Source organism: Henckelia pumila, chromosome 2, assembly GCF_033568475.1.
Source record: "Henckelia pumila isolate YLH828 chromosome 2, ASM3356847v2, whole genome shotgun sequence".
NCBI lineage: Eukaryota > Viridiplantae > Streptophyta > Magnoliopsida > Lamiales > Gesneriaceae > Henckelia > Henckelia pumila.
The window spans coordinates 179,753,105-179,825,193 of NC_133121.1; the positions used below are offsets into that span (position 1 = coordinate 179,753,105).

The 72,089-nt window shown below is 32.5% G+C and overlaps 4 protein-coding genes and 1 long non-coding RNA gene across 8 annotated transcripts; 3 read left to right on the forward strand and 2 right to left on the reverse strand.

Moving 5' to 3' along the window:
- Positions 1 to 8,842: 8,842 nt before the first annotated feature.
- On the forward strand, positions 8,843 to 10,156 carry LOC140883967 (zinc-finger homeodomain protein 11-like). The gene has a single exon (XM_073290598.1). It carries the CDS (start codon positions 9,150 to 9,152, stop codon positions 10,050 to 10,052), a length of 903 nt encoding a protein of 300 aa, XP_073146699.1. The 5' UTR covers positions 8,843 to 9,149; the 3' UTR covers positions 10,053 to 10,156.
- Positions 10,157 to 17,580: 7,424 nt separating this feature from the next.
- On the forward strand, positions 17,581 to 19,821 carry LOC140882743 (large ribosomal subunit protein eL34-like). The gene is made up of 4 exons (XM_073288923.1): positions 17,581 to 17,731; positions 17,891 to 17,970; positions 19,304 to 19,413; positions 19,498 to 19,821. The coding sequence occupies exons 1-4, from the start codon at positions 17,653 to 17,655 to the stop codon at positions 19,589 to 19,591; spliced, it is 363 nt and encodes a 120-aa protein (XP_073145024.1). The 5' UTR covers positions 17,581 to 17,652; the 3' UTR covers positions 19,592 to 19,821.
- A 1,170-nt stretch (positions 19,822 to 20,991) lies between these two features.
- On the reverse strand, positions 20,992 to 24,625 carry LOC140882872 (uncharacterized). Of its 2 annotated transcripts, XM_073289103.1 has the most exons (10): positions 24,252 to 24,625; positions 23,534 to 23,625; positions 23,170 to 23,277; positions 22,977 to 23,059; positions 22,594 to 22,727; positions 22,170 to 22,219; positions 21,944 to 22,036; positions 21,746 to 21,837; positions 21,339 to 21,445; positions 20,992 to 21,225 (listed from the first exon to the last, which is right to left on the reverse strand). In XM_073289103.1, the coding sequence occupies exons 1-10, from the start codon at positions 24,468 to 24,470 to the stop codon at positions 21,184 to 21,186; spliced, it is 1,020 nt and encodes a 339-aa protein (XP_073145204.1). In that variant the 5' UTR covers positions 24,471 to 24,625; the 3' UTR covers positions 20,992 to 21,183. The 2 variants fall into 2 exon arrangements, with proteins under 2 accessions (XP_073145204.1, XP_073145205.1); XM_073289104.1 differs by lacking the exons at positions 23,534 to 23,625; positions 24,252 to 24,625 and adding an exon at positions 23,387 to 23,432 and having other exon boundaries at positions 23,170 to 23,281.
- Positions 24,626 to 49,267: 24,642 nt separating this feature from the next.
- Positions 49,268 to 60,378, reverse strand: LOC140883314 (putative disease resistance protein At1g50180). 2 transcript variants are annotated; one of them, XM_073289735.1, is made up of 4 exons: positions 57,578 to 57,594; positions 57,393 to 57,449; positions 56,255 to 57,305; positions 49,268 to 50,939 (listed from the first exon to the last, which is right to left on the reverse strand). In XM_073289735.1, the coding sequence occupies exons 3-4, from the start codon at positions 57,291 to 57,293 to the stop codon at positions 49,273 to 49,275; spliced, it is 2,706 nt and encodes a 901-aa protein (XP_073145836.1). In that variant the 5' UTR covers positions 57,294 to 57,305; positions 57,393 to 57,449; positions 57,578 to 57,594; the 3' UTR covers positions 49,268 to 49,272. The 2 variants fall into 2 exon arrangements, with proteins under 2 accessions (XP_073145836.1, XP_073145835.1); XM_073289734.1 differs by lacking the exons at positions 57,393 to 57,449; positions 57,578 to 57,594 and adding an exon at positions 60,312 to 60,378.
- Positions 60,379 to 63,302: 2,924 nt separating this feature from the next.
- Positions 63,303 to 66,589, forward strand: LOC140885545 (uncharacterized). Of its 2 annotated transcripts, XR_012150995.1 has the most exons (5): positions 63,303 to 63,472; positions 63,750 to 63,829; positions 64,788 to 64,881; positions 65,870 to 66,070; positions 66,370 to 66,589. It is a non-coding gene; the product is annotated as an uncharacterized lncRNA (long non-coding RNA). The 2 variants fall into 2 exon arrangements; XR_012150996.1 differs by lacking the exon at positions 65,870 to 66,070.
- The last annotated feature ends 5,500 nt before the right edge of the window (positions 66,590 to 72,089 follow it).

Genomic DNA, 72,089 nt, shown 5'->3' on the forward strand with positions numbered 1-72,089 from the left:
AAAATTTCTGGCCAACTTAAAAATTTAATAAAAATTATTAAAAGTCTAAAAATAATAAAATAACCCAAATTAAATTAAATGGTACTAATTAAATTTTTGGGAATTTAATTAGTCCATTTAATCCCTAATTAACTTAAAAACTTAAAAATAAAAATACCCGAGCCCAATTAAAATAACCCGGACCCGGACCCACTTAACTTAACCCATATTATTTTAGACCCGACCCGGACCCAAGACCCGACCCGGACCCAATCAGAAACCCTAAACCCGATCACTACCTTACCTCTCTTCTCTCGGCCGCACGGCTGCGTGAGCAGCAGGCCTTCCCGGCCTGCTGCAGCCCAGCTCCGGCCACCGTGGCCGGAGCCCCGCCGGCAGGACCTCCCCAGGGTCCTGCCGGACCGAACCATACCCAGCCCCCGACCCCATGCACCCTGTAAAGACCAAGCCGAACCCCTTCTCCCACAACCCTAGCCTGCGCAGCCACTTGAACCCTCTTCTGAAAACCTTTCGTCCTTGGTTTCTAGCCCCCAACCCAACCATGGCCGACTCATCTAGACCTCCTAGGGACCCCATAGGACCTAAGCCAGCAGCCGTCCAAGCCATGGGTAGCCAAAAGGCGTGAGCATGAACCATACATGTCAAAAACGGAAGCATGAGAGGAAGAAAAGTCGAAACTCGCTGTCAAAAAAATATAAACTCGGATGATACACACTCACACGCATACATACACTGATATAGGTTTAAAAAAGTGGAAAGAAACATGCCTTTCACCGATTTGTGGAGTTTAGAAGCGTATACGACGGACTTCGGGACGACGGGACGACGACGGGGTGCCTTGGCTTGCTTGGAACCTTCGAAGATGGCTATGGTGTTCTTGGAGCTTGGTTTCGTGAGGAAGAAGATGGAGATGGAGGTGACGGCTGATGCTAGGAAGAGGGAAACAATCGGCTAAGGTAGGGTTTGGGTAGAATAGGTTTAAATTTTTGGTTAATTAGAAAATAGGTTAGTTAATAAAATAAAAAGATTTTCAAAATAATTAAAAAAAACACAACTTAACTCTTAAAATCTGATAACCTAAATAAAAATCTCGAAATATTAATTTAGGGAAATTTTAAAAATATTAAAAAGTCAATATTTTGACTAATTTTGGATAAAAATGACCCCTAAAATTAAATAAAATTAAATACTTAAAATTTTGAGATAATAAAACTCAAAACAATAATTTAAGGCTCCAAAAAGGCTCATAAAATAATTTGGCTAGAAAATTGTCATCTCGTCCGTCCACGGTCCCGTCTACGCGATTAAATAATAAGAATACTAAAAATCATAAAAATCACTAATTATGGGTTAAATGCTTAAAAATAAATTAAATCATGCATAAATAATTCACATAATTATTTAACCCATAAATCATAAATTTAAATAATTAAATATCCTAATTATGCAGGCGGATTTATGTAATTAAAAATATCGGGTGTTACAGGTCAGGAGGAGCCAGTTGGTTCAAAAGATGAACAACTTATCTCTTCTTTACTTATCGCAGCTGTTTTTTTTTTTTTTTTTCTCTGTAGGTGTAATAAAAATGCCTATTGTACTTAATGAAATTCATTCTCTCAATGAAGTTCATTTTAATGCTTTCATATTGTTCTTGGAGCACTTAAGTTTTGTCATCACCAAAAAGGGGGAAATTGTTGAATCCGATATTTTGGTGATAACAAATAACAACTCATTGTATAGGAATGTGCTGCCAACCATCGTATTTCAGGAATCTACTACAACTTCTACCGGAAGCTTGTCAACCGCCCCTGCTCTCGACCGGCTGAAGACACAAGGATAAATCTATCTACCGGAAGCTTGTCAACCGCCTATGTCTCTCGACCGGTTGAAGTCATAAGCCTATCGACTGGCTATCAAAACCAGCAGAAGATAAATCTATCTACCGGAAGCTTGTCAACCGCCTTTGCTCTCGACCGGTTGAAGTCTCAAGCCTATCGACTGGTTATTCAAACCAGTAGAGGACAAATATCTCTACCGGTAAAATGCCAACTGCCTATCTAGATATCTCGAGACCAGTACTTGTGACAAGATGTTCCTTGAAAAGATCTTTTATTAAAAGCAGAACCGGCGTATCAGAAGATTTGTTGACTCCTGCAATCGAGACAACAGGTTGCACCAAAATGGTAAAAACACAGAATGACTACAGATAAAGCATTCGACCGTTTATTCCAGTTTTGGACCCTGGAAGTTGTCTGCAGTGTACGATCTTCATGCAGAATCATCAATGCATTTATGAGCATTAAATATGCATTCAATGCAGCATCAGAACGTTCAAAATAAAGACGTTGATGATTGACCTATATAAAGGGAAGATTGCTCAAGAATCAACAAGTGACAACGGTGAGAGACAAGCAATTCAGAAAAATCTCAATCAACTCAATCACTTGAATAATATCAGAAGTCCTGATCTGATATACTTGAGCACACTTACAAGATCATTCATTTTGCTGCTCAAATAAACCCTCGCCTACAGTTCACATATCTGATCGTCAAGGATCATCCTAGGGTTTCCAAGCCTCTCGACCGCTCTGCAGTTTGAGAAGATCAACTCAACTATACTCAGTGTTGAAGAGACTTGAAGCTGCTCTGAAAGCTTCCACCAGTCTGATAAGAACTGAGAATCTTATCTGTGTAAATCTAGGAGTTTCGGATTAGGCATTGGATAAGTCCTAAGTCTGAAGTGGGTGTATTGCAAGACGTTGTAATAACCAAAGTCTTCTAGTGAATTCCTTCCTAAGTGGAAGAAGGGGAGACGTAGAAGGATTAAGCCTTCGAACTTCCATAAATCGTGCCTTAGTCTTTACTGCCTTTTATCTTACTTCCTGCTCATACATTGCATTATAAACTTTGCATCACTAAAACCTCTGAACTATTTCCGCACTATTTAAGTTGTTCAAAACGTTTTAGAAGTTGAGGAAATCGATTAAGTGAACTAAACCTCGCTTGATCATTTTGAAGAAAAAGAAGAAAAGTTTCAGAGTGTATTCACCCCCCCTCTACCCTCTGAACCGATCCCAACAAAATGGGTTTTTATTCGAAAGCGAAATGAGAAAAATGAAATAGTCAGATATAAAGCTAGACTTGTTGCACAAGGTTTTTCTCAAAGGCCTGGAATTGATTATGAAGAAACGTATTCTCCTGTTATGGATGCAATTACGTTTCGATATTTGATTAGTTTGGCAGTGTATGAAAATTTGGAAATGTGTCTTATGGATGTTGTTACAGCTTACTTATACGGATCACTTGATAGTGATATATACATGAAAATCCCTGAAGGATTTAAGATGCCTGAAGCACAAAGTTCAAAACCCAGAGAATTTTATTCTGTAAAATTGCAAAGATCATTATATGGGTTAAAGCAATCCGGCCGAATGTGGTATAATCGGCTAAGTGAGCACTTGATGAAAAAGGGATATGTAAATGATCCAATATGCCCTTGTGTTTTCATCAAGAAAACAACATCCGGATGTGTAATTATTGCTGTATATGTTGATGATTTAAACATCATTGGAACGAATAAAGAAATTCAAGAAGTTATGATGTACTTGAAGGAAAAATTCGAAATGAAGGATCTTGGAAAAACCAAGTATTGTCTGGGTTTGCAAATCGAACAAAAAGAATGTAGAATTTTTGTTCACCAGACAAATTATACAGAAAAGATCCTTAAACGTTTTAATATGGATAAATCAAATCCATTAAGTACTCCAATGGTTGTAAGATCATTAAACATAGAAAAGGATCCATTCCGTCCATGTGGAGATGATGAAGTTATTCTTGGTCCAGAAGTACCATATCTAAGTGCCATTGGTGCCCTTATGTATCTTGCAAATTGCACTAGACCTGATATATCTTTTGCTGTAAATTTATTGGCAAGATTCAGTTCATATCCAACAAAGAGGCACTGGAACGGAATTAAACATATATTCCGTTATCTACGAGGAACGACAGATTTGGGACTTTTGTACTCAAAAGACACCAATCAAAGTATCATTGGTTATGCTGATGCTGGATACTTATCTGATCCACATAAGGCACGTTCCCAAACCGGATATGTATTTACTCGTGGAGGCACCGCAATTTCTTGGCGTTCACAGAAACAAACACTCGTAACAACTTCATCAAATCACGCCGAGATTATTGCATTACATGAAGCAAGTCGTGAATGTGTATGGTTAAAGTCAATGACCAAACATATTCAAATATCGTGTGGATTGACAGTAGAAAAGAAGCCTGTGACACTATATGAAGATAATGCTGCATGTATTGCTCAAATGAAAGAAGGATACATCAAAAGTGACAGAACCAAACATATCCCCCCAAAATTCTTTGCCTACACTCAAGAGCTTGAGAAGAATAAAGATATTGATATCTGTTACATTCAATCAAGTGAGAACTCATCAGATCTCTTCACAAAGGCTCTTCCCACGACGATATTCAGAAAGCATATATACAACATTGGGATGCGCAATCTACGGAATATTTGAAGAATCACTCATGTTAACATGAGGGGGAGTTTACGTGGCTGCACTCTTTTTCCCTTACTATGGTTTTTATCCCACTGGGTTTTTCCTAGTAAGGTTTTTAACGAGGCAGTATAAAACACGTAATGAATACAGTCATCATATCACGGTCATCATCACAAGGGGGAGTGTTGAAAAATATATTATTATTATGTTGAATATTGAATATTGAATGTTGAATATTGAGTTGTAAAATGTGGAAAATTAGTGTGTGATGATGTAGATGATGATGTTTTAATTTTTGGACTAATCTCAAATGTGGATCTATAAATAGGTCTTTTTTTGTGAAGAAAAATACAATTGAAGTTGAGAAAAAAATATTATAAAGTGTAGAGTTTGATATATTTTGAGTTTTAAAGTTTTTACTTTTTACCATAAATTTTTACTTTTTCACAATATATATATATATAGATATATCAACTCACGTACATTACTTTATGTCAACGAATTTTTAACGTAGTTCATTATTTTAAAAATCTATGGACTATGATCAACAAATTATTTAGTTATTTTTAAAATTTATTCAAAATAATTCCTATAATACGTTTTATTGAAAAAATGGGTTTATTATTTGTGTGTATTTTTACAAATTACTGCTCTCATCAACTATAAAAACCCACTATCCATAAAATAAGAGAAATTTTTTTTTCCTATATCTTTGTTTCTTTATGATTTTGGTATTCTATGTTGGATAAGTTTTAGTTTGTTATATTTGTTTGTTTTGGTAATTTTAATCTTTTTTGTTATGTGACGCTGATATGGTACCAAATGCAACACTGATATGGAGTTGAAGTATATCGTGCCACATCAGCATAATTCCAGACGAAAAAGGACTAAATAATTTCCAAAAATCTGAATATACAAGACTAAAATTAAATTTAAAAATATAAAAAATCAAAATCACAATGTGACAAAATTACAAGATAAAAAAATACAAGTTTTCTTTAAAATAACGATAGAAACAAATATTAAAATCACAAAGCAGAAATGAGTACATAAATATTATTAAATAACTAAATAACAAAAAGTATTAAATAATACTAAATTAAATCAAGAACTATTTGAAATATAGAATTATTATTATACTTAAATTTAATGGGATTGTTCAACTCTTTGATTCATGAAAACATTCAATTTATTATCACAATTTATAAAGTGCTGGGTTAAATTTTTTTTATTTTTTTTAAAAACAAGCATCCTATTGAATATTAATAGTATTTTAAATCTCATGTTTTTAAAAATAAAAATAAAACTCCTATTCGAGGGTAAATGTGGCCTGTTTTTATAACGTTTGATTATTAAAAAATGAAAGATATATTAGTCTGTTAATTTTTTTAGGAGATTTTCATTTTTTAAACTTCTGAGTATACTTTTTGTGAGATTGATCGACTCGACTCATATCTGCAATAAAAAATAATAGTTTTGAAAAAAATATATCTATCATAAGTTGTGCAATTGGTAGTTTGGTACTATAAGTTCGACAGGCATGAAAGATGAGGCAACAAAACGACTCACAGTATTCGCGTTAAAAATTATTTGTTTCGAATTCATTGTTATCTTCTATATGATTTGAATAGTTTAATAAATAAAATTTTGGTAATATATTAATACATAAAAATCATATGTAATTGTTTTTGGGATAAATTGCATATATCACTCTTGTGAAATCTCGTGTTAGCTAATAACCCTCTGTGAAAAAATTTTAAACTAATAACCCCTTGTGATTCTAGATTTGTAGCACACACACTCCTTCTGGCTAAAAAATGACGAAAATGTCTTTGACTTTTATGAAATATTTAATTTATCATTTATTTTATGTAGGGGTATTTTCGATATTTTTTAGCTGAAAAGGGTGTGTATGCTACAAATCTAGAATCACAGGGGGTTATTAGCTTAAAAAATTTTCATAGGGGGTTATTAGCTAACACAGGATTTCACAAGGGTGATATATGCAATTTTTCTTTGTTTTTGTAACCAGGTCGCAGCTTCAATGAACTAATTCTGGGTGAGGCCGATATACCCCGATTTACTCTATAGATAAAAATCAATCATAATCAAGCTGCTACTACTACTATTATTATTATTTAGGGATGACAATGAGTCGGGTCTAAACCCGACCCCGCATCGAACTCGGCCTGGCGGGGCGGGTCTAGACCCGGCCAAGCGGGTCCATATGCGGGTCCGGGGCGGGTTTGGATATTAATAATATATAATTATATTTTTATATTAAATAATCAATACTTTATTCATAATTTGAGTTTATAATATTTTTGGGTTGAAATAATTTTAATATATCATGATATTTTTAATATAAAAATATTTTATTATAAAATTTCTTTAGTTTTTAATTATTAATTAAATAAAAAATAATACATTTTAACTTGTGAGAATATTTTTTGTTCTAAATATTGTTAATATAAATTTAAAAAATAAATTTAATGATTTTTTTAATTAATTTTTTAACTTATTTAAATTTTTTATTTAATAAAATTTAAATTATATAAAATTTGGCGGATCCAACGGGTCCAACCCGGATTGGACTAGCCGGGTTCACGGGGCGGGGTGGGTCGGGTCCAAGGGGAGGCGGGGCGGGTCTCGGGTTTGCCCAAACCCGCCCTCAACCCGACCCGCTGTCATTCCTATTATTATTATTATTATTATTATTATTATTATTATTATTATTATTATTATTAAGTGGACCGCAGCCACTATCGTTCGATGCACATTAGGTAAACTTTCGGACTAAGACAATAGTTTACAAACCACGGTAGTCAAATAAATCGCACTGGACAAGCATTGTGTGACAGAATAGTTCAAAAAAATAATGATAGGAAGAATCAAACACAATGACTACTGGTAAAGTGCTCACCCCTGGGTGAGAAACATTAATAGGCACTTCGATTCTTAAGCAAGAAAATATTGTGATAAAATGCTAGCTGAGTTTGTAGGATATTGCATTAGTCCGGGAGTTTATCCAGTGCGCATCGAAAGGTAGCTTCTACGGATTCTCACACCATAAAAAATATATAAATAAATAATCACGTGAGCACTTGGCCAGATCTCAGGAGTTAGATTCTCTCTGTCAACGCCTTCTTGAACTAGCATATCTTACAGGGCTTGTTTAGTGCAGTTTACCCAATTAGTTTGCAGGTTATTATCTTAGTTCGAGGGTTTACCCAATGCACATCAAAAAATAGTGACTACGGATTCTTGCGTCATATTTTTTAATAAATAAATAATAATAAATCATTTTTCCGTGCAAATATTTTTTAAATTATATAAAAATATGCGAACTAAAAAAAATCAATCGCATAAGCATGTCACCCCGTGCATATAGCACTCATATATATAATATTATATTTATATAGAACCTTTTCTAATAATTGATATTAAATATCAAATCATACATTTTATATGAGATAAATATTCAAAAGATATCATTATATTATAGGGTAGTCAAATTTAAAAATAGTCCCAACTAGAAGGATGCTACAAGATAAGAAGCTAGAAATCTTTTTCGAAAGTATAATTTTATTTATTTATTTATATCAGATCAAAATTTTATGATTAATTATCATTATATAACTGTTATACATACACACAACTACGCAATTTAAATTATTGCCACGTGTACGCTTAAAATAGGTGAAAAGACGCATGTGCCCCTCATGGGAAATAAATTTATTACAGATCTGTCTTTTTATATTTCTTGGTTTTATGACAACAACCCCATTTAATGTCCCCTTTAATTTTCCATGACCAAAGTTGTTGACATTATTTTGAAAAAAAGACCCTTTTCTCCTTTTTTTTTTTTTTTACCCACCCTCTTCACTTCTTTCAACTAAATCTTCCTTCAATTTACTTTACATTTAATCATCTGATTTATGTACATTTACACATTCATTATATACATTTGTATCCGTTTACACATGATGCATGTATAAATATTAATTTTTTAAAAAAATATATAGGTTTGTATGTATTAATTAAATTTTCGAATAAAATGTATTAGTGATACGAAATATATTTCACATGGATCGAGTTTTTAGTCTGATGGTGAAGATCTTATAATAATTACACGAATCGGCTTTAATTACTCGATTTCATAATATGCATTTATCTCAAATCTATTTTTTTCATTCGAATTCAATTTCAAGAATCGATAATTTCAATTTAAATTTAAAGAAAAACCACTTTTGTTCGGAACGAAAAACATATAAAAATCGCTTCGTGCAACGTATGTTCTACGCGCTACATTTTTACATATCATACGCATCGCGTGTATCTCACCCTCTTATAAGTTACATATATGTATCTATATACTATCACACTAATGTGTGATATGATTAAAGTTAAATGAAAGAAAAGAAGTGGAATATATAATTGTAGGTGAGATAATAGTAATCCCCCATCCAAAAGCAAATCCTTAAATTCGCATATAATCCCAAATTTCAAATCCCTAAATAGGACAAGTTCCACCATTTTCAGTGCCCTCTATTCCAAGCTTTCATCTTTAAGAACCCTAATTCCAAGATTTGTTGCTTAATTTTCTTGAAAAAAAAAAAATCTATGGACTTGGATTTGACCTCCACCCCATCCACTAGCTCTGCTGATTCTGGAAACGAAACCCCACCACCGCCCACGCAAATTCAGCCCGCCGCCAACGGCGCGGTCAAGAAGCTGCACCACCGCCCGCCGCCGCCGCAGCTGCCGGTGGCCGTGACGTACAAAGAATGCATGAAGAACCATGCAGCCACCTTGGGCGGCCACGCGGTGGACGGCTGCGGCGAGTTCATGCTCTCCCCGTCCTCCACCAAAGCCGACCCCACATCACTCACCTGCGCCGCCTGCGGCTGCCACCGGAACTTCCACCGCCGCGACCCGGCGGAAGCCTCCCCCACCAACGTCAGCACCCCTCCGTTCCTCGACTTCCGGCACCCTCCCCCTCCGCGGAGGTCCTCCCTCTCACCCTCCCCACCACCCCCGCAGCAGCCGTACTCCCAGCTCGCACCCCACATGCTGATGACCCTCAGCTCCGCGGTGGCGGCGGAGGAGCAGGCGCACCAGGCGGCGCCGGTGACTCCGATTGCCGGGAACCCGGCTCGGAGAAAGCGGTTCAGGACGAAATTCAGCCACGAGCAGAAGGAGAAAATGCAAGCCTTCTCGGAGAATCTGGGCTGGAAAATGCAGGGATGCGATCGGGCGGCGGTGGAAGAGTTCTGCCGCGGGATCGGGGTGGCGAAGGGGGTGCTCAAGGTCTGGATGCACAACAACAAGAGCACCTCCGGCAAGAAGAAAATGGACGGCGGCGGCGGAGGAGCTAACAACATCAATGGCGAAATGGTGATAATCTCGGAGAATAAAATCAACAAAGAAAACGAAGAAAACATCAATGGCGGTCATTTTCAGAATGAGATTAATGGTGGTGGAGTTCGTTTTCATGTTTCTAATAATTCAGCTTCGTCTCCCTGATCATATTGATAATGATTAATTAGGCTGATTAAGGGGTACTTAAAAATAATTTTTATTTTTAATATATGTGGAACTCACATTCATAATCTAATTATAATTATTAATTCGAGTGTTTTGTTTTAGCCTTTTTATAAAAAATTAATCTTGAATGTGAGAAGTTGATCTCTAGTCTGTGGTTGCAAAAAGTGCCAAATCTTTGTCCTTTATGGTTTAGTTGGATTGTGTGGTTTGTTGGATATCACTCATTGAACATTGAAAAATAAAAAAATAATAATATTTTATTTTGTCATAATTTGATAGAGATTTTAAAAAATACTTCTCACAAAAAAAAAGTTGAAAAATATTTCTTAAAATTTTCTCAAGCACCACCTTAAAACGACTCCAAAATTGGATTTTCGATGGTTATTCAAAGTTTAATTTTGATTATAACTTTTTATATATTTATTATTTAGTCCAACTTTTGTCGAAATATTGAAATGATATTAGACGAAATGAATGTGACATTGACAGGTGCTAATGTGACATTAAATATTATTAACATAATTAAAATTAAACTAGAATGAAAATGCGTTCAGAGTAAAATGAAAAAAATAAACAATTTATATGTTAAAATTAGGGAGAAATATATTTTTTGTCTTATTATTTATATTTTTTTTTACTTTTGATCCGATTAACGAATTTTTATTTTCAGTTTTGTAACCTGTATGTTTTTTCATTTTTTGTCCTGTTACGATGAATTTTTATTTTTAGTTCCTGTAATTTGTATATTGTTTGCATTTTTTGTCATTTAACTTATAGTTAGTTTTATTTTTTTTAATCTTTTTTATCGATCATAAAAATATCGAAAATAAAAAAATACAAATTAAATGATGAAAATGAAAACAATGTCCAAGTTAGATGACTATAAAAACGAAAATTTAACATAATAAGACCAGAAATGAAAAAAAATATATACAAATAACAAGACAAAGAATATAGTGTTTGAGGGAAAATTTTTGCCATTTAGACTGTATAGATATAGATACAATTTTTACTTTCTTTTCGCCGTATTTTATTTTTTTCAAAATTATATGGAAAATTTTATTTAGTTAATATTTTTTTTTGGAATGCTTATTATTATTGATATGTCCTATATGTTACGTTTATGCGACTTGTTGACATTATTGCATATCTCTGACATCTTTTTAAAATATTGCTTAAGCTTTTGGCTGGCAGGAAAAAATATCTCTCTCTTTTTTTAATTTATTTATTGTGATCTATTATTTTAGTATAATTAGTTTTGATATTTTTGTTAGTTTATTATTAATTTGTTATATAACTACCAAGAGATAGACATGTGTAGAGTTTCAGATTTGAGGATTCACCTTTTAGGGTTCACATGTGAAAGTCTTAGAATCTGGCCGTGATTATAATTACTATTAATTAATGCTTATGACTTTGTCCATTCCTAGTTGTTCAAAATTGGATGTTTACAATTAATTCTCAGCTGCAGTTTGTTCGATCAAACTTTGTGGGAAATTTTGTCTTCCGATTAATCTATTTTATAATATATAACATGATATCATATATATATATATATATATATATATATATATGATATCATGTTATATATATATATATATATATATATATACATACACATGTTTGTGTCTATTAACATACTAGAGAGTCAGCCATCCATTCATGATACCATTTTTTTTCTTCAAAAACTCTAATGAGACGGTTTTATATGTCAATTTTGTGATATGAGTTTCTTATTTCGGTTACCCATAAAAAATATTATTTTTTATGATAAAAATATTATTCTTTATTGTAAATATGAATCGAGATTATAATTATTATTATTAATTAATGCTTATGACTTTATCCATTCTTAGTTGTTCAAAATTGGATGTTTACAATTAATTCTCAGCTGCAGTTTGTTCGATCAAACTTTGTGGGAAATTTTGTCTTCCGATAAATCTATTTTATAATATATAACATGATATCATATATATATATATACATGTTCGTGTCTATTAACATACTAGCTACAGAGTCAGCCATCCAACTCATGATACCATTTTTTTTTGCATAAACTCTTATGAGACGGTCTCACAGGTTAATTTTGTGATACGAGTTTTTTATTTCGGTCACCCATAAATAATATTATTTTCTATGACAAAAATATTATTTTTTATTGTAAATATGAGTAGAGATTATAATTACTATTAATTAATGCTTATGACTTTATCCATTCTTAGTTGTTCAAAATTGGATGTTTACAATTAATTCTCAGCTGCAGTTTGTTCGATCAAACTTTGTCGGAAATTTTGTCTTCCGATTAATATATTTTATAATATAAAACATGATATCATATATATATATATATACATGTTCGTGTCTATTAACATACTAGACAGCCATCCAACTCATGATATCATTTTTTTTTGCAAAAATTCTTGTGAGCAGTCTTACAGGTCAATTTTGTAATTTGAGTTTTCTATTTCGGTCACCCATAAACAATATTATTTTTTATGACAAAAATATTATTTTTTATTGTAAATATAAGTAGAGTTGACTTATCTCACATTACAAAAGATCTACTCTTATATATCCCATAATTTTAAAAAAATAAACATTTTTTCCCTACATATCACAAGACCACAAACAAAGTAAAAAAACGAAAAAAAAAAAAAAAAAAACTCTCACATCGTCTTCTTCATTACAGATGGCTCACATGCAGAACAGAGAATACCCAAACCTCATTTGTTTTTTCTTAAAGCCCTCGTTTCGCTTCTTATTTCTTCAATAACAATATAGGCAATACAGTTTTGCATGTTGTTTGATTATTGTGAATTATTTATTTGAAAAAAATTGATTGATGTTTCTCAAATTTCACATTGTTTATAAGATCTTCTTGATGGTCTTGGGACTATCTAAGTTATAGTATCAAGCATAGAACGAAGTTTTTCAAAGTTCAAACTCATCAAAAATTTTAACTGATCTTTTTCGAAAAAAAAAAAAACTTTTTATCCGATCAACAACGTGACTAGATAGATTAAATGGATTTGCTATGTTATCAGTCGAGAAATAAATTATTCAACAACTTGATTATATATAGTTGATTATTTTTTTGGCTCTAAAACGGTAAGATGAGTAGTTTTAATGGTCATTTGGACATGTTTGATATTGTTATTCAATTATAATATAAATAGTTTTTGGACATTTTTGATATTGTTATTCAATTATATTATAAATATTTTAATATCGCATATTTTTTAATTTTTTATATTAATTTTAACGTATGGATTTAATTAAAAAAAATATTCTAAAATGAAAAAAAAATGAACATAACGTTATGATTTAAAGGTCTTTAAAAATTAGACTCAGATAAAAAATGGTTAGATCAATCCTTCGTACATATTATATAGTTCATACTTCTGAAATGTCATTTCCACTTGGCTCAATGGGGTTCAATGTTAGCTGGTGGCCATTAGGATCAAAATAAAAACTTTTATTGCTCTCCACTGGTCGATTCATATATAGCTCGAGTCCACTAATATTAGCGCGCCCACACACATATATATATATATATAGTGTGTGTGTGTGTGATATATATATATATATGTATGTGTGTGTGTGTGATGACTTGTCGCATTTTTTCGATACTATATTAGCGCAATCAAAAAATATTAATATTAAAATTGAACAATGCAAAACGATCATAAACTAAAATTACAATTGATCATTAATAATAAAATATAAAAAAAACATATAAGTTACATGAAAAAATGTATTTTTATTTTGAAATTGTTTTTATTTTGAAATTGTACGTCTTTATCGTAAACTGTACACTAATTAGTTGTACAAGAAAGAAATTTATCATTTTCAGGAAGGATTCAAATCAAATAATGGAACCTAGAGATCGACATGTGTTCTCATTTTCATATAATTTGTATATTTTAATTTTTGTTCCGCTAATTTGAACTTTCTTTTGTCGAAAGCGGTCGCAATATTTTGGGTTTTCTCTGGAAACAAAATCAAAATTTTAGACGACCCCATTGAAAAATTTTAAATTCTATAATTTAATAGAATCTAAACTTTTAAGGCAATTAAAGCCAATCGCCACTTTTTGGTTGGTTGCTATGGTGCCAAGAATTGAAGCGAAAAATTAATTAGCTGGCGTAACATCATTCCAAATCTCACTTATCATACATACATATATATATATATACATACATATATATATATATATACATACATATATATATATATATATATATATATATATATATATATTGCTTAACGTATTAATTGGATATCTATCATTATATGAATACAAGTTTATATTCACCGATCTTTGGTCTATATAGAATTAAAATTTTGGTCAACATGTACAAATAGGATAGTAAATAATGTAACTTCAATATGTAACTTAACAATTTTTTTATAGTTAATAAAATACAACATTTAATGATTTCTGGTTGGTATAATTCAAAACATTATTGTACAGTTATCCGATCCATTGTATATAGATTTTTGGTTTGAGAGGTCACGTACTAAGTGACGACGGTGTGCGACGATGCTCAAGATTATCTATTTATAGTGGAGTTCGATATTCCTCTCTTCACACTTGTGGTATGTTTAGTTTCCTATGACTTCCTATTTGGGTGTAATAAATACGAAGAGGAAAAAAATGAGAAGTAGATGACATAAACGGTAAACCTTGAGCCTATGTGTAAAAGCGAGGGATCTCACTAATAATAAATATATATTAAAATGTTAATATATATATATATGTATATTAAAAATTTCAATATATATACATATATATACTAGAAAAAACACTTTGTTTACATAACAATTAGGTTTTAAAGTTTTTTGGGTTCACAGGGATCCGTCGCTAGCAACGAGCTATAGAAAACAAGTTTTAACTTAATAAAACCACAATTTATTTTTTCCATTTTTTTTGAAATTTTATTTTGAAATTTTAATTTAAAGTCGATAAAGTATTTCTTTTTACTATTTTTAGATATCTTGAAAAAAAGTGAAGTAAAATGTTAAAATTTAGGTTTAATTTGATTTCAAGGGAGATGCCCATATTTAATAATAATCATAAAAATAAAAACAAAAGTTTAGTCATGACTCATGACCTCAATAAAGACTCAAGTTGAGTCCAATAATAAATATTGAAATTGGTCCAATTGAAATAGATGGCAGATGAACCGATTAACCCACTAATCCCAACAGAGACAAATAAGATAAGAATTTGAAAATGGAAATGAAAACTATCAAACCACGTACCTCGAACATACAAATCAAGTGCCCTGCATTCCTAGTTGTTAATCTTATTCAACTAACTTATTAATATGTATACTTGATAAGACTTGACTTAATATATATAAATCCGCCCATGCATGATCATATATTATTTTTGGTAAAATGATTAATATTCAATCTCATTCTATCTTGATTCAATTATTAGAAAGATCAAGAACAATAGTTGATCTTGCCTCAAGAGCAACGAGAATGAATTGTTGAGCTACTTTATAAGTTTTAAAAGATTTTAATAGTTACATCATTATTAATTATCAGCATTTGAAGATGAATAACTAATAAGACACTAATTTAATATATCGTTGAGATCGTACAATGATTTTTTGATTGATAAATGTAACAACATAAGAAACATATATAAAAAAAACGCATAATTTACATGATTTAACCAAATATACGAGTGCGAATAAATATCTAAATACCACTAACACATTTAAGGTAACCAACTTTCCTCTTTTGATCAGATATGCGCCACATACTCCAACATATACATCACATCCAATGAAGTTTACTCGAACGATCAATTGTTTGAATAAGTCATGTCGTGTTCATCCATTTGTTGTGGCAACCATTAATCCATGCCTTCTATATTATATTTACCAGTCATTAGACACCTGTCATTGGGGGGAATGGAATGACCTTTTGAGAAATATTTTTTATTAGTTTCATTTTATAATATAGTTTAGACTTACGGCAAAATATAAATTATTTAATTGCGATCCTTCATAATTGATTAAATGTCTAATGATTGAAAATCAAATCCAAAAAAAAAAAAGAAGAAGAAGAGAGTTTATGATTGCAACAGAAACTAGTATTTTATGCAAGCACTCATTGGGTGGGATTGAGTTTGTAAAATCTAGTTCTTTTCCATTTGTTAAAGACGGTTAATAATATTTTCTACTTAATTTTTACCTTAAATTGTCAACTACTAAATTAAAAGCTGTTAGCTGTCTAAATGGATTTTAGTTGTCAACAAATTGTTCAACACTGAAATTAGTCAACATAGAACAGGTCAAACGTTCATTGACTATTATTAGCATTAGTATTTTTTAGAATTTTCTTAAACTTTGAAACTTTACATTGACTTCATAATTGTCGTGATTAAAGAGAAATTGAAAGTGGGACTTAGGTTGTTGCATGATTCAAAATATCAAATTTATACAAATATTACTAGTTATCATATAAATTTTTGTGAGATGGTGATCTCATATGTCAATTTTGTAAGACATATATCTTATTTGGGTCACACATGAAAGAACATAATTTTTTTTAGCCAAAAGTATTATATATTTTTAAATATGGATATATTCGACACGTCTCACAGATAAAGATCTGTGAAACCGTGTCACAAGAGACCTATTCATTATTTATATATTTTGATAAAAAGATTAAGAATCTGTCTCTTGTGAGACATATCGATCAGACTCATATTTATAATTAGTATTTTTGACATAAACATCAATATTTTTTTTATGGATTAAGTTAAATAAAAGATCTGTCTGACAAAATTAACCCGTAAAATTATCTGATCATGACCTTTCTATTAACCATTTTATTTTTCAGAAAACGATATTGGTTATTTCAATTAATGAAATGAAATATTCGAAGAATTTAAACAATTTACAACAACTTGATAGGACAATTTTTTTTTTGATTTGGAGGATGTTTGACTAAATTTATTAAAAACAACTTATAAATTCTAGATTTAAAATTGTCAAATAAATTTAAATAGAGCTCTTAAGCTATTTTTAAGAGTTTATAAGCTATGTCAAATATAGTCAGTTGAATTTTATGATTAGATTGAAATCGATGGATCATTTAAATTAAAAAAAATTGCGTTAGTGAATAGTGACACCCATAGAATTCATGCGATTATGGAGATTTGTAATCCATAGTGTTAACTGTTAAATCGGAAAACAAATTGTTGTCATTACGCTTCCGTCGAATATAATGATGTCGTGTTTATAATCCTAAAGAAGGCCCAAATACTAAATGGGCCAAAAATGTTGTTTATTTCACGAAATAGGCCGAAAAAGTATTGGGTTAAATTATAAATAGCTTAATCCATATTGTCTTTAGCCCACATCCTTGATATGAAACTTAAGTTTATCGAGCCCAACTCCTTTCCAAATCCCAGCCGTGTATGTATACCCAAAGAAAAAAAGAAGATCTCAGCCATACATGCTAGGGTTTCAATCCAAGCCCCTCCATTTAAATAGCCTTACTTGCTGAAAGACTACCCCTTCGCCTCGGAGTCCCGTAATCCGCGAGAAAGGTGAAAATGGTGCAGCGGCTGACCTACAGGAAGCGGCACAGCTATGCCACCAAGTCCAATCAACACCGTGTCGTGAAAACCCCCGGTAATTTTGAAACCTTGAGCTATGAGGAGTGATTTTGTAGTGATTTGATGGACTTGATTTTTTTTGCCCCTACGAGTCTGATTTATTTCAGAATTCGTTGTGTTTTTGGTCGGTTTCTTGTTATGTTGATGGATTTTTTTGTGGTTTGTGTGAATACAGGTGGGAAGCTAGTGTACCAGACGACTAAGAAGAGGGCGAGTGGCCCTAAGTGTCCTGTTACTGGGAAAAGAATCCAAGGGGTATTCTCTTTTTTTCCCACTAATCTCTGTGAATCGACGTTTTTTAATAAATTGAATTGATTGTTTTGTTCCATCTGTTGTGAGCTTCATTTTTTTGGGATTTAGATTTCTTTAATGTTTCTTTGAGAAAGAGTGAGTCTTTCTGAGATTTTTATGAGTTCGTATGCGGTTTGTATCAGCTGGAAGATCTGAATACCCTTTTGTGTTGGCTGTTTGATTGTTCCACGAGTCATTGTGTGGTGTTGTTGAAAGTGTTGGTGGATTCAGGGGAATGCACATCTCATGATGTCCTCTTATGCTTATTTCTCAATTTGAGAGAATGGAACAGAAACGAGCACTTAATGCTATTCAGGATAACTCTGTTTATACTTGAATTTCAATGGCATTTGAGTACACTTAGACCATAGTTATTAGTAGTGGAATGCCCACTGATGGATCAAAGAACGGAGTGATGCATCCTTAGTGTAGAATCAGAAAGTAAAACTATTAATTACCTATAAAATATAATATTCGTGAGTCTATGAGGGAAGACTAAATGACTATTTTCTTTCATTTCATCTTGAACCTTTAATGCACACAAATGTTGGGACTTCCTGGTTAAGGGACTCTCTTCATAAAAAATCTGAGTTTTGGGGACACATGCGCCGAACCTTGTAGAGTTTGGAGCTTAGGTAAGTTGTATTTGGAGTGATGCATCCTTACGAGTAATAGTGTAGAATCAGAAAGTATAACTATTAATTACCTATAACATATAATATTCGTGAATCTATAAGCGAAGACTAAATGACTATTTTCTTTCATTTCATCTTGAACCTTTAATGCACACAAATGTTGGGACTTCCTGTTTAAGGGACTCTCTTCATAAAAAATCTGAGCTTTGGGGACACATGCGCTGAACCTTGTAGAGTTTTGAGCTTAGGTAAGTTGTATTTGGGCTTTTAATGAATGTGACAAGGGCTATTCATTCACTACGTTACTGTGGTTGTGAATACTCTCATGTTTATGTTGATGACAACAGGCCTATTGGAATGTGATATTTAGAGAAACTTGATTGTGAAGAATCCTTGGCATTTATGCTGTGTTGTACTGTACTCCATTGGTTAGGGTAGAATGTGAAGTTACTTTTTCTTGCAGCTTCAAATAGACGTAATGGTATTATGTCTTGTGAAACTGTGGTGGTTAGCATTGTCTTATGATCTCATTATGAGTATCTTGAAAATTAGTTGTTATCACTATTGGGTTTTCATTTTATAAATCCTGTACTTTTTGTCCTTAGCTTTCTTGTACTAAAATTTGCTGATCAATATGTACGATGTTATTTGTCATATTGCAGATTCCACATTTAAGACCTGCGGAGTACAAGCGGTCTAGATTACCCCGAAACCGGAGGACTGTCAACCGTCCATATGGTGGTGTGTTGTCTGGTAGTGCTGTCCGGGAAAGGTTCGTTTTTTTTAAAAAAGAATTCAGCTTGGTTTCCAGGTTTGTTTCTAATAAATACTAACACCAATCCTTGCATTAATATAGGATCATTAGAGCTTTCTTGGTGGAAGAACAAAAGATCGTGAAGAAAGTTTTGAAGATACAAAAAGCCAAGGACAAGCTTGCTGCGAAGAGTTAAAGTGCCGGACAGAGTCTGGACTAGTTTTGGATTACAATCGCTCAAGGAATCATGGAATTGTATTGTGAGGCATTACAGCTCAACTAATATCTATATTTTCTTTGAATTCTTGAAGAGTGACTTGTTTTTTTCTTCAGTTTGTCGAAAATTCAAAAGATTTTGTGATTTTCTCTATTTCACCTGAACTCGGTTGATTTCTTTGATGTAATTCTAGTCTTGGGCCTTTCTTACTTTTTGAGTCTCGTCTGCCAATTTTTGTTAGAATATGCTCTATCCCTTCTCCGTGACCAAGATTACAAATCCGAATCGAAATCATAAAGAATGCAAGTTTGACATATCTAAAGGAAGAATAAGCATCATTAATGGCGTTTTCTGAAGCCTTCAGGCTAGGAAATTTATCGTTCGCCATGTGTCACAATGTTTACGAGCCCAGTCTTTGGTTGCATCATGTAAAATTTACACTTTGATATGTTGATTTTCAAGAAAAATATCTTGGATAGTTGGATGTTGTACGGCCGTCTTAGAAGTTCGAATTCCATACAACTACACCAACCCCTTAAATCTAGAACTCAACAATGAAGCAATATTTAATTTACATGATTAATTCTTGTGGCAAAAGTTTCTCTACATTTCTTCAGTTAAGAAGATAATAAGCATACCCTAAATTAATTAAATGATAAATACCGTTAAAATGGTTCTCTTTGTTTATTTTAGTTTCTTACCACTTATTGTAGTCAAAGTTAGGATCTTTGTCCATACAATGTTTTTTTTAAAAATGTTATTTCACCTGAGTGTTGAAGTGAATCTATCAGAAATTTATGTTGTCATGTCAATAATTTAGATATCCATGTCAGGATTATGATGAAATAGTGCTAAAAAACCACAGATGAAAATAAGAAAACCTTAATTTACAAAATAAGACACAATTTGAACTTTAACCACTTAAAAAAAGAACAAATCCAACAACATATCATGCCAATTAGTATTGTCCTTGAATAGATTGATATTTTGTAAATATTTGTCGGATATGTGTCAAATGAGATGTTTGATGATCGCGTCAGATGGTTCAAACTCGTTTAAAAATTTGATTTCTAAAATACACCAATTTTTTTTGTTTAAAATAAAAATCCAAAACACCTTTACTTTTATTTTTTTTAATTTAATAAGAAAACACCTTTATTCTTTATAAAGCAAAACATAACAAAATAACAATTCAGATTCAAAATTTAATGGAGAAGAATTATTCACATGATTATACATTATATAGATTGAACAAAGGACTAAATTTACATTTGGGTGGAGGGATTCGGATTGAAAAAAAATAAATTTAATGGATGAATTTATCACATACTTAATTTTGTTAAAAAAAAGTCAGATTATCCAAATAAGTGTGAAAAGAATTAAATCTGGAACACGAAATTCTTCTGTTCATATGCACCACCCCAAAAATTAGTTCAGAAGGTATGTATACAGTATAAAGAGCACCTCTGTAGCAAAGTATGAACACATATACATCTCTCAGGTTCTAGAAGAGTAATACCAAAATTGGTTTAATACAGCGGATGCGCATGCTGCGCCATGGCATATCTGTATCAGTATGATTGTAACAATTCCTTGATATCGTATCCTTGGAGCTACAGCAATCCCAAAAGGTATATCTCAGTCAAAAGCGACTAAACATTATTATCCATTAAGGCGATGAAGCAAGCGTATAACAAGCTTAATGTTTGTCGTTAAAAAGAATTACCTGGAGAAAGGTGAGAAGCAAGATGACCCCAGAATTCCAAAAGGCGTGGATCGTGATTGGTGTTAGAAGGTTGCGCGTTTGAGCGTATGAGAATCCCAGAGCGGTTCCTAGATAAGTATACAAGGGGCTTAATCCAAATTCAACTGTAGTTCAAGAATGTAACATAGAAGAGTTCTTTATATCTAATCCAGTCCACTGCCTTGTTCATCCAAAGCCACCTTTACCTTGTTTTTTCCACGTCATGAGGTCAATCAAGGTACTTTCCACAAAATAATTAACACGCTAAATGACTAGCCAAATGAAAATTTTTCGGCGAAAGATTGGCATAAATTCAGGAAAAAGTATTAAATCCGCATCATGTGAGGAGTTTAGATTATTGCTTGATGATAGGGATGAGGAATATATACCAAGAACAAAGAGCTGAGGAAATTCTCCAGGAGTTAGATGCGCAACTGCAAATACCGAAGCACTGATAAGAACAGCAAGGGGCGTTGGCACCCTGCAGGAAAAGAAGGAAGGCCTGGTAAAAACTAATGAGCAAATTTTGCCATATAACAGTCCCATTTAAGTAATTTTTAGGAGTGTTGACACGTTAGGAGCCATACCACTTGGTCAACGACACCATAAAGAACCCTCGAAAGACCGTCTCCTCAAGAATGGGAGCCAGTACACCAGTAATACCCACCAAGCAGGCAGTGCTACATTAATAATATAAAACTATTAGTTTCCCTTCTCACATGCTCAAAATTATCTCATGGTTAAGAAGAACCAAATCACAAGGGATTTCGAGAACATGACATAAGAAGATTGGAACATTTTTCAGATCAATACCTGATGGTCGAAGATCCAATCAACGGAAGCAAGCGAATGAGAGCATCAGTCTATATCAAAGGAGAGTAATTTTAAATATTGCACAGAAGGTGATATGAAAGGAAGAGAGTAGTTTGTAAAACAACTAAAACAAAATGAATTCCACCTATTCAGTCAATAATAAATTGAGGATTAAGTACTTAATTAAAGATCGGGTAACAACTTGGTTCCATTTTTAAGAGATTGAAAAGGCCCTTGTTTGGTAACAGCAGTAAAGTTGAATCGTTGCCAATAAATGAACCATTTAGAGTTTAAATTTTTAGTCTATATTAGGACAAATGATGGCCGAGAAAATCACCTAAAAACTAATACTTTTCTTTCTTATTACGTGCAGCATTTCAGCATAAGACGAGTGCTAAAGAGCAGACAGTGCTTATATACTAACCTCTCTTGGAGGAGTCTCACCACTGAAAAAAGATACTGCAACTCCTGTCAAGGCTATAGCGGCTATGGCGCCACCAAGACCAATCCCAGCCCATAACAACCAACCTTTCTTAAGATTGAAAGGTTCTTTCAAATCTGAAACATGAAGTGGTCACAACTTCACTCAGATATTTTGATATCTGTTCTAAGTAATATACTCTATGGGCTATTCCCAACAAAAAAGAGTCAAATAAATACTAGGCCTATCTAAACTCTTTAACATTCAATTTTAATAATTGATTGCAGAGACATTTCCATTTTCCATGCAACTTCTCCCGAAGTCATTGAAATTTAGCAATAAAGATAGATTACTATCATAAACCATACGTGTCATGTGTCCATTACCGTAACGATAGATTTCATCCGGAAGGGGATTGTATGACTTAGTGAGGCTAAATAGAACTCCAAGAACTACAGCAGTCGCGATGCTACCATATATAGAGAGGGAAAAGTCAGAATCAATGGGGAAGATCAATAGCGGTACATAAATAATGAATAACAAAAAACCCAAACAAATAAATCTTAAGTATAAACGTACGTTTGATCCACAAACAAAATTTCCGCCTTCTCATCCAAACTTAACTCTTCAATTTTGATTCCCGAAAATGGTATTGTGGCTGCCTCAATGAGTCCTGTCAAAACAAAACTGTCTGAGGAATATTTAGTCTGCCGCGCCAAAATATTCACACTTTGCTGTAATCTTATAACATTCTGAAACTATGTTTTTTTTTTAAAAAAAACATTCTGAAACTTACCGTATTTCCATAGATTAAGTAGTACTCTCATTCAAACAAGTAGTAACAAAGATTATCATTTGCGATACCAAGAAATATCAGGATTGTGTACAATACTAATTGTGGTTAGAATGATGATACTCTAGGCGTAATAGCCAGTACATTCACCTCAATCCACATGCGAGGGAGGTGAGAGATATCGTCTGCCAGTTCCATGGTACATCCCATTGTTTCAATATTTGCCAATTCAATCCACTCTCCTGTGAAAACACAACAAACCCATCATAACAACTGATCGATAGAATCAAAATTATAGAGAATAGATATTGATATGGTGTTACAGAGATTGGCAATCAAAACAGTCTATACATTCGGTACTGAAACAGATTAGTTACTGCTTAAAGCCCGTATTTTCTACCTAAATTGAAGATTAAGAGTGGCTACCACCATGTTCATGGAATTCTCCTCACTTAAAGAGACACTTTGCCTCCAGCCACAACAGTGCATTTTACTACCACAACTCACATCTAAAGCCAGTGTTCACTTACAAAACAAGTGAATCATCGAACTGAATGGCGGAGGATTCCAATGCTCCACTATGGTATTAGTACAAGCTTCCCCTGATTTTCATTGTTTGATTGAGTAAATATTTAATCTTTATTAACTGTTATTATACCAGAATAGCATGAAACATAGCACAAAACCGGAGCACAAGATTTCATTCCAATTCACAATCCTCATCTATCGCACAATCAAAAATCGCGGCCATGATCCTGCTCATCACAAATTATCCTAAACCCTTTCCTTCCACAATCAAACTATCCATAAAAGTACACCACAACGCAAATTTTCCAGTATATATATTGTCATAAAGTATAAAGCTCACCTTTTTCAAAGGCTTTTCATCGCTATCATTCTTGAAACATGATACAGCAAAGAGCCCTCTCGTGGGGGGAACCCGGAGCCTAAAATCAGGAGCTAGCGGAGAAAAGGTAAGCTCCCGATAAATCTGAAGACGGGTATTGATTCGTGAGCAAAGCTTTGGCGATACAGAAAGACTAGAAGCTGAGGAAAGAGCCAGAAATGTGCATAACGTGGCCGCCATTTCTGAAACTCGGGTTCTTGATAAATCCTGATGGAAAGAAAGATAAGGTAACAAGAATCTTGGAATATGTTTTGGGGGATTTGAAGAGAAGACAAAGGGAAGTGCAGAAGTTAGGCCAAGGGCATCACCATCATCACATGTTCCTGTTTCGAGGGAGATAATAAAAGTCAGACGGGCTATTTTTTTTTTTTTAGAGTACAAGTACGATATTTTATTAATATTATAATTACACATACAATAAAGTAATGAAATTGCTCGCACAATTGATAAGATTTGAGCATGGACTCGAAACTTGCTTATCAGCGGAAATCGAACTTAAGACCATTGACAAGTCGACGGGCTATTATATGAACACTTGCACTATGTTTGGAGTAGTAAAAAATCAAGGGCTTAGATAAAAAGTAAACCCAACCTTGAAAATATTGGGTTAAAGTCGGGGGTTTCGACTTTCGAGTTCGAGTCACATCGGATTGGATCAGAAAATTGATTCGGAAAAAATAATCAGGTTTGTTGGGTTTTGGTCAACCCAAGTTATTCTTATTTTTATATGGAATTAAAAAAAATTGACTACGTTTTATATATTGTAATGCTTGAAAATAATAAATCGTATATTAAAATTAGGGGTGTTCACGGTTTGGATAACCGCCCGATCCGAACCGAAACCGAAAATTCGGTTTGAACCGAAAACCAAACCGATAATTCGGTTCGGTTTTCGGATTTTTGGTTTTTTTCTGCGGTTAAACGAACCGAACCGAAAACCGTTTTTTTTTTTGCTATTGGTATTGGTATTTGAATTTGAATTTCTTTACTAATCAATTAATATGTACATCAATGTGTGCTCAAAAAATTAATTTCATGGAAAAGCCGAAAGAACAAAATCACAAATATTTGATTTAATCATTAATTTTTTCCAAAAAATTATTCGAATAACTAAAAATATTTACTTTTTTTTAAAAAAAATTAGTTTAAATTTTTTTTTTTCAAAAAACCGATGTTTTTTTAAAATAACTGAAAAATCGAACCGAAAAACCGAAATAATTTTCATTAAAAACCGAACCGAACCGCTCAATTCGGTTCGGTTTTCGGTTTGGATTTTCGGAGAACCGAAATTTCGGTTAAATCAAAATTTCGGTTCGGTTCGAGCCAAACCGCCCGAATGAACGCCCCTAATTAAAATAATAGATTTTCTCATTTGATATTTATTTTGTAAAATTTTGATTTTTAAACAATTATTTATTTATTTTAGTAAGTATACTTTAAATTTTCTACTATTAGATTTCGGGTTATTTTCGGGTTGATCGGGTTAGTTGGGTTCGGGTTGATTATTTTTGGGCTGATTCGAGTTTGGTTCGAGACATTTAAAAAAAAAGAGATTTGAATTTGGAATTAGATTTGGAATCCATGTATTTAGAATTCCACTGTTATGTTTGACTAATGATATTTAAGAATTCGATTTGGTAGTTAAAATTAATACTCCATCTCTCTCGTATATATTGCCATCTTTTCTTTTTCACACATATTAAGAAAAAGTTATTTGAAAAGTAAATTTTATATAGATTTTCTATTTTATCCCTATTTAATGTATTAAAAAATGATTGCACAATTTTCAAAGTATAGTTAATAGGGGTATATTAGTAAAGACGTGTAAAAAAATATTACTAAATATAGTATATGACTATATATTTAAGACAAACAAAAAAGAAAACATGAACAATATAATTGGGACTGAAGGAATATTATATTTTATTAAAAAAATTTGGTTTACTTATTATTATTTTAAATAGCTTCTTTATTAATAATATTTAATACTCATATATTGTTTATAGGTGTCTTTTGAGACGATCTTATTGATTTTTTTTATTCGTGAGACGGACTAATCCAACTCATATTTACAATAAAAAGTAATAATTTTGACATAAAAAATAATATTTTTTCATGAATAACTCAAATAAAGAACCTGTCTCATGAAATTGACGCATAAAACCGTCTCACAAGAATTTTTATGTTAATATTAACAAATAACCCGAGGTTCATAATACAAAGAAAAAATACATAATATTTATCATATAGGGATAATTCATACGATGACGTTAGCAAGGCGTCACCAATTCCCTTCTCAACACATACATATGATGATACTAGAGGGGCACGATCCACAACCATTAACTCAATCTACTTGAAAATAATTGAACTGATTATATTTTAGAAAGTCAAAAGTTATATCAATTTCTTTCATAACATAGCAATAATAATTTGTTTTACACATTTTTGTTAAATCTTTTTGCGATTACCCTTAAATTAATTATATCTCCATTAAAAATATGAATAACTCGTTTCATTAGTCGGCCTTACCAATTCATTTAGAATTCATTAACCTAATTCAAAGAAGTAACTCACAACATGCTTAACTACGTTTTTCATAATCCTATTTTATGATATTTAATTATTTAGAATATATAAATTACTTTATTTTCAATTATCTATGTCAAGCCACCTAATCCATTTAATTCCTTGTATTAATAGCATGAAATAGTGTCACATTTTCCGTTAATTCTTACTAGAAGGAGCAATTATAGGAAATCGGTTGTTGGAATGTAATAATTGTTTAATTTTATTAAGAGAGTGATCAAATCAAGAGTCCAAGACGCTTAAACTGTTATATTGTTTACAAGATTTAAGTTACACCGTTACCACTAAGTCTAGTTTTTGGTAAAACAGTAAATGCTCAGTCCTACATCAGTTGACTAAGAAAAGTATTTTGATTACGATTTGATTAAAATATGAAAAATTCATGATCAAAACAGGTGCTTCAAGTAATCATTTTAGTTCCTTATTCTAACAGATTCTACAATCAAAATTCCCTATTCAGAATTAAGGAAAATATTTAACAAACGACCGGTAGTTGAATTCATGCTAGTATAATTGTATAAAGATAGTACCCTAATGCTAGATCCAATTGACCAATTGTCCAAAATTGATTTGAATATTTGATACTCATAAAAGTACATGGATCCGACATAATCAAATTAAAATTAGACTCTTGGATGTATATTATAGAATACTACCCTTATGCTAGCATCTCATCAACCCGACCGATCAACAATAACAAACCGAAACATGGGACACTTCAATTTAAAAAAAAAAAAAAAAAAAACATAACATGGGACACTTCACACTTGTACTAGTCGGTCGTGTTTCCTAGTTTGTACGTATCTGTAATAAAATTAATTGTAGCAATTATTTCCATATACTACCTTAATCAATTTATCCAACTATAGGGAAAACGAAAGAATTTACCTTCGAAATAAAGTGTCAAACAGAGCAACACGATTCTACAAATAATTGAAGGATTAAATCGGCTGTTCAAACTTCAATTTTGAGAGAAACCGTGCGAGAATTCATCTTATTTTCGAGAAATGACTAGAAATAAGGATAAAGTTTAATAATTAATATAGCACAGGCACACATGGCAAAGAATGGTGATATCCATTACTCTATACGGGTATGTTATTATTTCTGGTAAAAAACAAATGACAAGATAAAAAATAATTATCTATTTTTGATACAGATACATTTAATGAGAATTAAAGACCTGTTTGAATTCAGACGTTGAGATACATATATAAAAGATTCTTTGAGGACTTACGGAATCTCTCTAAAAATTCTCTTGAAATCTATAGCTGAAAATCAAGTTCTACATGACTACTGAAATCTAAGCTTATATAAAACAGAAGATTATTTGTGCTACTACTTACTCACATCTTTTGTATTTGTGAATTAATTGTGACTTCTTTTTATTTTCTAAAATATGCTTCTTGTACCACGTGACATGTTAATTTATTAATATCTTGATTTACCCAAAACACCAATATATTTTGTGGAATTATTGTCTTGCTTTTCAAAATACTCCTCTAATAATTATATATAAATACGAGTAAATATTTTGTGAGAGACAAAAACTTCTATGAGACTATCTCATGAGTCAATTTTGTGTGACGAATGTCTTATTTGGGTCACCCATGAAAATCCGCACAAAATTGACATATGACTCACGAGACAATGGAATACTTTATATGATAAAACAATACATCTAAATTATAATCAGAGTATTATTCTTTCATGTATTTTTTCTAGATTATACAAGTCTTGCTTTAATAATAATATAATATATATAGAATATAAAAATATCATCAATGTAAACACATATAATATTCGATATGGTACGGGAACAACGGAAGACATCCCGCTATATAATGTGTTATATGTTATGCTACAGCTGTTGGATTTGGATATGTACGTGGATGTCTTGTTTTAATTTTATTTAAATGAACTATTCTATGTTATTGAATTTGTTTTAAATTTTTTTTAATCTTGTTAATTTTAATAAATATGACGTAGCATATTTTATATCAAAAAAATGTTGGATTGGTGTGTTCAAAGCTGTCAAATAATCGAGCATGTAAGAAAGAGTTTTGGGTTGGGCTGTAAGCATATTAAACCCTATGACCAAGATGGTAATATGTTATGGGCCAAAATAGGGGTGCAAACGAGCCGAACTACTCGTGAGCCGCTAACGAGTAGCTCGGTCAAAATTCGACTCGAACTCGATTTGATCGAGCTCGAGTAGCTTGAACACACATCGAGCTTGAGCTTTCATTGTATGTGATCTAGTAGTTCGCGAGCTACTCGATCATATATATGTATATATATATATATAATATAAATATATAAATATAATATATTATTTATTTATTTATTCATATATTATTTATATTTATTTATTTTTCGAACTCGAGCTCGAGTAACTCGAACTATAGTCGAGCTCAAGTTCGAGTACAAAAATAATTACTCGATCAAGCTCGAGTAGTCAAATACGAGTTGAGCTCGAGTTCGAATAGCATGATACTCGACTCGATTGCACGCCTAGGCCAAATAAAGTTCAGGGTAAAAAGGGGGCCTTAGTCCATGAATGAGCTAGCCGTTGCCCGTTGGAATAAAATGACCTTTCTCCTTGAATTCGTGAGAAGTCAGTTTTTGGAAGGAGAGGCGCAGAAGGAAAATTCAAGGAATTCAATCAAAACCAAGAGATTGAAGAATAGCGATAGGATTCAAGAACATATAGAAGAGATTGCTTAAGCTTTGTAAAAGTTTTCTTTTGTAAACTTCCTTTTCTTTTGCGATCTATAAATCAGATATTGAATTGTGGATTAGGATTGACAAGACTGACTGTCCACGTGGCTACCCCGTGTACGTAGGCAAATTTATGCCGAACCACGGAAATCTATCTTGATAATTTTGTTAAGGGTGAGGCCCATATTAAAATTCCACATCGGAAGATTATCAAAACTGAATGTGAAGACCTCCTATAAATAGAACTCCCTTATTTCAGTTATTGTATCTCATTCCTCTCTTTTGTATTGACATTAGAGAAGAAAATAAAGAGAGAAAAAAAGAGTTTTTTTTTTCGGTGATCTCTTGTGTGAGTTAGAAAATTATTTTCTCGATAATACTCGAGGCTTGGGTGTGGAGAGACATAGTGTTTTGTATACACTTGTAATATTTCTCCGGTAATAAAAATTTGCAGCAGCTCCGTGGATGTAGCCTATATTGGGTGAACCACGTAAATCTTTGGTGTTCTTGTTGATTATTTTATTTCGTAATTTCTATTATCATCATGTTCACTTCGGTATAATCCATAACAACTGGTATCAGAGCTGTTACGGTGTTCGGGAGCCTTGGTGAAATTTTTTTTAAAATTTTGAGTATGCTCTGTGGTTGCAGTTTTGTCTGATTTTTCACATCAGAAAAGATTTTTTGAAATTTTATTAAGGCAGGAGATGCGATGGCCGGAAATAACGGATCGGGACCTGGAATCAATAAGTTCGACGGTACAGATTTCACGTTCTGGCGGTTACAAATTAAAGATTATTTGTATATCAAGAAGCTACATCAACCTCTATCCGGGATGAAGCCAGAAAATATGGAGGATGATGAGTGAGAGCTCCTTAATCGATAGGTGTTAGGGGTAATACGATTGACCCTAACAAAGAATGTGGCAGACAACGTGACGGAGGCAAAAACCACGGAGGAGATGATGTCCATTTTGTCGGACATGTACGAGAAGGCATCAGCAAACAATAAAGTGTTCCTTATGAAAAAGTTATTCAATTTGAAGATGGAGGAAGGTGCTTCGGTGGCGGCACACATCAATGAATTCAACACGATTGTTTTCCAGCTAACATAGGTGGAAATCAAGTTTGATATGAGATCCATGCACTTATTCTTTTGGCGTCTTTACCAAATGTTTGGGAGCCGATGCGGGCAGCGGTTAGTAATTTTGCTGGCAAAGGAAAATTACAATTTAATGATGTCAGAGATCGAATTCTTGGTGAAGAGTTTCGCAGGATGGATTCGGGAGAAGGGACATCTTCGAGATCTGTCCTAAATCTCGAGAACAGAGGCAGAGGCAGGAGCAGCGAAAAAGGTTCTAATTGATGGCGTGGCAGATCCAAATCAAGAACTGGAAAAGACAAAAATACATTTGAAAAGAAATTGAAGTGTTGGAGCTGTGGTGAAACTGGTCACATGAAAAAGGACTGCAAATCACCCAAAAATAATGCAAATATAGTTACTGAGAATGTACATGATGCCTTAGTACTATCCATGGAAAGCCCGGTTAATTCTTGGGTTATGAATTCGGGAGCTTTATTTCATACCACCGGAGATCGTGAGGTATTCAGTAATTACATTGCTGGTAATTACGGAAAAGTTTTCCTGACAGATGGAAAACCTTTGGACATAGCTGGTATGGGTGATATAAGTTTGAAAATGTCAAACGGGTCTATCTGGAAACTCAACAAAGTGAGGCATGTACCAAAGTTGACCCGAAATATGATCTCAGTGGGACAACTCGATGACGAAGGCCATAAAGTGACCTTTGGTGATGGCTCTTGGAAAGTGAGCAAAGGAGCCATGATTGTTGCTCGAGGAACAAAAACTGGAACTCTTTATATGACTTCCAGTTGCAGAGACATGTTAGCAGCTGTGGATGCTGGAGCCAACTCAAGTATATGGCATTGTAGACTTGGGCATATGAGTGAGAAGGGAATGAAGACGCTGATATCAAAAGGGAAGCTACCGGAGTTAAAAACTGTCGAACACAGATTGTGTGAAAGTTGTGTTCTTGAAAAACAGAAAATGGTGAGCTTTTCGAAAGGCGGTAGAGAACCGAAAACAACAAAGTTGGAGTTGATTCATACTGATGTATGGGGACCATCTCGTGTGACATCCCTTGGCGGATCACGATATTATGTCACATTTATTGATGATTCGAGTAGGAAAGTTTGAGTTTATTTTTTGAAAAATAAATCTGATATTTATGAGACCTTTAAGAGGTGAAAAGTCATGGTGGAGAATGAGAACGACTTGAAGGTGAAGTACTTATGGTCTGACAATGGTGGAAAATATGAAGATGTTGAGTTCAAGAAATATTGTGCACTAAACGGGATCAAGATGGAGAAAACCATTCCTGGTACCAATGTTTTCATAACCGGACCGGTGATCAAACCGGTTTATCTTAAAAAAACGGTCCAACCGGTCGGACCGTTTTAACCGGACGATCGGACCGGAAAATCGTTTATATAATATAATATAATTAATAATATATTTTAAAATTATAAAACCTAAAAGATGTATATAAATAGAAAAATATATAGATTTATCATAGTTTGAAAACTAAATAACCATATAAATATATTCAAAATATTAATTTTAGTTATATATTTTTTAAAAATTAATTAATTAATTAAAAAAAATCTAATATTACTAAAATAATATTTTTCATGAAGTACAAATTCCAAATAATGTTGTATATATATATTAAAATATTAAATTAAGGTTTTAAAATTAAAAATATATTTTTTCATAAAAAATAAAAAAAATTGGAAAACCGGTTGAACCGGTTCTGGGCTGGTTTTTTGACCGGTTCGACCGGTTCGAAGCCGGTTCGACCGGTTTTTGACCTGTTTTGACCGGTTCTGATCGTAAAAACGGTTTTTAGGAGCAATCCGAACCGGACCAGTGACCGGTTCCCGGTCGAACCGGTTGAACCGGCCGGTCCGATCCGGTTTTGAAAACATGGCCTGGTACACCTCAACAGAATGGTGTGGCTGAAAGAATGAACAGAACTCTGAATGAACGTGCCAGGAGCATGAGATTGAACGCTGGACTGCCGAAATCATTTTGGGCTGATGCAGTTAACACTGCAGCGTATTTGATCAACAGAGGACCTTCGGTACCACTTGATTGCAGAATACCAGAGGAGCTCTGGAGCGGCAAAGGAGTAAACCTTTCGTTATTGAAAGTGTTTGGCTGTCTCTCATATGTTCACATCGATTCAGCCAGTAGAACAAAACTTGATCCGAAATCAAAGAAATGTTTCTTTATTGGTTATGGACATAATGATTTTGGTTATCGGTTCTGGGATGACCAAAATCGAAAGATCATTCGGAGCAGATATGTCATTTTCAATGAGCAAGTTTTGTACAAAGGCAAATCAGACATTCCAGCTGGAGATAAATGTCCTGAAGTCAAGAAAACAAATGAAGTGTCATTGATATATATTCCTATGAATGAATCGGAGGATAGTAACCCGGAAGAAGAAACTGCACAAGAAGCTGATCCACAAACTCCGGTGATTGAACTGAGGAGATCTTCGAGAACAATAAGACCACCTGATAAGTACTCCCCTGCACTTCATTATATTTTGCTGACAGATAAAGGTGAACCAGAGACCTTTGATAAAGCGATGCAAAATGATGATTCAATCATGTGGGAGTTAGCCATGAAAGACGAGATGGATTCACTGTCATCCAATCAGACTTGGGAGTTAACAAAACTTTCGGAAGACAAAAAGGCATTACACAACAAGTGGGTGTACCGGATCAAAGAAAAAGTTGATGGTAGCAAGCGGTACAAGGCAAGACTTGTTGTGAAAGGTTTTCAACAGCGGAAAGGCGTTGATTATACCGAGATTTTCTCTCCAGTGGTGAATTTAACCACTATCAGAACTGTACTTGGACTAATGGCTAAGGAAGACTTACATCTAGAGCAGTTGGATGTAAAGACGATGTTTCTTCATGGTGACTTGGATGAAGAAATTTATGAAGCAGCCACAAGTATTTGAAGTACGAGGGAAGGAGAAAATTGTATGCAAACTTCAGAAGAGCTTGTACGGTCTCAAACAAGCTCCAAGATAATGGTACAAGAAGTTTGATGGATTTATGAATAACAACGGTTTCCTGAGGTGTCAGGCATATCACTGTTGTTATATGAAGAAGATTGATGGTTATTATATCATTCTACTGCTATATGTGGATAACATGTTGATAACAGGATCATGTCTGGAGAAGATTGATAAACTCAAGAGAGAGTTATCAAAAGAATTTGCAATGAAGGATTTGGGAGCTGCAAAGCAAATCCTTGGAATGAGGATCTCAAGAGATCGGGTGAACGAAGTCTTGAAGTTATCTCAGGCAGAGTACGTGAAAAAGGTGCTTAGCAGATTCAACATGGATGAAGCTAAACCAGTGAGTACTCCTTTGGCTAATCATTTCAAACTAACCAAAGTCCAATCACCATCGACGGAGCAGGAGCATGCTTATATGAATAAGATTCCTTATGCCGCTGCTGTCGGAATCCTCATGTATGCAATGGTGTGCACCAGACCAGACATAGCACATGCAGTGGGAGTTGTGAGCAGGTTTATGAGCAATTCGGGAAAACAACACTAAGAAGCAGTGAAGTGGATTCTCAGATACTTGAAAGGTACTGCTGGTTTATCTCTATGCTTCAGGAGGGCTAATAAGGACTTACAAGGATATGTTGATGCCGACATGGGTGGTGACCTAGATGGCAGAAAGAGCACTACTGGATATGTGTTCACATTGGGTGGTACGTCAGTAAGTTGGGTGTCCAAGTTGCAAAAGATTGTTGCACTTTCGACTACTGAAGCTGAGTACGTTGCAGTCATGGAAGCGAGCAAAGAGATGATTTGGTTGAGATCATTCCTTGAGGAATTGGGTCTGAAACTTGAGGATAGTACATTACACTGTGACAGTCAGAGTGCTATTCATTTGGCAAAGAATCCTGTTTATCATGCTAGGACGAAGCATATACAGGTTCGATACAATTTCATCAGATCAATTTTGGAAGATAGAATCTTGATGCTTGAAAAGATTCCTGGAAGTAAAAATCCAGTTGATATGTTCACAAAGGCGGTGAACACTAACAAAATGAAGTTATGTTTGACTTCAGTTAGATTGCAAGTATAAGCGAGGAGGCATGGGGTGCTGCATTGACTATGTGAAGCCATGATTAAAATCAAGTCTTCAAGTGGGAGAATTGTTAAGGGTCAGGCCCATATTAAAATCCCACATCGGAAGATTATCAAAACTGAATGAGAAGACCTCCTATAAATAGAGCTCCCTTATTTCAGTTATTGTATCCTATTCCTCTCTTTTGTATTTACATTAGAGAAAAAAATAAAAAGAGAAAAAAAGAGTTATTTTTTTCGATGATCTCTTGTGTGAGTTAGAGAATTATTTTCTCGGTAATACTCGAGGCTTAGGTGTGGAGAGACATAGTGTTTTGTATACACTTGTAACATTTCTTCGGTAATAAAGATTTGCAGCAGCTCCGTGGACGTAGCCTATATTGGGTGAACCACGTAAATTTTTGGTATACTTGTTGATTATTTTATTCCGCAATTTCTATTATCGTCATGTTCGCTTCGGTATAATCCATAACAAATTTCGCATGCTTCGCGTGTTATTCGATTGATCGATTTCACTAGCTGCTTGATTGATTCTATGAGAATTGTGTGCGTTTGATTCTGGTGTTCATTAGCCAGAGTTTGTATCTGCGTATTTTAGTGAGTTTCTCGAGTGTTCTTGGTCGATTGTACAACAAAAAATCTAGTCGAAAATATAATAGCAATATGACGTTGTTCCAACTTCCAAGTACTAAATTAATAGTGCAAAGGAAGGTTCGCTGGCCATGGCCCATGTGCGAGGTATTTGTCATTGTATTATTCCCTTTTTTAAATCGGAAAATTAAATAAATAAATATATATATCCAAAGGTCACAATATAACTACATCAGGTACCGGACCCTGAACCATAGAATCTTGCAAAGATGCACTGAAAAAAGAGATGATCAATAGAATCAAGCAACAGTGAGCAAAGAGCACAACTTTGATACACAATAAATGAAGGAAAGCTTATCCTTGGTGAGAAGTTTCCCTTCTGCACATAACCAGGGGCGAAACCACCCCAAATGTTAGGGTGGACTCCAACCCAATCTTATTTTTTTTAAAAAAAATATTAGTTATAATATAAATGTAATCTTATTTCATGTTGATTTTTTTAGGGTAATTGCATACATTACCTTTGTGAAATATCGAAATTGCTAAAATCTCTTATGAAAAAATAATGATCTACTAGCTCCCTGTGTTTTTAATCTTGAACACATACCTCCCCGTATTTTCAAAATTTGATCATAAGTTCATAAGCCATTGTTAATCTTGAGCACATACCTCCCCGTGTTTTCAAAATTTGAGCACATAAACCCTTGTTCATACGTATTTTCAGGGTATTTGTGCACAAAATTTGAAAACACAAGGGGTACTTTATAGTCATAGGGTTTTTTTTAGAAATCTCATGATTTCAAAAGGGTGATATATGCAATTATCCTTTTTTTATTAGCTCAAGACTTGGTCCAACTCATTTTCTAAAATATATTTGTGAGATTGTTTGTTTTATTTATAAAATTGTTTTCAAAGAAAGCGAAAACGGAGAAAGAACATCTTCTTCTTCACGTTATTTTCCCATTCATGTTTCTTCGACTCGTCCCAAAAGTTCAATTTTTTTTTGGATTTTTGTGTTTTTTTAACTAGATTTTTTTTTAATGTTTTGAACTGCTTGCATTCATTGATGTGTGCAATTATGAATTTCTTGAAAATAATTGTGAAGTAGAATTTTTGAAATGATTTCATTTAGTTTTTATTATTTATTTCGGTGTCTTTTTGATTTTTTTCATTGAAAATGAAAATGAAAATATTGTGCGTTTTCAAGTGGTTCACTTGTAGGGTTTATAAATTTTGTTGGTTTTATTTAGAAAATGAAAATGAAAATTTTTCATTAATTTTAAAGTTCCTTCATTTTTGTTATTATAAACGAGGTGTTTTTTGTGTGAGTCACGTATGAATTTTTTCATGGTGTACTCTATTACTTGAAAATTCATAATTTTCTTTTTGAGTATATTATAACGATAACAATTGAAGTGAAAAATAACTCAAATTTATACAACCATTTTTTTTTCGAAATTAGCTCACTTGAAACATCACATTTTTAGTATTTTATATTTTTTTTTCATGTCACTAATAATATTTATAGTTATCATTAAATATTTTGCAAGTGTTAATTGATTATAAATAACTTTTTTTATATATTTATTTATCAAATCGATCGTCCCAATGTGAACATTTGTTTCTTTTGAATTGAGTTGGAAGGAAGGCTTTGAATATGTCTCTTTTATTGTGTTTCTATCTCGCAAATCTTATGTTTGGTGATTGTGTGCTTTGCAAGGGTATGAAATGAACAAATTAATGTTTTACGTTAGCCGAATCATTGCTATGCTTCGAATTAATAACTTTTGTCTTTGTTATTTTCGCGATTTGTTGTGGTTTGTCCGTCCTAAGATTATATATTCAGTTTTGGGAAAATGAGTTTCAGAAGTTTTAAAGAGAGATGAGCCGGGTCTCCGATCCATTAGTTTTTAACGGAGAGATGGCGAGAGAGACCAAACTCGGCATAATTAGGAAACATTAGAGATCATTTAGACGACCTGAATAAAAAAAAAGATTATTTCGAGAAAACGACAAACTAAAAGGACCAAAACGAGTATTAACCTTTTTTACTGCTGTGTATTCTACCGTTTCCTCAAAATTGTTCATGAATTTAATTATTATATAATAAATTTATTATATTTTACGAGTGCTAGAAAATTATGTTATTTTGTTAGAAATGTTTTTCATAAATTTAAATGCAGAATACTTGTAATTTAAAGGAAAAATTACATTTTTAGTCATGTAAGTTGGTCTGGTTTTGGTTTTAGCCCTATAACCTTTCAATGATATTTTTTCATAAAATATGCTGAAAAGATATATTTTTGAAAATGTTATTAATCTTATAATCTTAATATCATGTAGTAATGTCATTAAATTACAACATAATTAGATAATTTTCACAATGTCGACATATTTTCCGTATTTTCGATTAGAATAGTTGTTAGATTTCTAAATTAAACTAAAAAAGAAAATTAAATTGAACACAAATTTACCCCAACCATAAAATATGCTGAAAAGATATATTTTTGAAAATTTTATTAATCTTATAATTTTGTAAATTAGACATTGGGAAAATATTGAAAATAACATTGATGTGATATCAAAGTTATTAAAATAAAATTTTATAAAATAAAAAACAAATAAAATGCCATTAATTGCAATTTTGAAAGGGGCAACAAAAATAATAAAAATATAAAAATTATGTTACATAACCAAAAAAGATGGGACTAAACCGCTAAAGAAAATCGAACATGATAGATTCATTGCAAGAGAACGTTGGATTTTGATCTACAAAATCTTGATTATTAACTAATAACTAATTAATGATGCTTTACAACAAATAATCACATGTATTAGTGAATACTGTCGCTAAATTTATCGACCCTCTTTATAAAATTTCGATAAAAATTTTAGCAATAGATTATATAAATTGTGTTTGAATTTATTTGTAAGGAGATTTTTGGTGCGAAAATGAGATGTATATCTTTGAATCCATACATATCTAAAGAGGGTATTTAATTGAACTTTTAAGCTTTTGAAAATAATTTAAGTAACATTTGAGAGAATTTATGAGATCGAAAATAGAATTGATGTCTTATCAAAGTTTATAAAATAAAAAATATATAATCTATATTGTGGACCACATTACTTCAACATCATTGATAATAAAAACTAAAAACATAACATTCTCAAAAAAATAAAACTAAAAGAACTAAAAACATAATATAAATAATGAATTGTAAAATTTAAATCAAATAAGTGCGTCATATTTTTTCATGGTTTATATTGTGGACTTGTTTCTATTTCAAAGACTTACCCTTTTTCATCCGCTTTTTTATTCTTCATGAGAGAAGCAATACTCTCATCATCTTCAATACCAATTATTTTTGTGTTGTCTCCATCAATAATCTGCAATACCATATGTTTACTCTTTGATGATTCTTTTTTTGTATGATCTCTCTTTCGTTCATTTTGTTTATGGTGAGAATCATTCATTGCAAAAGTAGCAATAACTTCTTCGTCTTCAATATTGATTTATGCGTTGTTCTCTTCTTCTTTCACTTGTATGCCAATATTGTCAATGATCGGCACCTTCATTGGACGTCCTCTTTTCCTTTTAATCTTTTGTTGCTCGAAATCTACCGAACTCTTTTTGCTTGCAATACTTTCTTTGTTGAAATTTGGGCTTGGATTTTGAATGCCTTCAAGGACAAATGGTAATTTTCCATCTTTTATTTCAATCGACTTGTCTATTTTGATAAGAAATGTAAATTCTTCACTATTTGGTGTCTTTAAAAACTTGTAGTATATTGAAGTATATATTGCCATCCTGTATATAAAGAAGGTTTAATTAATAATTTGTAATAATATGTAATATCTTTGAAAGGAAAAAAATTATTTGCATACCTTAGTTATGGAAGCGATATAATCTTCAACGCGACATCCAATAAAAAGATTTTCAACATTTTCAAACAATGTAACTCTTGCAGTTTCAGTGCCGTCATGTACGGTCATCGTTATTCTATATCTATATTAACAATTTAAGATAACAAATTATTATAATCTCATGTGAATTTATAGATATAATATTTAAAGTTTATTTTACCTTAACACGATATTGATATCGAAGTCTATGCAGTTATTACAGATCTTGTTTTCCATTGCATTGATAACGGACTTCGAGCAATTACTGCATGCTTCGTACCATGGATTCGCCTTATTCTCTATATCATGTATGTATGTATGTATGTCTTGAACCAATATAAGTTGTTCTGTATTTGTTTCATAAGTGAGATATGTTAAACCGAATAAAATATGGGTTTATAGTTCCTCATCTCATGTATCATAAATGTCATTTATAAAATATTTGTCTAATTTATTAAATATTCAAAAATTCTCTAATGAAGTAAAGAGAGACACCCATATCCGCAAGCAACCAACGCAACCAAACTATCTCACAAGTAGTTGAGGCCATGGCACGGTACTTAGATTCTGTGGAAGATCTAGAAATAACATCTTGTTTCTTACTCTTCCAAGAAATGAGAGAATCACCGAGAAAAACGCAGAAACCAGTGGTAGATTTGCGATCTGTAGGATCACCAGCCCAATCAGCATCAGAGTATGCACGCAACTCCAAAGATGAATTTGAAGGAAATAAAAGACTTTGAAATTGAGTTCCCCGAAGATACCTGAGAATATGTAGAATAGCAGCCCAATGAACTGTAGTTGGTGTAGTGACAAACTGAATAACCACATGAACAACATGCGCAATATCTGGACGAGTCACGGTGAGATAAACCAAGCTCCCAACAATAGTTTGGAACAAACTAGGATCCGACAAAGGTGGGCCATCAAACGGTGAATACCGAGCATTAGTCTCAAGAGGAGTATCAACAACTCTATTATCAGTGAGACATGCACGCTCAAACAGATCAGATATATACTTTGACTGAGATAAAGAGATAATCTTTTGGAGAATAAGCGACCTCAAGGCCAAAAAAAATAGCATAGTATACCCAAATCTTTCATAGCAAAACAACGAGCCAACTCAAACTTTAAGGAAGCAATGCCATCAGAATCATCACCAGTAATTATCATGTCATCAACATATAATGATAAGATAATACGACCTACATTTGTACATTTGACAAACAGTGCTGAATCATGATTATTAGGATGAAAACCAAGCGAAGTAATCACTGTAGAGAACTTCTCAAACCAAGCACGAGATGCTTGTTTGAGACCATAAAGTGCTTTACGAAGCCTGCAAACTTCACCAGGATGATGAAGAACACCAGTAGGAGGTGTCATATAAAATTCTTCATGCAGATCACCATTTAGAAATGCATTCTTGACATATATATGAGATATTCTCCATCGACAAATAGAAGTAACAACAATCAGAGTACGAACTGTCGTCATTTTTGCAACAGGGGAAAATGTCTCCTCATAATCCATTCCATAATCCTGAGAATAACCTTTAGCAACAAGACGAGCTTTGTATCATTCAATGGACCCATCAGATTTAGTTTTGATCTTATAAACCCAACAAGAACCAATTTTGTGTTTTCCTAGTGGCAGCGGTACCAAATCCCATGTATGAGTTTGAAACATAAGAATGAGAATAACAAGAGTAAGCAAAATCTGGTAGCTTAGTAGACTTACGAACACGAGTGAACTGACGACGATTAGAAGGATCGTTCGCAATCTCAGGAGATGATTGGGTAGTGGCAGATGGAGGAGCAGGTGTAGCAGGAACCAAAGTACCAGATTCAGCTGAGCTACCAGTAGGGGCTGTTGGTGAAGCTTCTTCAGTATCGGTGTTGAAGGGATCAACGCAAAGAAGATCTGACTTTGTCATATTATGTGAGCCAGAAGAAATAGAAAAAAATGAAATATGCTCAAGAAACATAACATGACGTGAGACATAAAATTTTTGACCAACAGGATCATAGCAAAGATATCTTTTTTGACCAACACCATAACCCAAAAAGACATACAGAGCAGACTGAGGGGCTAATTTATTACGCTCGACATGTGGACGAAGGACGAAGCAAGTACAACAAAAAACACACAAAGAGGAATATTCAGGAGCATGCCCATATAAATTTTCAGAAGGCGACAATTCTGAATTGTGTGATGTTGAAATTCTATTTATCACGTGAGCAGCGGTAACGATCGATATGCTGAAAAATGGAGCAAAAAAATAAGAAATACTTTTATTAAACGGTAATGCAGAATTGGCCATGCCAGTTTACAACCACTACAATAAAAAATATCATAACTTTTTAAAGGTCCTAATACTCCTGTAGAGGCTAAAAACTGCAAATGATATGCTGAAACATGACCTAAACGAGAATGCTACAAATAAAAATCAGAAGATGACCGACTCAAACGAAAAGATTATAAATCCACACTCGAAGCTGCAACATCTAGTATTTTGAGATAATCCAAGACATTGAGTCATTCTTGCCTACGGCCTGTCCCAATTACCCTCTGAGATTGCGGGTCCTAAACATAACAAATGGAGGAAGAAAATGGGACTAAGTATCCAGACTCACATAATTGACTAACAAAAACAAGATTTAAACTAAAATTAGGAATATAATAAACATCTGTAAGAGATAAACAAGAATTAACAATTGAACCAACACCTACTAATGGCATATCAGTGCCATCAGCAGTCACAACAGATATAGATGAATTGTGAGAAAAAGAGACAAATGAAGACAAATGGGGTGACAAACCTATTATATTATATTACTTATTGTTGTTTAGTTATCTTATCGTCATACCAAACCATACCTATGATTAGTGATATGGTAATCACTTGTTTTAGGCTATGCAATTTAAGAATTATTTTTACCTTGTAATTTGTTTAATAAATTAAATATATAGAGCGAAATATGGTTTGATTTAAAATAATTAATTTATTTTGGACCTATTGATTCTGACAACTCGACTCATAATTTAAGTTGATCAGGATTTCCGGCCCGTCTCACAAAATGGAAGATTTTTACGGACCGGGTCATCCTGCTTAATTCGAGCAGTTATGACTATTTTATTTTTTTTAAAAGGGTTGACCCCGAAGGGGACCTCATTTCGCATGAGTCAAAGACTCATTAACTCATGTGAAAGTTAAATCGAAGGATGTGCACGAGCGACAGAGACCTAAATGAGGGAGCAACATGACTCAACCCCCAGAGTATACCCCCATAATATTTTAGTAGGAATATGCTCCACACGAGGATCGAACCCGCAACGCTGGGAATCTCTTTCCACGTCACCTCAGACCTTACTAACTCGTCTATGACCCTGTGTACACTATTTTATTTTTTATAGCAGCACTAATCTAACTTTAGTTTACAGTTAGATACGCACGTTTACAGTTAGATACGCGTGCCAAAAAAAAGATCAAGTGTATAAATTTACATACAAATCTTTATATTTAAGTATGTTACAAACCCAACTTAAAAATGAAGAAAAAATATTATTAAAAGATTCATTTATTAGGGGAAAAAATAGATTTGTGTGTTTAAAACTTTTTAAATGACAACTTCTTATCGCTTCTGTGGGAACAATCTAAGAAAAAATTGGATATCAAACCTCATATTAAACAATTAAAATGCTTATGATTTCATCTGAAATTACAAGGCACCATAAAAATTCTTATCAGACAATTTGCCTAATTTAACAAGAATCAATGCATACGAAAGTTGGCTAAAGATAATGATCCCAATAATGTTTCTTTTTTTAAAAAGATTGACCCCGAAGGGGACCCTATTCCACATGAGTCAGAGGCCCATTGGCTCATGCGGAGGTTAAATCGAGGGATGTGCGCAAGCGGCAGGGACCTGAAGGAGGGAGCAACATGACCAACCCCCGGAGCATATCCCCACAATATTTCAGCAGGAAATATGCTCCACACGAGGATCGAACCCGCAACGCTGGGGAATCTCTTTTCACGTCACCTCAGGCCTTACCAACTCGCCTATACCCCTGTGGGCTCCCAATAATGTTTCTTGCTGAAGAATGAAGATAGCAAAGAGAAAACATTACGACACATGAAGAAGCATAGTCATAGACAAACTTAAAAATGGCAGTTTTTACAACATTACCTTGGTAAATAATTAAGGGAAAATTGCATATATTATCCTTGTGAAATCTTGAGTTTGTCGATAACCCCCTATGAAAATTTTTTAAGCTAATAACCCCATGAGATTCTAGATATGTAGCAAGAAAACCTTTACAGCTATAAAATGACGAAAATACCCCGATTTAAAAATTGATTAAACTATTTTTTTTATAATTTTATATTTAATTGAATAAAAAATCAAATTTTAGTTAAATAACTATGAAACTTATATATAATTATTTATTAATATTTTCATTTTTAAGCAGGGGTATTTTTGTCATTTTTTCGTTATTTTTAGGTGAAAAGGCTGTGCATGATACATATCTAGAATCACAGGGGATTATTAGCTTAAAAAACTTTCATAGGGGGTTATCAGCAAACGTAGGATTACACATGAGTAATATATGCGATTTTCCCAACAATTAACTTCATAGCATCACTCTTCATCACCCTCGTCCCCATCACCACTGGAACCTTTCTTTGCATAAATGCGGTAGTAAATAAAGTAAATGACGGAAAGTAAATAAATTAGCAGTAAATATTGAAATATTGTCCCACATTGATATGATAAAGTTCCTGGGAGCCCTTAATATAGACAAAAACAAACATCCTCTTTTGAGCTAGCTTTTAAGGTGAGTTATGTTCAAATCTCATTTATTAACATGAAATCAAAGCCCAGGCCCTCCGTGTGTGTTGGACTGCCTATAGTTATGCCACCCGTTAATATCTCAATGCTGCAGATGTTCATTCGTGTGTGTTGGACTGCCCATAATTGGGCTGCTTATAGTTATGCCACCCGTTAATATCTGAATGCTGCAGATATTCATTCGTGTGCGTATGGGGGTACGTTGAAATATTATACGTCCTTAGCGGCTCCAGGGATAGCCGCTACTCAACAACTCCAAAATGATTCATTATTTGACAGAACAATTAATTATTTGTTTCTTTTGACTTGAGTTGGAAGGAATTAAGGCTTTGAATATGTCTCTATTTGTTGTGTTTCTATCTCGCAAATCTTCTGTTTGGTGATTATTTGTTTATACGCTTTGCAAGCGTATGAAATGAACAAATTTTGCAAGTGTTTCATACGCTTTGCAAGTGTATGAAATGAACAGATTAATGTTTTACGTTGGCTGAATCATTGTTATGCTTTGAATTAGTGGCTTTCTATTTTGTTGTTCGCAATTTGCTGTGATTTGTCCGTCCTAAGATTATTCAATTTGGGGAAATTAAATGAGTTTTAGAAGTTTTAAAGAGAGATGAGCCGGATCTCCGTTAGTTTTTAACGGAGAGATGACGAGAGAGACCAAAACCGGTATAATTAGGAAACATTAGATATCATTTTGACCACCCGAAAAAAAAAAGGAAGAGGTTATTTCGAGAAAAAGGCAAATAAAAAGGACCAAAATAGTATTAACTAGCTCTTTTACTGCCAAGTATTCTACAGTTTCCTCAAAATTGTTCATGAATTTAATTATTATATAATAAATTTATTATATTTTATGAGTGTTAGAAAAAAGTACGTTATTATTCTGATAGAAATGTTTTTCATAAATTTAAATGCAGAATACCTTTAATTTAAATAAAAGCGAACAACACATTTTGACTCAAATTATTTATGTACAACTCAAATCTTAAAAAGAAATATTGCCATATTAATTAATTAAATACACATGAGCTACAGTGATCTATTTGAGCAAACAATCTCAATCTTTGTGGAATCATGAAATTAATTCCAGAGCAAAATCTGGTAGCTTAGTAGACTTACGAACACGAGTGAACTGACGACGATTAGAAGGATCGTTCGCAATCTCAGGAGATGATTGGGTAGTGGCAGATGGAGGAGCAGGTGTAGCAGGAACCAAAGTACCAGATTCAGCTGAGCTACCAGTAGGGGCTGTTGGTGAAGCTTCTTCAGTATCAGTGTTGAAGGGATCAACGCAAAGAAGATCTGACTTTGTCATATTATGTGAGCCAGAAGAAATAGAAAAAAATGAAATATGCTCAAGAAACATAACATGACGTGAGACATAAAATTTTTGACCAACAGTATCATAGCAAAGATATCTTTTTTGACCAACACCATAACCCAAAAAGACATAAGAGCAGACTGAGGGGCTAATTTATTACGCTCGACATGTGGACGAAGGACGAAGCAAGTACAACAAAAAACACACAAAGAGGAATAGTCAGGAGCATGCCCATATAAATTTTCAAAAGGCAACAATCCTGAATTGTGTGATGTTGAAATTCTATTTATCACGTGAGCAATGGTAACGATCGATATGCTGAAAAATGGAGCAAAAAAATAAGACATACTTTTATTAAACGGTAATGCAGAATTGGCCATGCCAGTATACAACCACTACAATAAAAAATATCATAACTTTTTAAAGGTCCTAATACTCCTGTAGAGGCTAAAAACTGCAAACGATATGCTGAAACATGACCTAAACGAGAATGCTACAAATAAAAATAAGAAGATGACCGACTCAAATGAAAAGATTATAAATCCACACTCGAAGCTGCAACATCTAGTATTTTGAGATAATCCAAGACATTGAGTCATTCTTGCCTACGGCCTGTCCCAATCACCCTCTGAGATTGCGGGTCCTAAACATAACAATTGGAGGAAGAAAATGGGACTAAGTATCCAGACTCACATAATTGACTAACAGAAACAAGATTTAAACTAAGATTAGGAATATAGTAAACATCTGTAAGAGACAAATAAAAATTAACAATTGAACCAACACCTACTAATGGCATATCAGTACCATCAGCAGTCACAACAGATATAGATGAATTGGGAGAAAAAGAGACAAAGAAAGACAAATGGGGTGACAAACCTATTATATTATATTACTTATTGTTGTTTAGTTATCTTATCGTCATACCAAACCATACCTATGATTAGTGATATGGTAATCACTTGTTTTAGGCTATGCAATTTAAGAATTATTTTTATCTTGTAATTTGTTTAATAAATTAAATATATAGAGCGAAATATGGTTTGATTTAAAATAATTAATTTATGTTGGACCTATTGATTATGACAACTCGACTCATAATTTAAGTTGATCGGGATTTCCGGCCCGTATCACAAAATGGAAGATTTTTACGGACCGGGTCATCCTGCTTAATTCGAGCAGTTATGACTATTTTATTTTTTTTAAAAGGGTTGACCCCAAAGGAGACCTTATTTCGCATGAGTCAAAGGCTCATTGGCTCATGTGAAGGTTAAATCGAAAGATTTGCACGAGCGACAGAGACCTAAATGAGGGAGCAACATGACTCAACCTCTAGAGTATATCCACATAATATTTCAGTAGGGAATATGCTCCACACGACGAACCCGCAACGCTGGGGAATCTCTTTTCACGTCACCTCAGACCTTACTAACTCATCTATGACCCTGTGTACACTATTTTATATTTTTATAGCAGCACTAATCTAACTTTAGTTTACAGTTAGATACACACGTTTACAGTTAGATACGCGTGCCAAAAAAAAGATCAAGTGTATAAATTTACATACAAATCTTTATATTTAAGTATGTTACAAACCCAACTTAAAAATGAAGAAAAAATATTATTAAAAGATTCATTTATTAGGGGAAAAATATATTTGTGTGTTTAAAACTTTTTAAATGACAACTTCTTATCGCTTCTGTGGGAACAATCTAAGAAAAAATTGGATATCAAACCTCATATTAAACAAGTAAAATGCGTATGATTTCATCTGAAATTACAAGGCACCATAAAAAATTCTTATCAGACAATTTGCCTAATTAAACAAGAATCAATGCATACGAAAGTTGGCTAAAGATAATGATCCCAATAATGTTTCTTTTTTTAAAAAGGTGGTTGACCCCAAGGGGACCCCATTCTACATGAGTCAGAGGCCCATTGGCTCATGCGGAGGTTAAATCAAGGGATGTGCGCAAGCAGCAGGGACCTGAAGGAGGGAGCAACATGACCAACCCCCGGAGCATATCCCCACAATATTTCAGCAGAAAATATGCTCCACACGAGGATCGAACCCGCAACACTGGGAATCTCTTTCCACGTCACTTCAGGCCTTACCAACTCGCCTATGCCCCTGTGGGCTCCCAATAATGTTTCTTGCTGAAGAATGAAGATAGCAAAGAGAAAACATTACGACACATGAAGAAGCATAGACAAACTTAAAAACGGCAGTTTTTACAACATTACCTTGGTAAATAATTAAGGAAAAATTGCATATATTACCCTTGTGAAATCTCGAGTTTGCCGATAACCATTATGAAATTTTTTTAAGCTAATAACCCCATGAGATTCTAGATATGTAGCAAGCAAACCTTTACAGCTAAAAAATGACGAAAATACCGCGATTTAAAAATTGATTAAACTATTTTTTTTATAATTTTATATATAATTGAATAAAAAAATCAAATTTTAGTTAAATAACTATGAAACTTATATATAATTATTTATTAATATTTTCATTTTTAAGCAGGGGTATTTTTGTCATTTTTTCGTTATTTTTAGGTGAAAAGGCTGTGCATGATACATATCTAGAATCACAGGGGATTATTAGCTTAAAAAACTTTCATAGGGGGTTATCAGCAAACGTAGGATTACACATGAGTAATATATGCGATTTTCCCAACAATTAACTTCATAGCATCACTCTTCATCATCCTCGTCCCGATCACCACTGGAACCTTTCTTTGCATAAATGCGGTAGTAAATAAAGTAAATGACGGAAAGTAAATAAATTAGCAGTAAATATTAAAATATTGTCCCACATTGATATGATAAAGTTCCTGGGAGCCCTTAATATAGACAAAAACAAACATCCTCTCTTGAGCTAACTTTTAAGGTGAGTTAGGTTCAAATCTCATTTATTAACATGAAATCAAAGCCCAGGCTCTCCGTGTGTGTTGGACTGCCCATAATTGGGCTGCCTATAGTTATGTCACCCGTTAATATCTCAACACTGCAGATGTTCATTAGTGTGTGTTGGACTGCCCATAATTGGGCTGCTTATAGTTATGCCACTCGTTAATATCTCAATGCTACAGATATTCATTCGTGTGCGTATGGGGGTACGTTGAAATATTATACGTCCTTAGCGGCTCCAGGGATAGCCGCTACTCAACAACTCCAAAATGATTCATTATTTGACAGAACAATTAATTATTTGTTTCTTTTGACTTGAGTTGGAAGGAATTAAGGCTTTGAATATGTCTCTAATTTTGTTGTGTTTCTATCTCGCAAATCTTCTGTTTGGTGATTATTTGTTTATACGCTTTGCAAGCGTATGAAATGAACAAATTTTGCAAGTGTTTCATACGCTTTGCAAGTGTATGAAATGAACAAATTAATGTTTTACGTTGGCTGAATCATTGTTATGCTTTGAATTAGTGGCTTTCTATTTTGTTGTTCGCAATTTGCTGTGGTTTGTCCGTCCTAAGATTATTCAATTTAGGGAAATTAAATGAGTTTTAGAAGTTTTAAAGAGAAATGAGCCGGGTCTCCGTTAGTTTTTAACGAAGAGATGCCGAGAGAGATCAAAATCGGTATAATTAGAAAACATTAGATATCATTTTGACCACTGGAAGAAAAAAAGAAATAAAGGAAGATGTTATTTTGAGCAAACGACAAATAAAAAGGACCAAAATAGTATTAACTAGCTCTTTTACTGTTGAACACCACATTTTGACTCAAAGTATTTATTACAACTCAAATCTTAAAAAGAAATATATATTGCCATATTAATTAATTAAATACACATGAGCTACAGTGATCTATTTGAGCAAACAATCTCAATCTTTGTGGAATCATGAAATTAATTCCAGAGCAGCTCACAATATCCATGGATGATAGATTGGGCATGGCAGCTTCATCAATCCTCAACTCAATTATAAATTTCCCTTCAACAAAACAGAAATCAAGTTTTTCAAGTCGAGGAAAACTTCCAGGGCCGCAAATCATTTTTTTCCCGCCGAATCCAATGTTACGCAACTGGAGTATTTTAAGATTTGGAAACTTGTCTAGCGCTTGCATGATATCCTCAGCAATATCTGTTTCTATATACTCTAAAGTCAATTGCACAAGGCCTGGACACATCTTTGAGAAGTGTACGGTTTTTAATCGAGGAAGTTTCAACAATTTACAATATCCCATACGAAGTTCAAGAGTAACATTCGGCATCTTTAGAAGTTTTCTAAGGGCGTCCGATTCCTCCTGCCGATTCAAATCACAATTATCAATAAAAATATCTATCCAACTTAGATTGCTTCCACAAATGTAATCTGTGATTTGTAACAGACTATCATCGCCAGATACCGCACACCATCTAAGAGTTCGCAGCTTTTCCAAATAAAAGAGATCTTTCAAATTGCAAAATATGCTGTGAAAACCATATAGACACTCTAGCTGAGACAAGTTCATTAATCTCAGCGCCTTTCCTTCTATTATTCTAACTCCATCTGTAAAGTAAGGAAGATATAAATGCCTCAATTGTGGCATCTTGCAAAATGTATCCACTCGAGGCAACTTGGTCGATGTTAATGTGGTAGCACCCAAAATAAGTGTCTGTAGAAAAGATAGCTTGTCAACCGATTCTAACGAAAAGTTTTCCCATTCACATAGTACCAAGCTCAACATTCTAAGATGGATTAAATTCTCTATTCCGTGGAAGCACTTCCCTCTCAAATAACAACGGAAAATGATCAGTGTTCGAAGGGATTTGAAATGTGGGAGATTGAAGATTTCTTTTGGTAAAATCAATTTGTGATTCAATTGCTTGTGAATGATTTGCACAGATCTTAAAGGGATACTGTTTTCTATTGCCTTAAGAACGTCCAAATAATCGTCTTCCCCATCCACGTACGCGACCAGTCTATAGGCTTTGTCGGAACTATTGCATTTGTCCACAACCTTGAGAAACTCCTCCTCTTTAGCCTTTGACAGGCACAATTCCAGTATTGAGTCGTGAAGAGATACTCTCCCAAAATTATGTAACAGAACCATACTTCGAAATTGTAACTCAGAGAAATAGCACTTTGCCACATCGCGCATTGTTTCGTTTCTGCCAACATGTTTTGATTGAATGAAACCTTGTGCCATCCACAAATCATAGATTGATTCTACAAATATACTGTCATCTTCTCGTAAAAACGCCAGAGAGAGAAAACAAGGTTTAAGATGATATGGCAATTCATCATAACTTAAAGCCAACACTTTTTCCACCTCTCCTTGTTCTCCTGTCCCTTCACCTCTCCCTATGTAAGAATTTACGTCTTTGCTCGCTAATTTCCATTCTTCCAAAGAATTTTTACCACTCAATATCCCTCCGATCACAGCGACTGCTAATGGCAAACGTTCACATTTCCTTATCATCTTCCTTCCTAATTTCTCATATTCAGATTCATCCCATGCTTCTGGCAATCATGAAAGAGAAATATATGTGCTATTATCTATTTTTCTACTGTAAAAATATGAATTGTGGGCAAAATTTTTTATTGTGAATTTATAATTTTAACCTTAAAAAAACATGTATTGACAATCATGAAAAAATGATGTAAAAAACAAGGACAAAAAAGGAATTAGAATTTTAGTCAAACTTTAAGGAGAAATTTATTGCATCATGAGTAACGAATATGTATTAAAATTTTCATTTATAATAATCAATTATCATCTCAAAATTAACTATTGATAGACAATGTATAATATATAATATACTATATTTTGACCACGATTTTTTTATATTGTCAAATATTTTATTTCTTCATGTATATGTTTGACATAAATTTTTTATAAGTGTAAATATTTTTAAAAAATATTAGTTATTTTTATTGTGATAGTGAGAAACAGACTTAATAATTTGAATAATAATAAAGAGTATATATCAAAATAATTGATTGCACTTGTAATATTACAATAGTATAGAGAGATAGCTTTACCAATTCAATTTGATGTTTTGATTTATTAATTGATTGCACTTATATTACAATATATAATATATATAGAGAGAATTAGTTAGTTTTACAAATTCAATGTGATGTTTTGAAAATAATATATATAGAGAGTTAGCTTTACAAATTAAATGTGATGTTTTGAAAATAAAATATTAAAATATTATGTTTGATGCCTTAAAAAATAGCATAGTATTTTTTTTTCTTTCTAATATAGTGTGCTTTTATTATTATATTAATGTGAAACTTATTATTTATATATATATATATATATATCTATATGTATATATGTATGTATATGTATATATATATGGTGATACTCTCTATCTATATAGTTTATTCATTAATTGTACTTAATTATATTACAATAGTATTGAGAGTTAACTTTACAAATTTTTCTTATAAAAAAAATTAAAACTTTACAAATTCAATATTTTGTGTGTGTATATATATATATATATATATATATATGTATATATATATATATATATGTGTGTGTGTGTGTGTATGTATGTGTGTGTGTGTGTGTATATATGGTGATACTTCATATCTATATAGTTTATTCATTGATTGTACTTAATTATATTGCAATAGTATAGAGAGTTAAATTTACAAATTTTCTTATAAAAAAAATTAAATTTTACAAATTCAATATTTTTAAAACAAATTAAAATATTGTGTTTGATGTGTTAAAAAAATAGCATAGTATGTTTATGATTTTCTTATATAGTTTGTTTTTCTTATTATATTCAATGTGAATTTTTTTCTTAATAATATATATATATATATATATATATATAGAGAGAGAGAGAGAGAGTAATTTTCAGCTGTCCAACAATTTCTGCCCAACTCGTCCCCGACCACTAAAACCCACTACCGAGGTTTAGTTGTTTTTTTTTAAAAAAAATCGTATCACTAAAACCCACTACCGGGTTTTAGTTGTCGGGGATGAGTTGGGCATCATTGGTAGGGCAGCTGAAAATTTCTATATATATATATATATATATATATATATATATATATATATATATATAATTTAAACACAACTTTTGTAGTAGTGTTAATTTTTGTTAAACAGTTTTAAATGATTTATCAATTATAGTACTGCGAAATAAGGTTAATAATAAATAAATTATATCAAAATATTTTATTCATTGATTGCATTTATGCTACAATAGTATATATGGTTAACTTTATAAATGCAATATGATGTTTATAAAACCAAAAACACAATCACGTACAAGAATTTTTTTTCTCCATTATTTGTCCTAATTAGTTAATTAATTAATGATCAATAAATTTGAGATGTATTATATTTATAATAATAACTAAATATGATGTTCTCTTCGATCAATAATTATCATTGTCTTATTTATGTTAATACATTTAATTATAACATTTCTATATCGCCGAAAACCTTCTAAAATTTAAGTCCATTTATTTTCAAATTTTGAAAATAAACACCCATGAAAACACATACGGATAAGGGGACGAATGCTCAATTTTGAAAACATGGGGATGCATGTTCTCAAAATTTGAAAGCATAAGGAGTTAATAGATAATTCGTTTTTCATAAGGGGTGTTTAGTAATCTTAGGATTTTACAGGGGTATGTATGCAATTATCTCATATGAAAATATAGCGTCAAAATCAAAATGTGCAAAAATTAACGGATCAAAATTGTAATTTTTTTTTTTGTATTTTTCCATAATTATCTTTGATTTATTTATATTGATTGTTTAATTCCAAATTATCCATAAATTTTATATTATATTTTACCTTAATATTTTTCACTTATTTTCCACTAATTGTTTATGCAATTATTTAATTGCAAAAATTTACTTCTCTAATGAAATTTTTCTTTCTATTCACACTTTTAAAAATATTATTAAATTAAATATACATGATTTTCTTTTAATAACTTTAGTGAAAATAATTTTTTATTTGTCAAACATATATTCACTTTATATATCAATTTATAGATTTTTAAAGTATTATGTAGAACTTCATACAATTAATCGAAAGAATAAACAATCTAAGGGCAAAATAGAAAATTCATGGTGAAAAACTTAGTCATTCTATTTACACTTTTATAGTTATAATAAAATAAATATATATTATCTTTAATAATTTTAATGATTACATATTTTTATTTTCCAACATCTAATCATTTTTATGTTAATTGTTTTTAGATTTTCCTAAGAATTATGTTTCAATAAAATTTTATATCTCTAATGTATTTTTATTATCAAATATCTATTCAATTTTGATGTATTATTGTTTTCAAATTTTCTTATAAGTATATCGTAACCAAATTTTATTTTTCTCTTTTAATTTGTTTTTTAAAAAAACACTTTGATACTCATGTGTTTTAATTTTTTCCCCTTAAATTCATAGAATAAAAAATCAATTAATTTTTATAATTAAATAAGAGACAAATTAACACAATGTATTTTTAATAACAAAAAAATATATGAAAGTAACTTATTCCTTGATTGCTCTTATATTGTAATAGTATATCACTAACTTTATAAATGCAATATGATATTCACTAACTTTATAAATGCAATATGATATTCACACTTATAAAAATTTCATTATTAGTCATACATCTATATAATTATTAATCTATAACTTGATATTATTCATAGTATTTAAGTAGATGAAAATTTTAATGTAATTTTTTTTTAAATTTTCCTCATACCTCCTTGTCATGTTATGTATATAATTTAATAATCATTAATGATTGAAATTATTATTAAAATTTAAGAAGAATAAAAGTTTAATTATATTAATGATTTTTCTTATAATATCTCCTCACCATATTACACTTAAATTAACTTTTAAAGAGAGTTGATATTTTTGTTTTATAATTTATTCACCCATATGTTATATTATATATAATAAAATCAATAACGTATATTAAAGTGGTATTAGAAGTTAATAGATTTAAATATATAATTGTTATACTCATAAATATTTCACTTGATTTAATTTATTATTTTTTTAAGTGTTAGTTTGTTTACAAATATACTACATTTAGTTTAATAAAATTTGTAAAAAATAATGATTTAATAATAAATTCTTAGTAACTGTTAATTAAGATGCTAACATTAATTATGTTAATTATCATATTAAATTTTTATTATATCCTCAATTTTAACATTTTAAAAAAGCGTTTTGTTTGATTTTTTTTTACCAATTAAAAAATTTATGTATCAAATGTAATATTTGATAATAACTAATAATCACTTTAAAATTATAGAAATTCATTATTACTCATGTCTCAATATAGTTATAAGTTCATAACTTGAAATTATCATTAGTATTTAAATTGAATTGAAAAGGTTAGTGTAAATGGGAAAATATATTTTTTGGTTTGATGTAAATATGACGTGTATAGTGTTACGTAAGTATTTTCGTATAAAAATGACAAAAATTGCTAAAAATAGAAACACGCAGGACTAAAACTGAAATATGAAAACATAGAAGATCGAATCACAAAGTGAAAAATATACATGACCAAAATTACAGTTCTTCCAAAATAATTTTCAACATATCTCCTTACCATGTTATGCATATAATTACTAAGTCAATTAATTGAAACAATTATATATTATGATTTAAGTTGGTTAAAAAATCATTTAAATATTAAATGATTTTTTATACATGCTCACCATATTACATATAAATTGATAATTAGAGACATTCGTCTTTTGGTTTTATGATTTATTCACTCATACATTGTATTATATATAATAACACCATTGACGTAGATTAAAATACTATTGACAAGTTAATAATGTTACATATATACGATTATTACTTTTAAATATTTCACTTGGTTTAATTTATTATTTATTTTTTAGTATTCGTTTGTTTACAATTATTCTGCAATAATTTAATAAAGTTTGATTAAAAAAATGAGTTAATTACAAAGTATGTGTAGTTGTATAAAGTTTTTCTATAATAAAATATTGTTTCATCGTATTATATTGCAGAGAACTCAATACTAATCAATTTAACTTCCTATTTATATTTGACCAAGAATAAGTAAATTTAATTGAATATTAATTACGAAATACAATATTCAATTATTGATATGATATTTGATTGAACTGACTAAAAACAATTTGACATCGCTTGCGTAGCACGTGCTTTTTTCCAAGTCTTTAAAAAATCTTATATGGGCGCAACTTAGGATTCAGTCCCCAAGTCAGTTTCGTTCGTATGCCACCAAAATATTCAGTTTTTTTTTTTTCTGAAAACGTTGATTAGGTTGTTGCCAAAGTAAGCACATTTTAGTTTCACAAACATGGACTTTTTGGCATATGGGTAATACCCAAACTATGCATCCAATGGTTCTTATTTTTACACATACGCGTAATTAATTATATATTGTTGACGTGGCAAATCATGAGACATTAGATCTATCATTAGGGTAATACTCATATGCTAGGTTGAAATCTACCCTTTTTGGAGTACTGGAATGCATAAAAATCATAAAAGTTTATTTGATTTGTTTGACTTTTTTAATGTTATGTTGTTCCCAAGCAAATTTATTTCCCTTCAAAATCAATAAATCACCAAATTTCTTGTCACGCGGGATTTTTATGGTCAAAGAGTTGAATTGAAAAAAAAAAAATCGGATCGGGTTAAAAACTATGTTTTTTTTTTTTTACACGAGGACTGAATCCCTATTAACCCTAATACTAAACTATTTTAAATTATCTTAAAATCATGGGAATAATTATTGACACAAAATGAAGAGATTTAACTGACCTTGGAAATGAATCTTAGCAAACGCTTTCATGCGGAGGAGCTTCCATGCTTCATCCTCTGTGATACCCTTTAGTTGAATTGGATATCCAATTTCTGCCACCTTTTTATTCCGAGTTGTGAGCAATACTTTGCTTTGACTTCCAACACTCGGGAAACATTTGGTCAGACATTTCAAATCATCGAGTTTCCAGATATCATCCACTACAATCAGACATTTCTTTTCCATTTGCACTTTATAAATTTGTTCCACCAACCCGTCCATCCTATATTTCTTTCTTTCCGCAGGGAGAAGCTGTCGATAGATATCTTGCATCACAGATTGTATTTGGCAGTCTTGGGTTATGCAAACCCAAGCAAAGGCGTCGAAAACTATTTTGACACACATGTGGTTATAAACCTTTTTGGCAACAGAAGTTTTCCCGGAACCGCCCATTCCCCATACACCGATAACTCGGCCATGGCGACTAGTTTCTTGATCAGAAACTAGAAGAGAAACAAGATTTTCGATGTCTTCTTCCATCCCCACGAAATGTTGAAGCTCCTCGTGAGCACATGTTTTTCTAATGAAACGCCGTTTGTTGTCATCAGAAGTACTTTCTTCTTGATATTCGTCACGTCTAATTATGGCTTCTATGCCAAACTTATCCATTTTCCCGGTGAGGATGGTGATGTGTGACTTGATTGTTTCTATTTCAAAACCAATGTTGTGTAAAGTTCCCATTTCATTCGCAAAACAGACGAATCTTTTCAGAATATTAACAAATCCCAGATCTACTTTTCCAGAACCAGCAGCTTTAATAACATATTCTTCAAGAACATCCTCGGCTCTGTATGCAAGACGCCTGATCTCTTTGATCCAGTTTCGAATCGTTTCGCTGTCGTGTTGTTTACGATCTGCGTCTTTTAAGAGTGATTGTAAGTTTCCAAACTCATTTTGGAGTCCTTGGACTTGATCTTTCACTCCTCTGAGAAATGTTGCTTCTTGTATCAACACATTTCCAAGCGTTTCCAACGCCACAGAAACTACAGCTTCGGCCATATATATAGTTTCCTAATAATTATTTCATTCATAAGAAGTCTGAGTATGTATATTCTAACAGATGAAATATGCAAATATTAATGAATACATTGTCATTACCTTTGATTGAGATGAATACACAGAGCTTCGAGGAAAACTAGATTCAAAGTTCGTGACCTCGAATATTAAGATTTAATATTTAATGATCAATAAATTAGCTGTTAAATATTTAGTCAACGATACATAGATTTTATATATGTTTAAATTAATATTAGATTTAATATAAGATTCGGATTATTGTTCACCTGTTTGACATTTGACTCAGCTTTAGAGGGGTGACCCCCACCCCGAAGGGCCCCACACAGAGCCGCCCCAAGCCCCGGCGTGAAGGGAGGTAAATCAAGGTTATGCTTGGCCAGGTAAGTACCCAGGAAGAGGAAGGCTCGCAAGCGCGATAAACAAGGCCAAATACACCTTTTACGGGATTCGAACACTCGTCACCTTCATTTTCACCAAGGCCTTTGCCAGTCCAGCTGTGCCCCTGGGGGCTTGACTCAGCTTTAGAGCATAATATATACAAGGGGCGCCCACTTCCTCGCTCCAATTGACTTCCTCGCCCCTTGAGTATCGCACGAGAACTCCTCGTTGTGCAAATTATTAAAAAAAATAATTAAAAAATAAAAATTAATTTAATTAAAAATTTTAAAAAAATCAAATTAATTATTTGTAATTTTTAAAATTTCTTATTTTCATGTATTTCTTAATTTTTTGCAATATTTAAACTTTTATTATGTGTAATTTTATTTTATTTTAATTATATTGTTCAAATTTATTTTTTGTTTAAATAAAAATATATACTTAATGAAATAAAAATTTAATATTTCAACATTCTCTCTACAACATCATCCCACCCTCGTAGAACCAAGCAATGAAATTATCATCGCTGACATCATCATGCAATGAAGTATCAATTTCATCACACCAACATTATATCACCATTGAACATGCCCTTATAAGCTTATAAGTTGTTTGAATAGTAATTAACTACATTGTATTATATATATATGTGTGTGTGTGTGTGGAGTTCAATTTGTGAGATGTATCCAGATCTAATTCGACCAAACTCATGAAAACAGAAAATTAAAGTAAGACTTTTTATGACAAATGTATTATTTTTCACTCCACGTATAGACCGAATAGATCCGTCTCATGGATATAAATCTGTGAGACCGTTTCATATACTCGATATGTAAGACAAGCACGTTTCGAGTCCATGCTCAAGTCCCGTCGGTTGTATACGGGCAATTTCATTCTTTAGTGTTACAATTTGATGTAATTCGATATTCGATGTACTTGTACTAAAAAAAAAAAGAAATGTTTGTAAAAGATTATATTTTTCAGAAGTTACTAAAATTTAATGTATTGAAAAGGAGAAAAATAAGAAGAAGATAATATTTGAAAATAAAGAGAAAAACTAATTTTTTAAGGTTGAATGTTTGATAAATGATGATATAGCTAAAAATTGATATTACCCTATAGGAAAAAATCAGGGCCGACAATCCGTGGAGGTCCGGGTGACTGTTTTAATACTCTAACAGTTTCAAAAAACAAACTTTGTGGGTTGTATATCTGCACCACAATCAAAGTACGTGGCGTCGTTGGTTGTCCAACGAAACACTACGAATCTCAAGTCAAAATTTGCCAATAAAATTTCTAGAAAACTAGAGTATATGACATAGAGAACGTACCTTAAAAATTAGTAATATTGCGTGATCACGTACAAGATAATATTAAATAATATATATTATATAGATGGTAGATGATTACACTTATTAATAATTATTATTATTTAAATAGATTATTACTCTTATTAGAGCACCCACATTGATTATTCAAATTGGGTATCATAATACCCACTAATACCCAGTCAAATGCCAACGCGTTCATCCAAATTCCAAAGTACTAGTCAAATATATAAATATATATATATATATATATATATATATGTATATATATATGTATATGCATATGTATATCTGTGTGTATAGGGCGTTGCTATGTTGTCAATCAATCGTGGTCATCTCTATGCCCACTATTGAGGTGTCACTCAACTATTAGATATGCAACTCATCACATCTAATAGATGAGTGCCACCTCAATGAGTTGATGTATGTGATGATGTATTTATTTCTGAATTATTTTTCAATGAGGTTCTATAAATATGTCTCTCCATTTGTGAAAAAACACACAATTGAGTGAAGAAAAGTTTATAAAGTGTGTAGTTTGATAAATAAAGAGAGTTTGAGAACTTTACTTTTTATCGTAAATTTTTACTTTTTTACAACACGTTATCAGCACGAAGATTTAAAGTTCTCCATATTTTTCCAGGTTCCAAAACACAAGAAAAAGATAACAATATTCAAAAGTAAGAATATTTATTTTACTGTTTATTTATTTTTATTGTATATATATTTAATATATAATATCATGTTATTATATAAAAAGAGTTTCTGACACCTCATTATAATAATGTGATGTGATTATATTATTTTATTGTTTAACATAAATTTGTTTACAATTTAATATATATAACATCATATTATTATATAAAAGGAGTCTCTGACACCTCATTATAATAACGTGATGTGATTATATTATTTTACCTTTTAATAGAATTGTGTATATATCTTAATATATAATTTCATGTTATATAAATCTTTTACATCTCATTATAATAACGTGATGTGATTATATTATTTTACTATTTATATATTATGTATATATTTGTATAATGTCACAAAATTATATAAAAAGAGTCACCGAAATCTCATTATAATAATGTGATGTGATATACAAAATTATTTAACCATGATTAACATTATATACATCATATTATTACCGTAAAATTATGCAAATGCATATCTTTATTATTAGTCTAAAAAATAAATAAAATGAAAAAAAATTGAACGAGAACAAACGACTAGTTTTTACCCTATAAATATGATTTTTCAAAACACATTTCAATCACTCCAAACTTACCATTTATAAAGTCCTTTCATAGTTGTCAAAAGCGCAAGGCGCGTTAAAGCGCTCAGGTGTCCTGGGGCTTCAAGCGCAGCGCGAAACGCACGCTTCACAGAAATAAAGCGCGACAAAAAATTTCTAAAAAAATAAAAATAAAATCAATTTATCTTTGAAAATATGAAACATGAAATATCAAATATCAAAATCATCTTCACTTTTATATTTCAAGTATCAAATATTAAATTGCGAAGGGAAAGGGCATAGGCAATGTTAGGCAAAGGCAATGCAAGGTAGAGGTGACATGATATTGGAGTTTCCTCTGATCTATTTTTTTTAATAAATATATGAGAAATCACACTTTTAAAGGGAAATTTCTCCATTTTCAGAATGCATTTAAACAAAAATAGTTGTTTTTCTATGAAGCGCGCTCAAAGCGCAAAACACAAAAAAAGAAAAAGCGCAAAAGGCGCACACTTCATGGAAGTCGTGCGCTTTGGAGTGCACCAAAGCACAGACCGTGCGCTTCGCGCTTAAGCGAGCGCTTTTTACGCTATGAGTCCTTGTCTTCTTCGGGCTCTTAAATTCATCTTATTTTTTCACGCATTGTTAGTGTCACTCAAATTAAAAAAAAAAAAAGATGAAAAAAAGAGCAAAAAACAAGATACTAGCTAAATGAGAAGTTTCTATATCTCGTTAAAGCATAAAGTAGACTTATACCGATACAAAGTCAGTCCCAAAAGTTGACAAAACTAGGAAGCCAAATTCGAAATTAATAAAGATGGGAACAAAAAACATAATATTCTATGTTTGGTGTTAAAAGAAGCACAAAATCTTGCCTCAAACTCGAAATACACAAGGAAGAAGATGAAAACCAGCTGAACACTTCGAACCACAGTTGCTAAACCTTCTAAAATACAACATCCGAACGGCGTGGTGGAGGTGGCTGGTCGATGGAGGCCAAAAAAGGGAGCTAGAGGGGAGCCGATCGATTTGGAGAAGAAGGGGGAAGAGAGCGACGGGTTTGGGGTTAGGGTCAGGGATTGGGTTTTATTTTGTGTTAGTGATTTAAGTTTTAGGTGTATATGTGTGTGTATGTATAGGTATAACTGTATAAGTATGTATAAGTATGTGTGTGAGATTTAAAAGTGTTACTCATTTTTTAAAAATACTACTTGTCTTTTTACAACTTTAATACTATCAAATTTGTACCTCTAAAATTTCCTAAGTCTGAAAATCTCAATTTAAAATATTAAATTGATTTTACTAGCCCGAATTTGAAAATGCTAATTTTTAAAAAATATTGAAAATTATGCTCAAGAATGCATTTAAGCGATTTTTTTGGCACTTTTAAATTTTAAAAATAACAATCCCATTTATTTTCCTCAACCCTAGCATCTTTCTGTAATCAACATGTGGAACTCATGCATATATTATCGTGAAAATAATATATTCTTTGATTGAATAATATTAATATATTATTAGAAAATTTATATTGAAATATTGCAAATACATGGACGAAATGAAAAAAAAAGTCATATAATAATAATAACATATAAAATGTACGTATGTATGAAAATTTGACACAATTAATTGTAGGAAATAAGTAAAGTGGAAGAACATATAAATTTTATGTATGGTGATAAATATTTGACACAAAATAATAGTACAAATAAAACTAAAATGAAAGTTATAGAATTAAATAGAGTTTATTGAAATAAAAGTTATATGTGAATATTATTACAAAATTTATATTCGAATATTGTAAATTCATGGGCGAAATGAAAAAAAAAATCACATAATAATATATAAAATGTTTGTATAAAAATTTGACACAATTAATAGCAGGAAAAAAGTAAAGTGAAAGAACATATAAATTTTATGTATGACAAATATTTGACAGAATTAATTGTGGGATAAAACTAAAGTGTAAGTTATAGAAATAAATAGAGTTTATTAAATTGAAAGTTAAATGTAAAATTATTACATTCAATTGTCACTACAAGAAAAATGCACATCAACAACACTCAATAGACAACGGTTTTATGTAAAAACCGTTGTCTTGCACTTTATAACAACGGTTTTAGTTATAACCGTTGTGTTTTACTGTTGTGTCAATAAAAAAGACAACATTTTATTTAAAACTGTTGTCGTTTAATGGTATAAGACAACAGTTTTAAAGAACTGTTGTCTATGAGCGTGTATTTTGGGCCTACGACAACAGTTTTAAAGGTCTGTTGTCTATAAGCGTGTATTTTGGGCCTACGACAACAGTTTTAAAGGACTGTTGTCTATGAGCGTTTTTTATTGACAAAAGACAACAGTTTAAAACACTGTTGTCTTTGTGCTTCTTTCTAATTTATTATGTCATTTTTTATTAAATTTTAAAATTAAAATAATACCTAAAATCGGCTTTGCAACTCACGCCTTTGGAAAGTGATATATTTTTTACATAGAATTTGAAATTGGATTTGGATTTGGAATTGAAATTCATGGAATTCAAATTCCGTTTTGGTGTTTGGAAAAAAGTTAAATTACATATTGAAATTTGTTGGCATAAATATTTGAAAAGTGATATTTTTTTTAAAAATGTTTGTGCAACTTAAATTTATAAATAAAGTTTATAAATTTATTATTAGAAATAATTTTATTATTTTTATAAACTCAAATCCCATGAAATCTCATGAAATAATCCGACCAATTTTATAAGGATTTCACTTAGTTAATTAATGAAATCTCATGAAGTTCCATTAAATACCAATCCCGTTTTAAAATTCAATTTTTCCAAACACGAAAACAGTATTTGCAAATTCAAATCCCATCCAAATCCTGTCTACCAAACACACTTTAATTTTCTTACTTTGGATTTTATTTCTAATTTATTATGTCATTTTTAATTTTTATTTTTTTAAAAAAAAACCTGTAAACGTGTTTGCAACTCACGCCTTTAATTTTCTCACTCCCACACTTAACCTTTTCATTCACCCAAGGCCTCACTCACGCTCAGCTCTCGATCTCAAGGCCGATGGCAAAATCTGGGCTTTCACTGAGCCGCAACTCCAATCTCTTCCTTCTCCGATGATTTTTCTCCATTGTTTGCGTGGATTCATCTCGTTTCTGGCCATCTGCTCCACCGTACGTTCAACTCTGCCGTGACAATAAGCCCTAAATCAAAAATTGTAAGTTTTCAGAAGTCACCCAAATCGGTTCGTGAAATTTCAAGATTGTGAGCTTTTCGTGAATCTTGATGAATGTAATCATTTTTACGGCAAGAGCTTTATTACCTCTTCTCCCATTCTTCTCTTCTCATTTCCTGCTACAATTCCCCTGATTCGTTTTTTTTTCTTCCGGCTCTGCTTCCCTCCCTTTGCTTCGATTTTTTATGTGTTGTTTTGCTTGCACTCAGATATGTTGTTTTATTGTTTAGGTTAATATATCTGCTGTTTTATTGTTTAGGTTACAGCACATCATTGCTTCAGACTTTCTCCACCTTTCGATCTGCGTATTGCTGGATTTTAGGCTCTTCAAATCGCTAGGTTTGTTGTTGTTATTTTGTTCTGCTATTCTTTATGTTTTAAATTTACTGTGTTTTTCGGGCATTCTTTGTTTTATTCCCTTCGTGTTTAGACATTTTCTTGACGTAATCTTGCTCGTGTATGGATATGCTGATTGTTTCCGTTTTGATCCTTCTGCATATTCTCTCTCGTGCTTAAAAAGTGCTTATTGACGTGCCAAGGCTAAGAACTAAGACCTCTAAGCTAGATAGACGTTAGAGGATGTCCTTGTGTAGTCTGGATACATTATATACGGTCTTTCGGAAGCATTAAACAATAAATAAGATTAAAATCGGTTCTCTAACTTCAGCAATGTTCAGTTGTAATTCACATCAAACTCTAATCGACAGTGGTTAGGTGGAAAAATTTGTATAGCATTCTTAAACCAAATAATTACAGCATGTTATGCTTATCAAGGATCTGAATACTATCTTTATTTAAATAAATGCAATCCAAGATTATGAAGAAGTCCATTATGATAATGACCAAAGGGAAGGTTTTCATGGTGTAGAAAGATGCACTAGTTTCAAACTCGCATTTTCTGCTTTATTTCAGTTGATTGCAGCAATCTCTCAATGTGGAAAAAAATCTCTTTGATAAAAAATGCAGACCAAACAAACCACATGAAACTTGTGCTGCTTCATCTGAAGATTGATTGTCAAGGAATTTGTTTTTATTTTTTTTAGTAGAAAATATGTATGGTTGAGTTGTATGGAAAAAACCAACTTTAGTGCTTGTCTTACATTTACCGAAAATCACATTCAAACTGGAATGACTATCTAATTTTCCCATTCATCTACTGCTGCTGCCTAATAGGTTGTTATTTGAGAGATCGAGTGATGTATTGGTCTGACAATAGCTAGGCCACAATTTTTGAGATATGAAAAAGTTAGAAATTTAAAATTTATCTTATGTATTGTTACCATTTTCTCGTTTACAGAAATCTTTGCTTATTGCCTTGCGAGTTTGATCTGCCGCTCCATTATTCTCTCCTACTCTTGCAAAGCAAAGCCCGCTGCTTCTGGATTTCTAAGGTAATTGATTTCTGGATTTCTAAGCTAATTGATTTCTGATCTATATTTATGTAATATGAGAGACTTGTTTTTTGGTTTTTAATGGGAATAATATATGGGAAGAGGGCCAGCCAACTAGTGTCAATTTCTTCTTATTTTTTAATTCGATGAATAATATATTATCGTCATTGGAAATTTCTGTTCAAAGTTACTGAAATTTTCTCTTGAACGAATATCCCACACCTCCACACATTTTGGAGCTGCTACTGTGTGTATAAATTTCCTGGCATACCAGAATGGTCCTTTTTGTCGTGTTGGTTTTGCATTTGCATCTGCCTGTTCTTTTCCAATAGCAGTGGCTTCTTATTTGTTGTGCTGTCATTCTTACCTTGACATAAAATGATAGCTAATAACAAAATCATAATGCATACAAGGAAAAACAATCAATTTAATATGTCAGGTTGTCATGTTTAATTTTTTTTGTCTTCTAATTTGTCAAAGTTGTGTTGTTTCTATTAACTTTGTTTATTGTTGATTTTTTATAATAATTAACTAGAGTGTTGACGTAACACTAAATTGTAATCAATTTTTCGATATCATGTCAATATTTTATAATAATAAATCTGCAGATGATTATAAAATAATAATAACACAGTTATTGGACCGAAACAGTTTTAAAAGGCTAAAATGCAAAAAAGGGGAAAAGAAAAAGAAAAAGAAAAAGAAATTTTAAAGTGTAGTAGGTTTTGATGTTCACTAAAATTGTCAATTCATTTGGATGAGGGGGTATTTGGAGATAACTATGAACTAAACTTGCACCTTGAGAACATCAGTCCTTTGTATCTGTTGGAGCCAATTTCAGCAAATTGTATGGTTGCTTACATATGGTAAGTCTTAAAATTGCCTTACACTTTGTTTGTTGTTTTATTAAATATAATAATCACATGCTTTATTAGTAAGCTATGTATTATTTAATTTAATTCTGATTTTATTCTCTTCAAAATTGTAGGCATCTTTATAAGAAGTTGGTCAAGGAAAACAATATTGGTAAATTCAAATTTGTAAATCCACACAACATCCCGAATTTTCAAAGAACCACAAATGACAAAATAGGTAAAACTGAACGTTTGAACCAGAGGGCAAGCTTTTTATCAGACCAAATGATCGGTGCATTAGTTAATCAATTGGTTTTGGTGCCAAGTAGCAGCGGGTAACTAACATCCATAGTATCATTTTCAATTTATTTTCTTAGACATTTTTATGTTTCGATTTCATGTTTGTGTGTAATTATGATCTTGTGTTTGTGTAGTTTCCATTGGAGAATGTTTGTCTCTTTTGTGGAGAATGTTTGTCTCTTTCTCGAGAATATCCTGTTCCTTATCAAATTTTCTTGCAAATATTTATTTAACTCATTGCAGACTTGGTATTTTGTGGAGTTGTTTGGAGATTTTTTTTGAGATGTTTTGGGACTATTGTGACTTCATTAACTTTATTTATTCTTCTCTACAGGAATGCATGGAATCATATCTTAGAAGATGCACAAGTGGAGAAAGTTTATCAACAAAGCAAGATATTTTGGGTTTGATATGCACGATATATTATCTATTTTTTGGGGTGTTTTTTCGTTTTGTAAACTTGGTTCAAAACTTTTTGGCATATTTTATGTTTCGTTTAGTTATTGGTAGATTGTGAATCTTTTGATAAATCGTCTATTGTAAGTATTTTCTTAATTAATGCTATTTTGGTGATGTTTGGTTTTATTTTATATAAACTGGTTTAATTACTTCAAAGTTTTGTTTGTTAATTATAAAATAATTTAAGTATTAAATATAAATCAAAAGTATGTATAATTCCATTATTATTCAAAAAATACAATATTTTTGCCTAAAAGACGACGGTTATTTCAAGTTGCCAAAGTGTTGTCAATCTCAAGTAATAACAACGGTTTTTATTTGTTGTCAAACTGTTGTTTATTGAACCCAAAGACAACGGTTAAAAAATGTTGTTAAACTGTTGTCAAATATAGAAAACCACAACAGTGACAAACCGTTGCACAACTGTTGTCGTATATCAAACGACAACAGTTTTTAACTGTTGTCTATGAGCGGCCCTTTCAACAACAGTGCTTTTAACAACAGTTCAATGGGGCCTACTACAACAGTTATTAACTGTTGTTAATGAACGTTTTTCTGTAGTGTGTCTTGTGCATTTTCCATTTTTTTTAAAAAAAAATTTAATTATATACTCGTCATTATTATTTCATTTATATAGAATAAAATGATAAATATGTATATACACAATTCAAAAATTTTAACCGGATAAAAATAGATAGATTAAGATATTTTTCGCCCTCATATGCAATTAATTAACAATAATGCTATGGAAAATTCGAACCGTAGACGAAGTCATATACAATCATTTGATGATAGAATTAACAAATAATTTCTCCGCAACGGGTTCACGAAATAAGACAAGCAAAGTCAATGATGGCAATCTAATCCATTTGCTAATCTAATCCATAGGCAAGATTTTTTTGTTTTCAAGATCTCAACTCTTTCAGCAAAACATTATTTTGATAACATCCTTATTTGTTTTGTGCATTTGACTGCAGTTTGCAATCAAGTCTTTCAAGTGGAATCTTGATTTCCAAATTTCAAGTTCAGAAATTAAGCTCTACTAACCGTGGCAATCTAATCCATTCGGCTCATATTCGGTATGTAACTTGCTTGAAAGTAACAAATTACGAATCATACAACAGAAAAAAGAAAATTAACCTGCAAAATCTTAACAGAAACAGTACTTTCAAAGAGTGGCCATCATAAGTATATATGTTTTCGATAATTGTAACAAAAGTTATGATCTTCATACTCAAGTCCATCATTATCCTGATGCTGTGCTCTCTGAAATTTATCTGCAGAATTCAAATTCACTACAAAAATTAGTTCGAGATTCAAATATGGCAGGGGCTTATGCAGCTCTAATGTCTCTTATGCATACCTCAGAGAAGATCTTGCACCCTTCCCACCAATGGCTTCGTATACACAGAAACGGGATTCGATCCCTGCAACAAAAGGTTCATTTCCTTCAAGAATTTCTCGAAGTTTATTCACACAGAGGCAACGAAGAAATGGCTGGATTGGAGAGGCAAATTTCAGATATGGCTTGTGCAGCAGAGGATGTCATTGAATCCCATGTATTGGATCAAATTCTAGCACGAATTACGAATAGCGAGGCTGATGATGTCGATTTTTTACCTCGGGTTCGGTCTGGTAGAATGGATCCTTCAACTCCTTTATGAAGCAGGTCAGGTCGGGTATCAATAATATCTGCACAAGCAACAGCTAGGTCAAGGGGCGCCGAAAGTGTTTTCGGCGTGACCCCTCCGATGCCTAAGTCAGTGTCTTGAAGGCAGAGGGTATGATTAATGCGAAAACTGAGAGATATGGGTGCGTGAATATAAGAGTGAGAGTGAATGTGTGATGAATAATGAATAATGAATAATTAATAATGAATAATGAATCATCACCACCATAACAATACCTGTATTTATAGGGGAAAAATAATAAGTTACCTAGTCGAATTATAAAATGTCCTGGACTAGGACTCTTCATCCATTGGTCCCTTTGTAAGCCTATCTCTATCTCGTGAATATTTGAAAAGATCCAGGCTTATCTCATATATATCAGAGTCCTACTTGAACTCGAAAAGAATACTTGCAGCCCATTAGAAACAGCCTAGATCAGCCCATAATGACCAGCCCTGGTCAAAGTCCAACATAGTCCAAACTAGGTTGAACCTTGACATGTTGGGTCATATCGGGTAAACCAATTATAAACGGGCTCGGGTTGAAATATTTTCTCGGGTTAACAATAGTACCTCCCTAACTGGTCTAAAAGAAGAATGAATTTAGACCAATAATGTAGAACTGACCCCGAACTACATGTGCTTCCTTTGGACGAACGGTCTAGATGAAGGTCTGATTAGAACCAAGCTCGAATAAAGAGCAATAGACGGCAATCTGATGAAACTGAGTGCCAGACCTGCCTGGGCTTTGAATACCACTGACGTGGGCCACTGAGGTGGACTTTGAGTGCCAGACCTGCCTGGGCTTTTGAGTTCCACTTATGTGGAACTTGTCTGCTAGACCTGCCTGGGCTTTTGAGTTCCACTGATGTGGTCCTTGAGTGCCAGACCTGCCTGGGCTTTTTAGTTCCACTGATGTGGTCCTTGAATGCCAGACCTGCCTGGGCTTTTAGTTCCACTGATGTGGTCCTTGAATGCCAGACCTGCCTGGGCTTTTTAGTTCCACTGATGTGGTCCTTGAATGCCAGACCTGCCTGAGCTTTTTAGTTCCACTGATGTGGTCCTTGAGTACCAGACCTTCCTGGGCTTTTTAGTTCCACTGATGTGGTCCTTGAATGCCAGACCTGCCTGGGCTTTTAGTTCCACTGATGTGGTCCTTGAATGCCAGACCTGCCTGGGCTTTTTAGTTCCACTGATGTGGTCCTTGAATGCCAGACCTGCCTGGGCTTTTAGTTCCACTGATGTGGTCCTTGAATGCCAAACCTGCCTGGGCTTTTTAGTTCCACTGATGTGGTCCTTGAATGCCAGACCTGTCTGGGCTTTTTAGTTCCACTGGTGTGGTTCTTGAGTGCCAGACCTGCCTGGGCTTTTTAGTTCCACTGATGTGGTCCTTGAATGCCAGACCTGCCTGCGCTTTTAGTTCCACTGATGTGGTCCTTGAATGCCAGACCTGCCTGGGCTTTTTAGTTCCACTGATGTGGTCCTTGAATGACAGACCTGCCTGGGCTTTTAGTTCCACTGATGTGGTCCTTGAATTCCAGACCTGCCTGGGCTTTTTAGTTCCACTGATGTGGTCCTTGAATGCCAGACCTGCCTGGGCTTTTTATAGTGTTGAACCATAAATTGGGCCTTATTGCTAGATTGCATGCCCGATATGATATAATTGGGCCTTACTGCGAGATTGCATGCCCGATGTGATATAATCGGGCCTTACTGCGAGATTGCATGCCCGATGTGATATAATCGGGCCTTACTGCGAGATTGCATGCCCAATATCTGTAAAATAACCCAAACAAAAATACAAGGCAATATAAGTCCAATACGATATTGGGTTAATTAAACGCATGACATCACATAAACAATTTATCATGATATATCACACATCCGCCAAGTCACCATGTGAGGCTACTTCAAATAAAAGATCTCAAGTTTGAAAAACTCGATATACATGAGATAATCATATTAAGAAGTAAGCACTTGTGAAATGCGAAGAGCCATATTAGGCACCATGATTTGTACAATAATCGGCTTTAGCTTTTTTTTATAATTTTCCAAGAAACGACAATGATCACCTTCATGTAATAGAATCATGAACAATACAAGGCAATTAAATTTATTTCAATGCATGCCTGGAAATATACTACAACGAGAATAATGGATAAAACTCCAAAACACGTGTACACTGTACACTTGTATTGAATTTGCATGAATTCCATAGCTTGCTTCAAATATAAATATTTAAAGTCCATATAGTAACCCATTTCAAAATAATATGTGTCCTCATTTTAATTCGAGATCAGATTTGGATTATGACTATTACCTCAACAATGAGAATTCATTCTCAACATTACTCCAAGATTCTCATGATTTTCTACACAAATAAAGATGCATTTTTGCAAACAAGTAAGAGGATATTAAATCCTTAATAATTAATCTCCAAAAACTAAGCATTAGGAAACGTAAGAGTTCTTTTGTAGAAATAAATGGCAGAGAAAAGATAGGGATTATGGTCCTCGTGCAAAACATAATGACCCCAATAAAATAGAATCTCAAGTTCTTGATCAGTTCAATGCAAATAGGAGACTTGAACAACATCTAAAAAATTATTATCATAGAAATTTTGTATGACATATCCATTGAGGTATGATATTTTCAATTTTTGATCTTGATAGTAATTACAAAGGAGAAGATAAATCATTAGGAATTCAATCCATGCGACTGAGGCTAATGAGTTGTTGATAATTAAGAGATTCATTGCAAGTTTGCGCTGAAGCTTATACTTTTAAGCAATAATAAATAACAAAGCTTTAAAGATTGAACTTTGCAACTGAGTCATAGTAAAAGAAAAGTAACCAATAGACTTATCTTTGGCTCTGGATATGTCAACCAACTTGAAAATATAATCACATGATATGAGCCTATTAAAATAGAGGTTTTTTCTAATACTCGAGGTGATGTACCGATGTAGGAGTAAACCCCTTGGAAACCAAGTATAAGCAAGAGTCTCAGCTCGACCACTGAATAAGAACTTGCTCAGTAGGAAGATGTCGTTGACTTTGGGTTGGAAAATTTCCCATGCAAATTTCAATCACCTATAATGCCAACTTGATTAATGATCGCTTAAAGCATGCACCATGATGATGCTATCTTACACAAATCACGAAACGAATAAACAAAGACGTATTTATATTGATTTAAATTAGGCATGGCCTATTGAATGTTCTAGTGGTGGCTCCCATTAATTTATTATAGTATCCGCAAAGCAAACATATTTCTATCCAATTTGCAGTATGGGTGGAGCAAGATGGATGCTCGATCGAATAGCATGTAAGGAGGATAGAAGCATTGAGAGGCTGGGAACTAACATGAAACACATCACTGAGGCATGCATAGAAAACACTAACTCAAGCAATTCATCAAACACTCAAAGTGCGGCAGGACTGTAGACGAAGTTGTATAGAGCAAGGAAATGATCAGAGCCTGATCAACACATACCAACCAAGTTAACAACTAAATAGGAACCAATAATTCGCACATATAATGTAAGGATCCAGTCACAAGCATGATTGAACAAGAAATATATCAAAATATTCAAGACCAGATTTCCCATGAGAGGTTTGAACAATTAAGTGCTGATAATAATGCATAATACTATGAAAAATTGAAATAAAGCGAGTAGACTTATCTTTGATCATCGATTATGAAGGCCAATTCATCGAAGAACCGCCAATTTGCCTAGCCTCAGTCTCTCTGATTTTTCCTTGAACAACGGAGTTTCGAGTAGATAAATAATCCGATGAGAAAATACAACAGGGGCGTGAGAGTGAATCGCTGCAAGAGGAATTCTTATAACCAATGGGGCATGGTTTCGGTTGTAGCGAGAACCCATTAAAAGGATTGCGCGGTGCGTAGATGTAGTAGCACTT

Coding starts and splice junctions, on each gene's coding strand:
- LOC140883314 (XM_073289734.1), bottom strand. Junction 50,940..56,254: donor TGCTAAGATTCATTTCCAAG/GTCAGTTAAATC, acceptor CATGATTGCCAG/AAGCATGGGATGAATCTGAA.
- LOC140882743 (XM_073288923.1), top strand. CDS start 17,653: ATGGTGCAGCGGCTGACCTACAGGAAGCGGCACAGCTATGCCACCAAG. Junction 17,732..17,890: donor CCGTGTCGTGAAAACCCCCG/GTAATTTTGAAA, acceptor GTGTGAATACAG/GTGGGAAGCTAGTGTACCAG. Junction 19,414..19,497: donor GGTAGTGCTGTCCGGGAAAG/GTTCGTTTTTTT, acceptor GCATTAATATAG/GATCATTAGAGCTTTCTTGG.
- LOC140883967 (XM_073290598.1), top strand. CDS start 9,150: ATGGACTTGGATTTGACCTCCACCCCATCCACTAGCTCTGCTGATTCT.
- LOC140882872 (XM_073289103.1), bottom strand. CDS start 24,470: ATGGCGGCCACGTTATGCACATTTCTGGCTCTTTCCTCAGCTTCTAGT. Junction 22,220..22,593: donor GTGAGACTCCTCCAAGAGAG/GTTAGTATATAA, acceptor CCTTTGATATAG/ACTGATGCTCTCATTCGCTT. Junction 21,838..21,943: donor ATGGTGTCGTTGACCAAGTG/GTATGGCTCCTA, acceptor CTTTTCCTGCAG/GGTGCCAACGCCCCTTGCTG.